The 72,089-nt window shown below is 30.9% G+C and overlaps 7 pseudogenes; 6 read left to right on the top strand and 1 right to left on the bottom strand.

The window, feature by feature from the left end:
- Positions 1–24,126: 24,126 nt before the first annotated feature.
- Positions 24,127–25,009, top strand: LOC110825749 (agamous-like MADS-box protein AGL62 pseudogene; annotated as a pseudogene).
- Positions 25,010–31,760: 6,751 nt separating this feature from the next.
- LOC148270405 (agamous-like MADS-box protein AGL62 pseudogene) lies at positions 31,761–32,045 on the top strand (annotated as a pseudogene).
- Positions 32,046–36,125: 4,080 nt separating this feature from the next.
- On the top strand, positions 36,126–36,452 carry LOC110825713 (agamous-like MADS-box protein AGL62 pseudogene; annotated as a pseudogene).
- An 893-nt stretch (positions 36,453–37,345) lies between these two features.
- LOC148270404 (patellin-3 pseudogene) lies at positions 37,346–38,944 on the bottom strand (annotated as a pseudogene).
- Positions 38,945–52,197: 13,253 nt separating this feature from the next.
- On the top strand, positions 52,198–52,984 carry LOC110824951 (agamous-like MADS-box protein AGL62 pseudogene; annotated as a pseudogene).
- Positions 52,985–66,432: 13,448 nt separating this feature from the next.
- Positions 66,433–66,958, top strand: LOC148270403 (agamous-like MADS-box protein AGL62 pseudogene; annotated as a pseudogene).
- Positions 66,959–70,200: 3,242 nt separating this feature from the next.
- On the top strand, positions 70,201–70,766 carry LOC110817213 (agamous-like MADS-box protein AGL62 pseudogene; annotated as a pseudogene).
- The last annotated feature ends 1,323 nt before the right edge of the window (positions 70,767–72,089 follow it).

The raw sequence follows: 72,089 nt of genomic DNA, 5'->3' as shown, positions 1-72,089 counted from the left end.
TAAGATATTTTCAGACTAATTTTGTACACTGAAACTAAATTGCTTTCAATTTTGAGAGCAAAATTAATCTTGAGAGCAACAAAGGAGGCCGATAAAGAAAAACATGCTAATAGATTTAAGATTAAATAGAAGAAAAAAAAAGAAAGAGAAATAGGAAGGGGCTGCTGAATGATGCATTAACATGGCAATACTATTATGATAGTTTACATTTTGAAGCCTTATGAAACACAAACAGATATGCATGAAGAACATATTGCGTTCAAGGACAAAATCAGAACAAGAAGGCTAGAATATAAAAATCTATAGACATGTTGTTTATATCAATGAGATTATGTCAAATTCAATAATAATGATAGAATTTAACTTCTCTCTTGTGTTATACCCAGTGCATGACATATTTATTATCAGATAAGATCATCTTTCTGACCATGATAAAATCAAGCCTTCTGAGTTACTTGAGAACAACTAAATGATATGTTAATACGGGAAATGCATAGAAGGCAAAAACTCTTGAACTATTTCACTTTAGTTAATTTGTGCATGATGTAAGAGCATTAGGTTATATAAATCTTCATAAACTTTCTATTTTGTGTTCGAAGATCGTGGCTTTTATGATCATTTCGATGCCATTAATAAATTTCTTCTTTGAGATTGAACCAAACTTGATGTAATAATTTATTCATGAATGCATCTAATAATAAAAATAAAACAAAAATACTGAAATAAATAAATAAAAAAACAAATAGATAGATCATATCGACGAGACTATTAAATTTATTCAGGGTAAAAACATTTTTAACTTCCCCCTAGCGTTTCACCAAATGAACGACATGTTAGTTGTTGGATAAGATCACCTTACTCACCATGATAAAACTTAACTTGTTGATTTACATAAAACAATTATATGAATTGTTAGTAAGTGAAATGCATGAAAAAGAATAACTATTGAACATTAGTTTGTTTTAGTCAATATTAGAGAATTAGATTTTATACGCTTACGTATACTTTTCATTTTTGTAATTGTCATGATCATTAATGCGCCAAGGATGAATTTCTTCCTCAGTTTAAATCAAGTAGTAATAATTTGTTCAAAAATGCATCCAGTGATAGAAGCTAGATAAGAAGACTGGAACATAAAAAAAATATAAACATATAAACTATCTGGATAAAATTATATTAAAATTCACTAATAATTAAAGAAATTTAACTTATCTCTAGCATTATACTAAATGAATGATATGCTAATACTTGAATAAGATCATCTTGACGACCGTGATGAGAACAAATTTTTTGATTTAGTAGAAAATAATTAAATGAACTATGAATAAGGAAAATACATTAAAGGGAATTTAGGTTCAACATGCTTGTGTAAACTTTCTATTTTTATATTCCAATATCGTCACGCTCATATGATCATTGACGGACGAAGAATAAGTTTTTTCCTTGAGATGTAAGCAAATCAAAATTCATAAATGAATGTTTAACTATGTACTAGTAATAAAGGTAAAGAATTCTTGATAGTATCATAAATTTAAGTTTTGGATTATGTCAAGATATTCCTTACCTTATATTTCAATGAAAAAAGGATTGTAGCCAGAAACGTAAATGCATAAAAGTTAAGTAAATCCACCTAACTCAACTTGGATAGCCTCAAGTGGTACCTCCAAACCTTATAAATACCTTGCATAGTTTACAATCCTCAATTGCAATAATAGTATACTTACATCCTCTCATCATAATCTCCATTATCTTCTTCTCAATTTGCCGAGGTTATCTTTTGTTATTTTCAGTTTTAGCAATGGCAGATGAGGGGACATCAAGTAAAAGCAAAAGTCGTCAAAAGATCGAGTCAAAAAAGATGGAGAATGAAGCCAGTCTCCAAGTTACCTTCTCAAAACATCGAAGTAGCCTTTTTAAGAAGGCGAGTGAACTTTGCACTCTTTGTAGACCAGATGTTGGCCTTATTGTTTTCTCCCCTGGAAATAGGGCCTTCTGCTATGGCAATCCTAATATCGATATTGTGATTGATCGTTTTCTTAGTATTGATGTTCGTCCAGCTCGAGATCCTGACAACGACAATGATACTCAACAAACAATTAGTAGGATCACTGAGGTGTTAGCAACTTATTTGTTATCTTTTTTTTATAATATCCATTTATGATAATCTAAAAATTATCATGACTCACTAATACTTAAATCTATGACGTTACGTGATATATTTTGAATTTTTTTTTGGACTTTCAAATCTTTAGCCTAACTGCTTAACTAATACTGCAAATACATGAATATGTGTATATGATAACAGGCTCTAGACAAGGAGGAGGCAGTAAGGAAGCGAGGTAAAGAGCTCAAACAAAGAAGAAAAGGCTTGATGAAAGAGCTTTGGTATACGCGTTCAATGGACAAATTCAACCTGGAAGAGCTTGAAGTTTTGGATGCTGGTATGAAGGCCTTGTGGAATGATGTTGCCGAACTTGCAAAGAAGCTAAAGAAGGAACAAGGTAACTCGAGTTCAGCTGAGGGTTCTCCAAGGGATGACGGGATGTTTTACTCAGATCCAGCAATGAAGGGCTTGACTACTTTCCCCATGCCTAGTATGCCCAGCAACCTAACTCATGAATATGCCCCCAGCAGTACTAATTCAACTCCTCCCCTGAGTAGCTTCTGTAACCTAGACTCTAGCAATCCCAACATAATGATGATGGATAACCCGTTGAATGATTCAAGCATGGCGTTAGATCCTGTTGATGACTTGAAGGCCATGCCTAGGGATCTCTTCAATAATTTAGTCATGATTGAGTCAGATGATCCAATTGCATCATTTAATGCAGGAGATAATCCATACATAATATTTTATGCCTTCGGGAACCAAATTGCAACAATGGATATTAATCTGTCAAATGATCCAAATATTGGGCCTAATGAGTTTTTTAATCCGAGTACTATGCCTCATGCACCAAATGATCCAATTAGCACAACATCTAATGCTCTAAATATGATACGTATTGTGCCAGATGATTCAAATCTAGACTCAGTATTTGATGGCTTCACTCTAGAGATGCTGTTTGCGGATCCATTGGATGATGAGAACTTCATTGTGGACAATCCAAATGAGGCTGCTAACGGTGATAATCCGAAAAAAATGCCGCCTCCTCTTGCAGGAGATGTTCTAGGAAGCGGCCAAGGATTTTAATGACTAAGTTTGTTGATTATCTTGAAATGAATCAAGGGCTAGTTTGAAGAGTTTCAGTATCGTGTCTTTTGTTTTTGTTTGTCTTGTCTTTCAAATAATGATTTGGGAATTTGGGATTTCAATTGGCTTGAGTTTTGTATTTGCTTACTTTCAGGTGGTGTTGTGTGTGCGTGTGTGTGTGTTTTTTTTTTCTTTATAAATGTTGTCGTTGTTAGTCTTGGATCGAGTTAATAAGTATATGTGTGTTTTATGAGTGTTGTTTATTTTACATTCTTGTTAAGTACAATTCCGCAAATCTTTAAAAATATTTAATCTTTTATAATCACCCTATAAAGTACATTTTTATGATAGTTCTGTCTCTTTATATATATGTGTGTATGTATGTGTATTTATATATATGTATATACAGTAGTCACTTATCTCGCATTTATTGTAAACTATATCTCTAGAGATTTAAAAGAGTTTAGAATTTGGTATCAATACACTCGAGTATATGAAAATATTAAAGCTCTTCAAGTACGTAATAAATTTATTATTTTTAGAAAGTTAATTATTACATTATATATAAATATATGTACGTGTATATCTATGACTTTGAAGAAAAAAGGTAAAAGATTATTCTGCGTACTCATTTCGCTTCCCTATTCCATTATATAGAAATATATAAATCTGTTGGTATATATTTAATTTGGTAGCATGCTTAAGATTTTGTATAATTTTAACTTGTATTTAATTTAAATTACAATACAAGTACCACATATCTGAATTGGAAAAGAGTTATGATTCTAAATCAAATTCAAATTATAGTTTTTAAAAATCTTTAATATGAGTTTGGATTTTGTGATTGTATTAAAAATTCTGGATTCACTAATACAATGTAAAATAATTCAATTGACGTTTAGGCTCAATATCCGAATGTTAAAATGAGAATGCTTTTGTTATTATTAAAAAATATGTAAATGATTTATTATGAAAAATTATATCTGTCATTCTCATATATATTAGTTTCAATATAGATATTCAAAAGGGCAATATAGTATTCTCATCACAGTTAAATGTAATAAATTATATGATAGATATAATTTGTAATGTATATATTTTTTTAAAAAAAATTATAAGCTATCCAAAATGCAATAGATTGAAAGATCGATCATTCGCTTAAATATATTATTCTCAAATTTTTATATTCAAAATAATAAATAATGTGAAAGAGGTTATAAACTATTTAATTCGTCAGGATCTATTATATTTTCAAAAAGAATTATAATGAATGACATACTAATAGTTGAATAAAATCATCTTGACGACCGTGATAAGAACATTTTTTTTTATTTAGTAGAAAATAATTAAATGAACTATGAATAAGAAAAATACATTAAAGGGAATTTAGGTTCAACATGCTTGTGTAAACTTTCTATTTTTATATTCCAAGATCGCCGCGCTCATATGATCATTGACGGACGAAGAATAAGTTTTTTCCTTGAGATGTAAGCAAATCAAAATTCATAAATGAATGTTTAACTATGTACTAGTAATAAAGGTAAAGAATTCTTGATAGTATCATAAATTTAAGTTTTGGATTATGTCAAGATATTCCTTACCTTATATTTCAATGAAAAAAGGATTGTAGCCAGAAACGTAAATGCATAAAAGTTAAGTAAATCCACCTAACTCAACTTGGATAGCCTCAAGTGGTACCTCCAAACCTTATAAATACCTTGCGTAGTTTACAATCCTCAATTGCAATAATAGTATACTTACATCCTCTCATCATAATCTCCATTATCTTCTTCTCAATTTGCCGAGGTTATCTTTCGTTATTTTCAGTTTTAGCAATGGCAGATGAGGGGACATCAAGTAAAAACAAAGGTCGTCAAGAGATCGAGTCAAAAAAGATGGAGAATGAAGCCAGTCTCCAAGTTACCTTCTCAAAACATCGAAGTAGCCTTTTTAAGAAGGCGAGTGAACTTTGCACTCTTTGTAGACCAGATGTTGGCCTTATTGTTTTCTCCCCTGGAAATAGGGCCTTCTGCTATGGCAATCCTAATATCGATATTGTGATTGATCGTTTTCTTAGTATTGATGTTCGTCCAACTCGAGATCCTAACAACGACAATGATACTCAACAAACAATCAGTAGGATCACTGAGGTGTTAGCAACTTATTTGTTATCTTTTTTTTATAATATCCATTTATGATAATCTAAAAATTATCATGACTCACTAATACTTAAATCTATGACGTTACGTGATATATTTTGAATTTTTTTTTGGACTTTCAAATCTTTAGCCTAACTGCTTAACTAATACTGCAAATACATGAATATGTGTATATGATAACAGGCTCTAGACAAGGAGGAGGCAGCAAGGAAGCGAGGTAAAGAGCTCAAACAAAGAAGAAAAGGCTTGATGAAAGAGCTTTGGTATACGCGTTCAATGGACAAATTCAACCTGGAAGAGCTTGAAGTTTTGGATGCTGGTATGAAGGCCTTGTGGAATGATGTTGCCGAACTTGCAAAGAAGCTAAAGAAGGAACAAGGTAACTCGAGTTCAGCTGAGGGTTCTCCAAGGGATGACGGGTTGTTTTACTTAGATCCAGTAATGAAGGGCTTGACTACTCTCCCCATGCCTAGTATGCCCAGCAACCCAACTCATGAATATACCCCCAGCAGTACTAATTCAACTCCTCCCCTGAGTAGCTTCTGTAACCTAGACTCTGGCAATCCCAACATAATGATGATGGATAACCCGTTGAATGATTCAAGCATGGCATTAGATCCTGTTGATGACTTGAAGGCCATGCCTAGGGATCTCTTCAATAATTTAGTCATGATTGAGTCAGATGATCCAATTGCAACACTTAATGCAGGAGATAATCCAGACATAATGTCTGATGCCTTCGGGAACCAAATTGCAACAATGGATATTAATCTGTCATATGATCCAAATATCGGGCCTAATGAGTTTTGTAATCCGAGTACTATGCCTGATGCACTAAATGATCCAATTAACACAACATCCGATGCTCTAAATATGATACGTATTGTGCCAGATGATTCAAATCTAGACTCAGTATTTGATGGCTTCACTCTAGAGATGCTGTTTGCGGATCCATTGGATGATGAGAACTTCATTGTGGACAATCCAAATGAGGCGGCTAACGGTGATAATCCGAAAACAATGCCGCCTCTTCTTGTAGGGAATGTTCTAGGAAGCGGCCAAGGATTTTAATGACTAAGTTTGTTGATTATCTTGAAATGAATCAAGGGCTAGTTTGAAGAGTTTCAGTATCGAGTCTTTTGTTTTTGTTTGTCTTGTCTTTCAAATAATGATTTGGGAATTTGGGATTTTAATTGGGTTGAGTTTTATATTTGCTTACTTTCAGGTGGTGTTCTTGTGCGTGTGTGTGTGTGTTTTTTTTTTCTTTATAAATGTTGTTCTTGTTAGTCTTGGATCGAGTTAATAAGTATATGTGTGTTTCATGAGTGTTGTTTATTTTACATTCTTGTTAAGTACAATTCCGCAAATCTTTAAAAATATTTAATCTTCTATAATCACCCTATAAAGTACATTTATATAATAGTTCCGTCTCTTTATATATATGTGTGTATGTATATGTAACACCCAAAAACTCCATTAGTTGTTTTCATGATTTTTACTAACTTTTATTTCTGTGTGGGTAAGTGGTGTGATATTCTTACTGCACTAATGTACCTCACTCTTTCATTAACCATTTCAGATCAAGAGTACCAAGATCCAGAGCTCGATCCACATGAATGTTGCGAGTAGGATGTCAAGTTGTTTATTTTTCGTTTATTTTTTTGATTTTTCATTATTTCATTTAAGAGGGTCATTCCCGTAACTCTATTTGAGTAATCTGAATTATTGTGTAAGGAGTGTAAACCCTAACTATTTATTTCGTTTTCGCATTCAATTCATATTTATTTCCATTCAACTTCACGAGTCATTACAAAAATTTTATTTACTTAAAAAATAATAATTATTAATAATAAAATTAGTAGGTTGAGCAGGGCTCCCCCATAATTGTTGGAGTCAAATTAAGAAATTTATAGGCATGAATAACTTATTGAGAGTCTTACTTCGTTCAATGGTTTCTTTTTAATATTTAATTCATGAGTTAAATAAATAATTATTTTTTATAAACTAATTGTTTTTGTAAATTAATAATTTAATAAGCATAATTAACAATAAATAATTTTATATTTAAATTAATTAGTGTATTAATAAAAATATAGTGATTAAATCAGTGAAATTATTATGTTTATTTTCTTTTAATTACAGTATCTGTAATGGGTAAAAAAATTAACCTAATTCTTTTGATAAAAAAATTAATAGAAACCATATAATAAAAGAATAGTGATTATACTTTTAACTTTTAATATTTTCTAAATTAAAGATTCCACCGTTGGTTATTACATTAGTCATACAATAGTTTATATCTATAAAAAAGTTCAACCATCAAAATCCAATGCCTATTTTAATGATACGTACTTATCATCACCAGTAAATGGACGACACGCATTTATCTTTTTTAATGTTTAAATAATTTATTACATATTTTTTTCTATTTAAAAAAAATACATATAATAATATATAATTTTGACAATTTATTCTTTTGTTTAGCACCAATTATATTTTATGTAATTAATGCTTATTATGTGAAAATATTATGTATTAATTTTCTAGACTAAAATTGAGTTGATTATGTGAAAATATTTAAAATAATTTTTATAATTAATGATTGTAATAGCACGTTCCTTAAAATAATGCCAATAACCAACATATTTAATCCATTAATTGAATAATTTATATTAACTTAGATATAATTCAATTATTTTATTTTATCATAAAAATATGATTTATGTTGGTGTTTTGTTAATTTTACATTATAAATGTAATATCCGGAATTAATTTTAATATTTTTAAAATTAATGTATAAATATAATTTTTAAATTTTTATTTAATGTAAAAATGAAGAAAAATAGGTAGAGGATGAATTGAAAATAATTTTGAGAAAAATGGGTTAAATTTTGGGTTCTGTGAGTATTTTTAAAAGAAAAATTAGAAACTAGGGGTCAAAATAGAATTTAGAAAAAATTTGCCACATACGACGCCCAGTCAGCAGCCGCGACGAACTGGAGTGCACTGCGTGGTAAGGCACTCTGACGCGGTGCCACGCGGGAGGTCACGCTTGCAATCTGCGTGCCTGCGATTGGACAGTCCGGATTTGTTCCTGCGCGTGTGGACGGTCTAGATTTGTTCCTTCTTTAAACGCGATCGTATGGTCCAGATGAAATCACGATGAATGGTTTAGATTCACTTCCTATTTAAACGCAATCGGACGGTCCAGATCAAATCGATGGATGATCTAAATTAAAAGAGACATATATAAATACCTCACCCCACACCAAACTCTAACCCAAGCCACCAAACCCCCCACCAGAGAAGAAGAAACAGTCACCGGGAACGGAGCCGACCGCCACCCGCCGCCGTGCCGGAGCTACCTCTAACAGTCAAAAGAGGTAAAGATTTTTTCATTCGCTCGAAATTTGATTTCGAACACTCCCATGGCTAAATCGGAGCAAATAGACTATCAGATGAGCCAGAAACTGCAGGTAAAGTTTGGCGGTGCCGTCGCAGAAAATATCAAAAACTGCCTCTGATGAGGCCATTCTCGATTCCCGTTTTGTGTAATTTTTCCATCATTATATTCACCATCTTGTTTCCCACAAGTTGATCAAAGAAAAACGCCTAACCACTAAGGCGAGCTGGCGGAGCTACCGCACCGAAAAATTTCGCTGTCGGTAAGTTTCTATTTTTTGACTTTTTTCGGCTAACCAAAGTCCCTTAACGTATTTTCTTGCATGAATGAGCACAAAACTAGCCGAAATCAGCCGAAACTGGCCAAAAATGGCCAACCTGAGGCAAAGTGCCGTCATCGAAGCATGGCAGCACTGCCGTGCCAGAATCTCAAAATTGGCCGAAAAGGGTTTCTAATACCGATTTTGAATTTTTAGGGTATTTCTAGGTACTTGGAACGTATTTTAATTTTTGAAAAAAAAATTCAGGGAAGCCGGGGACCGCCAGTAGGCGTATGTAAAAGTTCAATGTTCGGACACCAATTTGAGTAAGAATCCCTCACTCTATTCTTGGTTATGAAATTGAAGTTTAATTATAAATAATGTGGTATTTTATACAATTTAAAAAATATTGATAATTAATCACATGTCACTAATGGAGCTGGAACCAGATTTTTATTCACTGTTTATCCTGTTTGATTGATTTTACAGTGTCAAATGCATAATAATACACTGAAGTTGATTTTACAGTGTCAAATGCATAATAATACACTGAAGTTGGCATGGTGATTTGTTGTGTTTTCTTGATGTATGTATTGCTTGTTCTGCGTGATTTACAGTTAAATTGTGAAACTGAAAATTAAATGTAAACGAGGAATTGTTTGATTAAGTGATTGAGTGAATGGTAATCTTACTGGATATCCTGGGAGATGGTGGATGGATTGGGTACATAGGGAATCCTACCATGAACGTTCCTCATATCGGACGAGGTATGGGGATAACTCGTTTCACCCTCATATCAGATGAAATAATGAGGGATTATATTTTTGGCGCTCATATCGGACGAGGTATGGGGGCGGCCGGTTAATTGAAAATATTGAATAAGGGTTCACGCATAGTGGGGACATCCCTATGAATCCCCATGGATACCAGTAGGCAGATAAAAGGCGAAAGTTGTTATTTTTACTTAATTGTACGTGAGATTATGAGATTGTTTGTGTCATTACCTCTATAGGTCAGTTTTTAAAAATTTTACTATGGTAGGTGTATAATAAATAATTTATTTATGATAAATGAATTTACTTAAATTAAGAGCTTCATTAGTAGTTTTCATGATTTTTACCAACCTTCATTTTTTGAATCGAGTGAGTGGCGTGATATTCTTACTAGGTTGGTGTAGCTCACTCTTTCATTAACAATTTCAGATCAAGAGAACTAAGATCCAGATCCCGATCCACAAGAGGGTTGCGAATATGATGTTCAATTATTTACTTTTCAATTTATTTCTTTAATTTTCCGTTGTTCTTTTAAAAGGGTAATTCCTGTAGTCCTATTGTGTAAGAAATGTAAACTCTAACGCTATTATTTCACTTCCGCATTCAAATTTATAATTTATTTCCTTTCAAGTTCTGGGCCGTTACAATAAATTTTGATAGTGTACAATAATTGGATGATCACTTAATAATCCTTTGATATGATTATTAGGTTATCAATTTTTGTTTAAAACAATTGGTTGATAAATTACTAATAAAAATTTGTTCTTTAATAAAATAAAACAAAAGACATTTGTTTATAATTGCATTTAATTTATTAGAGTAACTATGAAAATTATCCTATAATAAATAGGATACACACAAATTATTGTTGTGAATATTTGTATACATTTAGTGCAACTTTTATTTTATAATTTTATTTAGCATCATTCATAGCAACAAAATCTTACAATAATTAAAATATTCGTATTATATTAAAAAATTACGAGTTTGAATATCATTTAAAATGTAATAAAATGCCGCTTTATAACTATATTATGAATTAGTGGTGACTGATTGTGACGTCTCTTCTCTCCCTTAAAATGATTATAGTCGTCAAACACTAGATATACAATAAAAATTTACTTAACAAAATATTTATAGATTCAAAATATTCATAATTTATCTTTTGACCACATTGCAATATTATTTACAATACACGAGATTCGTGTAACAGAGTTAAGATAAAATAGATATCCGTCTGGTTACAAAATATAATTTCCATCATGGGTGCTCAAACAGTTTCTTCTCGATCCAGTTCAGGGGTGAGATCCTCCTAATCTACAATCAAATCCTCTTGATATGGAAAGATGATAATTTAATGAGATAAACAATTTTAACGCGCTCAGTAAGTATAAGAAACAAGTTACATGATAGGCATGCAACATATAATCAAACAATCAAGTAAAGATGTAAAACTTTTTTTTTTAATCTTTTTATTTGAAAACTATGAAATGCAAATGTAATCAATTTCCTATCTCATCTCTTAAACTCCCCCTAAACTTAGGTATTATCCATCAAAAGCTCTTAGACTCATTTTTCCTCAAAATCCCTCTAGATCCATTTTATCCCATAGTTTTTCTTAAGCCATCTTTTATCCTTCAGAATCACCACCAAAAATGTTCTGCAAGTTTTCGGTCAAATCAAGACATTCGTAACCCCTCAGTGGGTATTCTCTATTCTCAATTTACCCCATCACAATAACTAGATTGAAGTTATTAAAGTTTTAAAATTTTTTTTTATATTGAACGGATGTATCCGTTATCCATTTGGTAACAATACGAGATCAGAATTTCCACTATCACAAGGGGATGCACATACAAATAACACATTTACATTGGTCATAGTAGTCCATCACCAGGTGACCCAAAACAGAATACAGATCCCAACCACCTCTGGAAGAGTTTCTATCCACTCAAGGATAGGGTTCACCACACTACTAAAGTTCAACCATACCAATTTTAAATGGGTTATCTCTAAATTTTCACTTCTTTCAATCTTCATATTATTTTATTTTCTTTCTATTCTAGTTAAAAATGATATTTTATTTTATTTTTTTTCACAATTGAAGTTTCACTTATCACTCTTCCCTTCCATTTCTAACTAATTCCCTCTTAATTTACTTTAAAAAATTTATTTAATTATTTGAGTTTTTTTTTTGTTAATATTCGTTTACTTTATGTGATTTTTTATTATTTGTTAATATTATATATATTTGCTAGTATTTATCATTATTATTATTATTGTTATTTTATTTTATTAGTATTACTTATATTATTATTATTATTTAATTTGTTCTATTTATTTTTTATTTTTTATTTTAGATATTATTATTTTTTAATTCTTATTATGTGTAATTAGTATTTTTTAAAAAAATCTTATCCTTACTCTAATTCCTTTTATTTCTAATCTAATTACTTATTTTCCCATTTTATAACTCGAATCTAATTTTCTTTTACTTCTAATTTATTTTTTTCCCTTTTTCTTCATCTACTTAATTTCTTAATTTTAACAACCTCTTTTTCATATTTTTTTAAATTTTTTTATTTTAAGATAATTTATACATATATACATTATATAAGTATCATACATGAATTCAATTAATTCAATCAAACAAATGAGAATTTAAAAACATGATAAAAAATATCAAAATATCTAAACAGACGGTTTGAAGACCTTCTCTAGCGGTTTAAACTGCCTTGATAAGTTCTTAGATGAGTTTTGAACCCAACACAGTAATCTCTTTTTGCAAACTTATAACTTCTTATCCGGTTAACGAAATTTAATAAATATTTATGTTATGTAGGCTTTGGGTTACCTATTAATTATACTTATAATTTGGAAGTCATTATGAAATGATTTGAGCTCCAAAAATATCATTTGAGAAAAAATCTGTAGGGAAAAATTCTTTTTCGAGTCAGTAATAAACCAGCAATTTGCATGCAGTTTTTCATGCATGCATGGCTTGATTTTGATTTAATTTGAACTTTAAACATGTTCTATTACATGTAAGCTATCTCTAGAGCATTTTGTTTAATTAAACTGATAAATAAAGCTCTAGAAAATTACTAACAAAAGTGCCAGTTTGATCACGTGTTGTGCTCACAGGTCACCAGAAAACTCGATAGATTTTCACAATTTTCAGCACCGGTCAGCCACAAATCACCCTTCTCTTGGTGGTAGGGCCTTCGTCGGAGATCTTTGCCTATCTTTTTCCCTCCTTTCACCTTTTTTTCGCTAAGAATAGGGGACTTCGACCTCTCATTCTCTTCTTCTTCCTTTCTTCTTTTCTTATTTTTTTGTTTATTTATTTCTTTCCAAATTGGGCTAGGTTGAGTGGTTTGGATGAGTTTTTAAATCCAACACTAAATAGATCTAGACTGCACAAACATCGCACGTGTGGTCGCGTACAGTCCATTGGATAGGCCTTGGCAAAATTGTAATTTTGCCATCTTGTTCCCTCAATCGCTAAATCGCGATTCTCTTTTAGATCTGAACCATTTGTGCGTAGGACCGTTAGATTGCCTTAGAACACATGCATGTCATTCGATTGGCATCTTGTATGTGGATTGTTGGATCACAATCATTTTCTCTGCATATTTGCACACTGTTGAATTTGAACACTGCAATTTTCATTGTTGGATTATCTTATAACACTCAGGATCGTCCAATCTGCTTACCATGGGTGCCCACATGGTTGACCACACATGCAAGTCAAATGCCACGCGACTTTCTTTGATTGGTGGCTGCCACATCACTAGTCCAGTGACCCATTTTTTAGAAATTATGGAATGACCCAGATTTCGAGTTTTCTTCAGATTTTAGCGCTTAAATCAATTTATAAATTTATAAAGGACCCCAAATAAATTTAATTTTATTCAATTTAGTCTCTAATTTTATTTTTTGCATATTTAGGGGTAAATTTTAATTTTTTAAAATTTTTCTTGGGTTTTAATTTATGCATAACTATATTTAACACAAAATTTCCATTAATAATTACTTAATTATCCACGTGGTGTTATAAATTCTCCCCCCTTAAATGAATTTGGTCTCCCAATTACATAATTCAAAATAAGTGATGGTACATTTCCCGCATAGAATCTTCATGTTCCTAAATAGCTTTATTCTGGGAATGGTATTGCTAAAGACCTTTCACCATGAAAATGGTCTTGTTCTTGAATACCTAGTCTTACTATTCAAGAATGGCCACTGGTACCTCTTCAAAAGTTAGGTTCTCTTCAATTAAAAGTGTTTCATAGTGTAGTATATGAAATGGGTTTGGATGATGCCTGCATAGCATAAATACGTTAAATACATTATAAACCTTGACTAGCTCTGATGGAAGTGCTATCTAATACGCAAAAGTACCTATATTGGCTAAGATCTCAAACAATCCAATAAATTAGGGACTCAATTTTCCTTTCATTTGAAATCTCATGATGCATTTCAGTGGTGATATCATCAGGAAATATGATCACCAACTTGAAATTCTAGATCTTTCTGCCATTTATCTGCATAGCTTTTTTGTCGATTCCAAGCAGTTTGAATTTTTTTTTAATTAGGGCAACTTTGGAATTTGGTTATTACTCTATTTCTAGTCTATACAATTTTCAATCTCCTACCTCTTCTCAACACACTGGAGATCTGTAAGGTTTGCCATAAAAAGCTTCATATAGAGCCATACTAATATTGGACTGATAGTTGTTTTTGTAAGTAAGCTCAATTAGTGGAATGTGATCATCCCAATTCCCTCATAAATTAAGAACATAAGCTCGAAGTATATCCTCCAAAGTCTAGATGATTTTTTTTAATTGTCCATCCATCTAAGGGTGAAAGACTATACTGAAGGACAGTGTAGTGCCAAAAACTTTTGCAAAATTTAGAAGTAAACTGAATATCTCTATTAGAAATTATTGAAACCCATAGAGTGTGATTACCTCTTTAATATATAACCTGACAAGCTTTTTGAGAGAATCTGTGGTATTCTTAGGCAGAAAATGAGCGGACTTAATCAATCTGTTCACAACTGCATCATGAATTGATCTGGTTCTAGGTAGCCCTGTAATAAAGTTCATACTGATGTATTCCTATTTTTATTCTAGAATTAGGATAAGTTGGAGCAAACTATAAGGTTTTTATTGCTTAGTCTTAACTCTTTGACATGTGAGACATTTACTAACAAAGTTTTGACGTCCTTTTCACACCTATCCAGTAATCTCAAGTTCTTATACATCTTTATCTACCAGGGTGGACTAATATTTTAGAATAATCGGCTTCCACTAAGATTTGCTTCTTCAGATTTTGATCATTAGGAACACATCATCTATTCTTGAATATAAGGATTCCATCATCATGAACCCTGAAGTCAACCTTCAAATTCTATTTTGCTTTCTTTTTCAAGGCTTGAATAGTAGTGTCAGTCATCTAACCATTCTTGATTTTCTGAATTAGTACCAGTTGTATTCTTAAATTGGCCACATAATAACCTGAATGGTAATCTTTCCATTGAAGTTCCTAAACTGTCTCTAGATCCTTTCAATAAAAAAACATAACATTGGCCATCATACAAATACTTTTTCGATGTAATGCATCAACCACTATCCTTACTTGGATGGTAAGAGATGTTACTATCAAAATCCTTCAAAATATCCATCCATCGACGTTGACGCATGTCTAATTCTTTCTGTTTAAAGAGATACTTGAGACTCTCGTGGTCAATAAAGATCTCAAATGTCTTTCCATATAAGTACTGATGCCACATCTTGAGAGCAAATACAATAACAGCCAATTTTATATCATGAGTTAGATAACTTTGCTCATAATTCTTCAATTATCATGACCTATAAGTGATGACCTTACCATACTGGATTAAAACACAACTAAGTCCAAATATGAAGCATTTGTATACATTACATAAACTCCAGAACTACTAGGAAGAGCTAGCACTGGAGTAGTAACAAACCAATTTTTAATTTCTTGAAAACTATTTTCATAATCATCTATCCATTCAAATTTTACATATTTTCTAGTAAAGTAAGGGGACCTACAATCTTGAAATATCTCTTGATAAATATGCGGTAATAACCTGCCAATCCTAGGAAGCTTCAGATTTCTGTAACAATAGTAAGACGCTTCTAGTTCACTATGATCCCATCTTAGAAACCTTATGACCAAGGAAGAAGATTTTATCGAGGCAAAATTCACATTTGCTCAGTTTAACATATAACTTTTCTCTTATGAGAGTTCCCAAAATACACCTTAGATGTTCAACAAGTTCATCAATAGTCTTGGAGTAGATCATGATATCATTTATGAACATAATGATAAACTTGTCCAAATAAGATCGAAATACCTTATTCATCATATTCATAAACACTGCAGGAGCATTTGTTAAGCCAAAGGATAAGACCCAAAATTCATAGTGACCATACTTGGTTTTGAAAGCAGTCTTGGAAATATCTTCTGCCTTGTTCTTTATCTAATGATATCTACACCTCAAATCAATCTTTGAAAGTACTTTTACACCTTGCAATTGATCAAAGAGGTCATCAATCCTTTGTAGAAGATATCTGTTCTTGATTGTGACTTAGTTGAGAGTCTTGTAGTCAATACACAATCGTTCAGTCCCATCATTCTTCTTCACAAATAGGACTGGTGCATCCCATGGAGAAATGCCAGGGCAAATAAAATCTTTCTCGAAGAGTTCCTCAAGTTATTTCTATAACTTTGCTAATTCTACTCTTTTCATTATGTAAGGAGTAATAGAAATAGGCTGAGTGTCAAGCAAAAATTTAATAAAGAACTCTATCTCTCAATCTGGTGGTAGTCCTGGTAACTCTTCAGGAAATATATTAAGAAATTCTTCTACCACTAGTATTTCTTGTAGTGGAATTTCTTTTTGCTTTTTGTCTATCAATTACTTCCAACAATTAGTTGAGAATAATTAAATTTGCAATTTAATTTTTAGAAACTAATTACATTTTATTTATGAAAGATAAATTTAGGACGTACATGACTTTTGATTAAGAAAATGGAAGACAACCTTTTTGTTGTAACAATCTAAAGTTGAATGGTAGGCTGCTAGTCAATTCATTTCTAAAATTATATCAAAGACTGTCTCTAGAAGTATTAAGTCTACTGCTAATTTCTTTTCGGCTATTTCACTTATATAAGATTTATACATAAAATGGGAAAATAAAATATTATTTTTAGCAATAGAAACCATTAAAGTCTTATCCAATTAAACAGGTGTACTACCCAAACGTGGTGCAAAAATAGATGATACGAATAAGTGTGTGGATCCTGGATCAATTAATACATGTGAAAGAGTTTTAGAGATAAGATATGTACCTTGGATAACCTCTGGATTAGCCTCAACATCTAGCACTCTAAGAGCATATGTTCTGCCCTAGGTGGTATGTGCAGGTTGCATATAGTGGTATCGACAATCACGGATCTTGTGATGAGTGCTTTTACAACCATAACATGCATTATTGGCATGGTAGCAAGACTGATTACCATCCTTTGTACAGGATATCTGTTCTTGACTATGACTTGGTTGAGAGTCCTCTTGTCAATACACAATCATTCAGCCTCATCATTCTTCTTCACAAATAGGACTGGTGCACCCCATAGAGAAATGCTAGGGCAGATAAAATCTTTCTCTAAAGTTCCTAAAGCTATTTCTATAACTTTACTAATTCTACTCTTCCCATTTTGTAAGGAGTAATAGAAATAGGTGCCATGTCAAGCAAAAAATCAATAAAGAACTCTATCTCTCGATCTGGTGGTAGTCCTGGTAACTCTTCAATAAATATATTAGGAAATTCTTGTAACACTAGTATTTCTTGTAGTGGAATTTCTTTTTGCTTTTTGTCTATCAATCAGTTCCAACAGTTAGTTGAGAATAATTACATTTTATTTATAGAAGATAAGTTTAGGATGTACATGGCTTTTGATTAGGAAAATGGAATACAACCTTTTTGTTGTAACAATCTAAAATTGCATGGTATGTTGCTAGTCAATTCATTTCTAAAATTACATTAAAGCCCGTCACTAGAAGTATTAAATCTATTAATAATTTCTTTTCGGCTATTTCAATTATATAAGATTTATACATAAAATAGGAAAATAAAATATTATTTCTAGTAGTAGAAATCATTAAAGTCTTATCCAATTAAACACGTGTAATATGACTCAGAATAATGGTGGAAATGGGCAGAAGTTTTTCTGAATTTGAAGTTTGTGAGAATGTGTTTTGAATAGTAAGGTCACAGAGTGCTCATGTAGTTTGACTTTCATATTTAAGCTATATTATCAATGGAATGTAAAGTGATATATTTTATAAGTAAAAGATCTATTTGCTTTCATCTCAACTCTAAATTTTACAGTTCTATATGTTATACATGCATTATAAATCTTATATGTCTGTGCACTGTTTAATAAATATTAGGGCTTAGATTTATGCCCAAAAGAGATAGAGAGAGAGAAGAAACATAGACAAAGAATCAAAATGAATTTGTATTTACATATCTAATATGCTCTATTAGATGTTATATGGGGTGGCAGGTTCTTGAAAAATCATCCGTGAAATATTTATTATTTACCAATCTACAGTTAAAACAGATGTATGGTACGTAATGGCTGTAATAATCCAATGAAAAAACGAATATATACGTTGTGGATAAGATATATAGTGGATATATATAGATCAACTTCAAAAGTAAAACGTAATTAATTTATTCTTATTTAACAAAAAATTTTAAGAAAGACATGGCAGTGAAAGTAAAAATAAATAGTGCATTAAAAATGCATTATGCAAATACGGATACAAGTGCACGTTATCTTAAAATATATATGCGTACTTAATAAATTTATTATGCAACGTGTTATATTTTATATCAAAAATATGATATTTCAGTATATTATAAATAATCGAGTGTTGTTAATATAATATCCCATATTGAAAAAATTAATTGAAAACATTACAACAATGTTCTATATTTACAAAATTTTTATAAAATATATTGTGCTTTTTCATCAGCATAACTACTACTTATGACAGACACTGGTGAGGAACCCTAATCTCTTTCGGGTTTGAGTTTTTTCCAAAAAAAAAACTACACTCGAAGACAGATTCCTTCATGAAAATATGAATTCCAATTGAGAATATTTGATTAAAAACATGAGTATCTAAATCCTTCCATTTTGTTGTAAATTTATTGGGAAGAATGATGAGATTAATGAAAAAGCAAACATAAAAATTTAGTTAGATAATCCTAAAATTTTGACTAAAATATCTCTCATGGAAACACATTTAAGTCCCTATGGATTCAAATAGAGTATAAATCATTTTGAATCAATGTAGAGAAGATTAGAGAAGATGAGCAATCATCGAAAGCGTCAAGAAAGATAATGTACTATGAAAGATAACTCACCGTGGTGAAGAATTGAGCCAAATCGGAATAGTTCTATAGAGAAGCTTCATCAAAACCTTTTATGGCTAAGGTTGAAAAGAGGAAAATGGTTTTTAAAATAATTAGTAGGGTGGTAATTGTATGATATTCTGTACTTTGGGATTTTCTTCTTCAAATTTTAATTTCTTTTTATATATAACTTATTAAACTTCATGGTGGTTTTGCAATATTCGCTATAATTTTATTACCAAGCTTGAAATTTTTTGTTGACTAATTTATTATTCATGTATGGAGAAACATGAAAAATATTTTCATTATCTTCCCAAATTTGATATATATATATATTAGGAAATAGGTTTGTAATTATATAATACTGTGTATTGAGATGTGTAATTCAAATTTTATTCATCCTTGCACATATGCTGACACTATTTTTATTGTCTTGTCAAATTTGATAAGCAAGAAAATGTGGCTGCTAATAACTATTTCTAAGAAGATTCATCTCATTTCGTTCTACAAGCAAGGATGATTTGGAAGTGGTAAATTCGTATAACCTATAAGTAATATTATATCAATCTTCAAGATTTTTTTACTTCATATTTCAATGAGGTGATTGTAAAGCATTCCAAACAAGTAAGTTTTTAAAGCCGATAAATTTACATAGAAAATTCGTCTAAATCGAATTATATATTGAACAATATAAAATAATAATGCCCAACTTGGTGACTCAGAACGAGTAAGTCATCAAAACCGAAAAAAAATTATATAGAAAATTCATCTAAATCAAGTTGTGTTGGATAGTGAAAAATGATAATGTCCAACTTGATGATTTCAAACAAGTAAGTTATTAAAGCCAATAAATTTGTATAGTGAATTCATCTAAATTAAATTGTGTATTTGATAGTGAAAAATGATAATGTCAAACTTAGTGACTTCAAATGAGTAAGTAATTAAAGTTAAGAAATTTATATGAAAAATTCACCTAACTCAAAGCAATATGTTGGATAGTGCAAAATGATAAAGTCAATCTGGTAACACCAAATGAGTAAGTAATTAAATCCAAGAAATTTTTATAGAAAATCTACCTAACTTAAACTATAGGTTGAATAGTGCAAAATGATAATGCACAACCTGATGATTCCAAATGAGTACGTAATTAAAGTTAAAAAATTTATACAAAAAATCCACCTAACTCAAGCTATATGCTGGATGGTGTATAATGATAATGCTCAATCTGGTGACTCCAAATGAGCAAGTAATTAAAGCTAAAAAATTTATGCAAAAAATCCATTTAGATCAAGTTATAGATAGTGCAAATAATAATGTCTAACCTGATGATTCCAAATGAGTAAGTAATTAAAGGCATAAACTTATATAGAAAATTCATCTAAATCAGATTATAAGTTTGAAAGTGAAAAATGATAATGCCCAGTCTGGTAACTCCAAATGAGGATGTAATTAAAGCTAAGAAATTTATATAGAAAATCTCTCTTAATCAAGTTAAATATTGAAGTGCAAAATGATAATGTCCAGCCTAATAATTCTCAATAAATAAATAATTAAATAAATAATTAAAGTTAAGAAATTTATAAATCAGTTTATATATTGGATGGTGCAAAATGATAATATGCAATCTGCTCCAAATGAATAAGTAATTAAAGTTAAAAAATTTATATAGAAAATTAATCTAAATCGAGTTATGTATTCGATAGTGCAAAATGATAATATCTAACCTGTTGACTCCAAATGAGTAAGTAATTAAAGCTAATAAATTTATAAATCAAGTTATATGTTGGATAGTACAAAATGATATTTCCCAATCTGATGAATCCAAATGAGTAAGTAATTAAAGATTAAAAAATTTATATAGAAAATCCATTTAAATAAAGTTTGATGTTGCATAGCGCAAAATAATAATGTCAGTCCGACGACTCTTATAAACACTACACATTTTCTATCAGTTCCTAGTAAATTATAAACCAACTTTTTTATCTTTTCTTCACATCGTCTTTTTCTTTCACTTTTAGCAATGGATTGGAAGGGCAAGGGACGTCAAAAGATTGAGATGGTGAAGATGAGTAACGAAACCAACCTCCAAGTAACTTTCTCAAAACGAAGAGCTGGTCTTTTTAAGAAAGCTAGTGAATTGTCCACTCTTTGTGACGTTGATATTGCAACGATTGTTTTTTCCCCTGTAAGAAGGCTTTTTCTTTTGGTCATCCTTGTGTTGAAAAAGTGATTGAAGATTTCATTTGTGGTAATCCTCCACGAGATACTTCAGGAGCCATGACGCTCATTGAGGCTCACCGCAACTCAAGGATACATGAGCTCAATATGATCCTCACACAGGTTTGAGTAGACCATATTTAGATTTTAAAACTTAATATACTTATTTGATCTTATTTTTGTTGGATTAAAACTTATACTGACTTGTACTTATTATTTGAAAAATATAAAAATAGGTTCTCAATCAATTGGAAATCGAGAAAAATCACAATGCGGAGCTTAAGGAAATACAAAAAAAAATGTGAGAGTAAGTGTTGGTGGATGGGTCCGAAAAAGGAAATTAGTTTCTCACAACTTGAGCATTTAAAGACATCTTTTAAGGAATTGAAGAAGAAAGTTACTGAAGAAGCTGAGACGATTATAATTCAGAACGAATTAAACATGATGCCTCATGTATTGAACGACCCAAACGCGATACCTAACGTGTTCAAGGATAATCCCAATATATATATTCAAGGAAATGGAAAAAAAAGATTCTACTAAGTACATTTCTTGATTAAGTCTTGGAAGGATGAAATTAAAAAGAGCTGTAAACACGATGCTTGTAGTTTGTTTTATTTTATTTATGTTAGATATCTGGGGCCTTAGCATTTGGGTTTTCATCATGTTCCTTTTCATTGCAATGTTGTGGTACTTTCTAAGAGTGTAATAATAACATAATTTTTTTATCTATGCATTTATTTTTATTTTCAAGTTGAAATCAACCAACTATTCTAAGAGTTGTAATAGGATAAAATATTTTAAGTAATTTACTTTTAACTCATTAACTCAAGACAAAAGTAACGTCTAAATATAAAAAAAAAGATATTAAAATCACATAATCGTGCTTCGATAAGAACATGAATCATCTTTGGGAAAAACTTCAATTATGTCATATTTATGCGAGTTAATTTTTTACGTTGACAATTATGAGTCTCTATTTTTGAATAAATACCTGTGTTGGTTAATTAACTAATATATATATACATCAAATTTAAAACAATATAAATAACATTTAATTAAAATCATACAGGGAAGTACAATCTCTTATATAGGAAGAAATATACCAACTATTCAGTTAAATAATGGTTGGTACAAGTCACATCTTGAGTTAGTCTGAAATATAATAAATGAAATGAATTAACTATATGGTAATTATGCATCCACGGACAAACTATTGAATTTCATGATCAAATTTTTATACATTGTAAGAGTTGTGATATATTTATTAAGTGACACTCTTGGTGACCTGTATGTTCATCCAATTTATTGATGCGATAAAAAAATCATGATGATGAGTCAAAAGTGTTTAGTCATAATAAATCAATTATATTGGTTAAAGTCCTATAAATAATTTAATACTAAGCCTATATGGGTCACATGCACAAGCTCCAGCTAAGAAAATTCTACTACTTTAATGTGAGTAATTAATCTTAAAATAAATCAATAATGAAATTAAGTAATATTCATGGGAAAAATTTTATTGAGAGTACTTATCTAAGTATGCAAATATATCTATATATTTGGGAATATATATCCCAAGTATGGATAATATCTTTATTAAATGTTAATTGTTTATTTAACTTATTCAATTATATGAGATATAATTTAAATAAAAATTCCCTAAAAAATGCATGGAAGATTTTATATTAGGACCAAACAGTATTAAAAAAATTTTTTCGATCAAATGGATCAAAGAAATTGGATTTTGTTTAAGCAGGCTCAAGTTGAAGTGTTGTACAAGTAAAATAATTATAAGTCACCTTTTGAAAGAGCTAAACATGAATTATATGAATTTTAAGTTTAACTGAATATCACACGCAATCGAATTAAAACTTTATTGTTATGAAGGTTAATCGAGTGTCACAATTAAATTTAATTATTTAAAATTTTGAATTTTAAATGTGATCCAATTGATAGTTATAATTTAATATACAACTTCGATCCTTCCTTAATGCTTATAAATAAAATTAAAATTATCCATAGTACTAATGATCAATTAATTTTATAAAGAATTCATCATAGTTTTTAAATTTTAATATATCTTATAATACATTTTTAAATTTTTTATTACTTTAACAGAAATTATCTAAGGATTTTTATCATTGCAATTTGATTCAGTGTGTCTCCTAACAATAGACAAATAAATAAAATTAAAAGTAGCTCTCTTACCTTCTCAATCCCAAATTAATATCGAGAATATATATACATATATATAACATAAAAAATGTAAAATTTTCAAGAAGGTTCAATTTTCATGTATATCCATCTAGCTATGTATCTATATATGTTAAAATAATGATGATTTTGCAAATTGTATAAAAGTACAGCTAAAATTTAACTTTAATTGTCCAGATTTTTCCTACCATATATTTCAATAAGGAGGAGATTCTCAAGCAACCCTAAACAAGTAAATTATTAAAACAAGAAAATATATACAGGATGTCTACCTAAAATTTATTAATTCACAACCTTGATTCAAATCTCCTATAAATATCACTCATTTCCCCCTCTTTCAATACAAACTATTTCTCTCCATTAATCTCTCTATTAATTTCTCTCTGCACATATTCAATACTTGTAACCATGGTGAGAAAGAGTAAGGGACGGCAAAAGGTTGAAATGGCGAAGATGAATAATGAAAGCAATCTCCAAGTCACTTTCTCCAAACGTCGAGCCGGACTTTTCAAGAAGGCGAGTGAATTGAGCACTCTATGTGGGGCTGAGATTGCTATTATCATCTTCTCACCCGGTCAGAAGGTCTTCTCTTTTGGCCATCCTTGTGTCCAAACTGTGCTGGAACGTTTTGTTAGTGGTAATCCACCACAAGCTGCATCTGGAACCATGAAACTCATTGAGGCTCATCGGAACACTAGTGTCCGTGAGCTAAACATGCAGCTCACTCAGGTTATTTTAATTAATTTCCTTTCTAATAAAACATTTTCGGTATAAATAATATATATTAATTTTACCACATGTACAGGTTCTTAACCAACTCGAAATCGAGAAGAAGCGAGGCGAAGAGCTTAACCATATGAAAAATGCAAATGAGAATCAATGTTGGTGGATGGCTCGCAAGAACGATATGAGCTTGACACAACTTCAACAACTGAAGGCCTCTCTCGATGAACTGAAGAAGAATGTGGCTAAGCATGCTGAGAAGATTTTGATTCGTACCCAAAATAATCATCATCCTCATCATCATCTTCCTCATCCTAAACATGCTGAGAAGATTTTGATTCGTACCCAAAATAATCATCATCCTCATCATCATCTTCCTCATCCTCATCCTCATCATCATCTTCCTCATCCTCATCCTCATCTTCCTCATCCTCATCCTCATCATCATCATCCTAACCATCCTTTTTTTCTAGGAAGTTCTTCCGATGGAGCAAGTCTTCCTTTTGAGACAAAGCCTGCTGGATTCAGTTCTAGCATTGTTCCATTCAACAATCCGAATATGATGCCTCCAAAGTATCATGGATTTGGCCAAGGATTCTTCTAAGTGAACTTTTTTTATTTATTTAAAATGAATTTTTAATTTTTCCAGCACAGTAAATGCCACAGTATTAGTCTTTATATTATGTTGGGTTTTAGGATTTTAGCTTCTAACGAGTAAGGGTTTGTTCTAGAAAATAAGAGGCGTCTTATTTTATGTTATTTGTTTAAGTACTTTGTAATCGTTCAGTGATACTGCATCTAGTTCTTAATATAATTTTTCTTCCTTAAAAACCTTTGCGCTTGATTATATATATATATATATGTATATATCTCAAACATTCTACTACGCTTTTTTTTTTGTCATGCGTTGTGACACTATCAACTGCTACCTATATAACATATCGTAATATGTATTATTTTAATATATAAAAAATTATTATCAAAATATTTACTCATTTATATTCACCATACAAAATGTAAAACACATATATACAAGAGTTTAGCCTCTATTATATATATATATATATATGTGTGTGTGTATATATGTAAAGTGATCTATTATCTCTTATTTATTGTATACCATACCTCGAGAGATTGAGGAAAGTTTAGAGCTTGAGGTAAGCATACTAGAATTTTTCAATATCAAAAGCTTTCAGCTTAGAGATAGATATTAGATTACACAAGCATGAGTTTTTGTTATTCGGGTAAATTTATGGAATAATTAGCATGCACAAGAATTAAATTACGTAAAAATTATAATCTACTATTTTCTTATGTACAATTTAAACGTATGTATGATACTAAATGACTGTATGAATCCAAATAAAAATAGAACATATAGGTTGTAGAGAAGGTAAGTAGTAGATCTATATATAGATCAACTTTAAAAGTATAATATAGTTAATTTATTCTTATTTAACAAAAAAATTGTAAGAACGACATGATAGGGAAAATAAAAATAAATTGTGCATTAAAAAGATGATGCATGTACAGATATAAGTGCGCGTTTTATTGAAATATATATACGCATTTAATCATAAATCTGGCTATTACACTCCTATATTGAATTTGGAGCTATGTTGGAATCATAAATCTACTCAGCATATTATATTATTTCTCAATTTTTTTTTATTTCTATTCCATTTGAATTTCTATTTTCTATATTTTTACACTGGATCTACAACTCGTGTATGTCTACAATTTATATCTTTTTCCCATGAAGACATCCTTCTATGCTCTAAGTTCGGTGTAGGTATCAAATATTGATCATATTGTAGCTATTATGTGAAGACAGCTACTAAATTTTGTAATAAAAAATTTGCTGGCAATGCTTCTGAAATGCAGGGGACACTGCATATGGATTGGATAGATTGGTTATATTGTTAGCAGGAGCTAGTAAATAAGAGATGTCATAGCTTTCTTGAAGAAAACTATCGTACAGTGTGCTCTCACCCGAGCACCATCTGAAGTCGATCCACAACAGCTAAAAGATCTTTCAATCTAAAACCAATAATCTCTTCTGTTTTTAGTCTGAACATATTTCTAAACCAGAGTTTCAAACATATATTTATACGGGAGAATTTGACTCTGCTTCCCAGTTCATGTGATCCATTCAATTTTGATTAACGAGGGTCTTATTTTTGTATACTTATCTTACTATTTTTTGAAAAACTCGTAACAAAGAATGAAATTTTTTCGCTAAGGAAAACATATTTCTTACCAGATGCTTAATCAATGCATATAAGTGTGATATTCAGTCTTAAAATTTTATTTCAAAAGATTTATTGTTAAACATATTTTCAGACTAATTTTGTACACTAAAACTAAATATCTTTCAATTTTGAGAGCAAAATTAATCTTGAGAGCAATAAAGGAGGCCGATAAGGAAAAACATGCTAATAGATTTAAGATTAAATAGAAAAAAAAAAGAAAGAGAAATAGGAAGGGCTGCTGAATGATGCATTAACATGGCAATACTATTATGATATATTGTTTAAATTTTGAAGCCTTATGAAACACAAACAGATATGCATGAAGAACATATTGCGTTCAAGGACAAAAACAGAACAAGAAGACTGGAATATAAAAAATATATAGACACGTTTATATCAATGAGATTATGTCAAATTCAATAATAACAGTTGAATTTAACTTCTCTCTTGCATTATACCGAGTGCATGACATATTCATTATCAGATAAGATCATCTTTTTGACCATGTTAAAATCGAGCCTTCTGAGTTACTTGAGAACAACTAAATGATATGTTAATACGGGAAATGCATAAAAGGCAAAAACTCTTGAACTATTTCACTTTAGTTAATTTATGCATGATGTATGAGCATTAGGTTATATAAATGTTCATAAACTTTCTATTTTGTGTTCCAAGATTGTGGCTATTATGATCATTTCCATGCCATTAATAAATTTCTTCTTTGAGATTGAACCAAACTTGATGCAATAATTTATTCATGAATGCATCTAATAATAAAAACCAAACAAAAAAACTGAAATAAATAAATAAAAAACAAATAGATAGATCATATCGATGAGACTATTAAATTTATTCAGGGTAAAAACATTTTTAACTTCCCCCTAGCATTACACAATGAACGACATATTAGTTGTTAGATAAGATCACCTTACTGACCATTATAAAACTTAACTTGTTGATTTACATAAAAATAGTTTTATGAATTGTTAGTAAGTGAAATGCATGAAAAAGAATAATATTGAAGATTAGTTTGTTTTAGTCAATATTAGAGAATTAGGTTCTATACACTTACGTATACATTTCATTTTTGTATTTGTCATGATCATTAATGCGCCAAGGATGAATTTCTTCCTTAGTTTAAATCAAGTAGTAATAATTTGTTCACAAATGCATCCAGTGATAGAAACTAGATAAGAAGACTGGAACATAAAAAATATATAAACATATAAACTATCTCGATGAAATTATATTAAAATTCACTAATAATTAAAGAAATTTAACTTATCTCTAGCATTATACTAAATGAATGAAATACTAATAGTTGAATAAGATCATCTTGACGACCATGATAAGAACAAATTTTTTTATTTAGTAGAAAATAATTAAATGAACTATGAATAAGGAAAATACATTAAAGGGAATTTAGGTTCAACATGCTTGTGTAAACTTTCTATTTTTATATTCCAAGATCGCCGTGCTCATACGATCATTGACAAATGAAGAATAAGTTTTTTCCTTGAGATGTAAGCAAATCAAAATTCATAAATGAATGTTTTACTATGTACTAGTAAGAAAGGTAAAGAATTCTTGATAGTATCAGAAATTTAAGTTTTGGATTATGTCAAGATATTCCTTACCTTATATTTTAATGAAAAAAGGATTCTAGCCAGAAATGTAAACGCATAAAAGTTAAGTAAATCCACCTAACTCAACTTAGATAGCCTCAAGTGGTACCTCCAAACTTATAAATACCTTGCGTAGTTTACAATCGTCAATTGCAATAATAGTATACTTACATCTTCTCATCATAATCTCCATTATCTTCTTCTCAATTTGCCGAGGTTATCTTTTGTTATTTTCAGTTTTAGCAATGGCAAATGAGGGGACATCAAGTAAAAGTAAAGGTCATCAAAAGATCGAGTTAAAAAAGATGGAGAATGAAGCCAGTCTCCAAGTTACTTTCTCAAAACATCGAAGTAGCCTTTTCAAGAAGGCGAGTGAACTTTGCACTCTTTGTAGACCAGATGTTGGCCTTATTGTTTTCTCCCCTGGAAATAGGGCCTTCTGCTATGGCAATCCTAATATCGATATTGTGATTGATCATTTTCTTAGTATTGATGTTCGTCCAGTTAAGATCCTGACAACGACAATGATACTCAACAAACAATCAGTAGGATCAATGAGGTGTTAGCAACTTATTTGTTATCTTTTTTTTATAATATCCATTTATGATAATCTAAAAATTTTCATGAGTCAATAATACTTAAATCTATGATGTAACATCATATATTTTGAATTTTTTGTTGGACTTTCAAATCTTTAGCCTAATTGCTTATCTAATACTGCAAATACATGAATATGTATATATGATAACAGGCTCAAGAAAAGGAGGAGGCAGCAAGGAAGCGTGGTAAAGAGCTCAAACAAAGAAGAAAAGGATTGATGATAGAGCTTTGGTATACGCATTCAATGGACAAATTCAGCTTGGAAGAGCTTGAAGTTTTGGATGCTAGTATGAAGGCCTTGTGGAATGATGTTTCCGAACTTGCAAAGAAACTAAAGAAGGAACAAGGTAACTCGAGTTCAGCTGAGGGTTCTCCAAGGGATGACGGGATGTTTTACTCAGATCCAGCAATGAAGGCCTTGATTACTCTCCCCATGCCTAGTATGCCCAGCAACCCAACTTATGAATATGCCCCCAGCAGTACTAATTCAACTCCTCCCCTGAGTAAATTCTGTAACCTAGACTCTGGCAATCCCAACATAATGATGATGGATAACCCGTTGAATGATTCAAGCATGGCGTTAGATCCTGTTGATGACTTGAAGGCCATGCCTAGGGATCTCTTCAATAATTTAGTCATGATTGAGTCAGATGATCCAATTGCATCACTTAATGCAGGAGATAATCCAGACATAATATGTGATGCCTTCGGGAACCAAATTGCAACAATGGATATTAATCTGTCAAATGATCCAAATATTGGGCTTAATGAGTTTTTTAATCCGAGTACTATGCCTCATGCACCAAATGATCCAATTAGCACAACATCTGATGCTCTAAATATGATACGTATTGTGCCAAATGATTCAAATCTAGACTCAGTATTTGATGGCTTCACTCTAGAGATGCTATTTGCGGATCCATTGGATGATGAGAACTTCATTGTGGACAATCCAAATGAGGCGGCTAACGGTGATAATCCAAAAAAAATGCCGCCTCCTCTTGCAGGGAATGTTCTAGGAAGCGGCCAAGGATTTTAATGACTAAGTTTGTTGATTATCTTGAAATGAATCAAGGGCTAGTTTGAAGAGTTTCAGTATCGTGTCTTTTGTTTTTGTTTGTCTTGTCTTTCAAATAATGATTTGGGAATTTGGGATTTCAATTGGCTTGAGTTTTGTATTTGCTTACTTTCAGGTGGTGTTCTTGTGTGTGCGTGTGTGTGTGTGTTTTTTTTTCTTTATAAATGTTGTCGTTGTTAGTCTTGGATCGAGTTAATAAGTATATGTGTGTTTCATGAGTGTTGTTTATTTTACATTCTTGTTAAGTACAATTCTGCAAATCTTTAAAAATATTTAATCTTTTATAATCACCCTATAAAGTACATTTATATGATAGTTCTGTCTCTTTATATATATGTGTGTATGTATGTGTATTTATATATATGTATATACAGTAGTCACTTATCTCGCATTTATTGTAAACTATATCTCGAGAGATTTAAAAGAGTTTAGAATTTGGTATCAATACACTCGAGTATATGAAAATATTAAAGCTCTTTAAGTACGTAATAAATTTATTATTTTTAGAAAGTTAATTATTACATTATATATAAATATATGTACGTGTATATCTATGACTTTGAAGAAAAAAGGTAAAAGATTATTCCGCGTACTCATTTCGCTTCCCTATTCCATTATATAGAAATATATAAATCTGTTGGTATATATTTAATTTGGTAGCATGCTTAAGATTTTGTATAATTTTAACTTGTATTTAATTTAAATTACAATACAAATACCACATATCTGAATTGGAAAAGAGTTATGATTCTAAATCAAATTCAAATTATAGTTTTTAAAAATCTTTAATATGAGTTTGGATTTTGTGATTGTATTAAAAATTCTGAATTCACTGATATAATGTAAAATAATTCAATTGACGTTTAGTCTCAATATCCGAATGTTAAAATGAGAATGCTTTTGTTATTATTAAAAAATATGTAAATAATTTATTATGAAAAATTATATCTGTCATTCTCATATATATTAGTTTCAATATAGATATTCAAAAGGACAATATAGTATTCTCATTACAGTTAAATGTAATAAATTATATGATAGATATAATTTATAATGTATATATTTTTAAAAAAAAAATTATAAGCTATCCAAAATGCAATAGATTGAAAGATCGATCATTCTCTTAAATATATTATTTTTAAATTTTAATATTCAAAATAATAAATAATGTGAAAGAGGTTATGAACTATTTAACTCGTCAGGATCTATTATATTTTCAAAAAGAATTATAATAGGTTATTTACGTATATAATATTCAACATACAAAACTTAGTAAATTAAAGATTTATCATTCTCTTAACTATGGCGAAATACTTTTAAATTCTATTATCTGAAAGGAAAATATAGTATACTCATCGCAATTAGGAATAATAAATTACATATGTAATAATATGTTAAAATTTATAAGCATTTTTCTATTTATATACTAAGCACATAATAAAATTTGAATGACACGAGAGATTTCATTTAAGTCAATGTTCATTAAAAAAGATAATTCAATCAATTATTTTTAGTCAAATAAAAAGAATATCTTAGAAGCTCTATGTCAGATTATTTAAGAAAGATTCTAAAAACTTCGAGAGGATTTATTTAGACTACTCTAAATTAGTTAAATTATATTCTCTCCATTATTACAAAATCCTAAAGGAGTAAGTAATTAAGACAGTTAATTTAAATGCAGGAATACTTAAAAATTGTAACTGTCAAATTGAGTAGTCTATAAATATACTTCATTCTACTTCATCCTTATTCAATCATTCAAATCATAAATTAATCTTTTAATTCGTGCTAAATTTATCCATGGAGCCTCCTAAGAAGTTAAAGGGCCGCCAAATGATTGAGATGGTGAAGATCAAGAAGGCGACGAACCTCCAAGTTACCTTTGCCAAACGCCGGGCTGGCATTTTCAAGAAGGCGAGTGAAATTAGTACGCTTTGTGGCGCTGAAATTGCAGTGATTATTTTTTCACCTGCTAAGAAAGTGTTCTTTTTTGTCAGTCCTTCTTTGGAAAAGTTGATCAATCGATTCAGTGGCCCAATAGAACAACATCATTCAGCTAATAGATGTATGATGGATGCTCAATGAAATGCTTGTCTCCAAGGGCTCAACTCACAGCTAAACACGGTATAATCACTACAATGTCTTCATATATCTATACTATTTGATTTTTATAACTAATTCTTGAATTTTTTTTGGACATGATTATATATAATTAAAGCTTAATGCCCAACTGGATGCTAAAAAGAAGTGAAGTGTGGAGCTTAAGAAGGTGATGAAGGAGAATACAAGTAAAGCCTAGTGGATGGGTTCCATAGATGACATGAACCTTTCACAGCTTCAGCAATTTCAAGCTGCCCTTGAGGAATTATACGAGAATGTTATAAAAGTCACCAAAGAAAATGATGCTGAAGAGAACAATATTAATCCTAATTCTGATGATCAGCTTTTTCTTGGAAGCTTTTCCAATGGAACTGGACTTCCATTTGAATCTATCCCCTTAAATGCTATCGGTTGTCCCATAAACATGGTTAATCCGAACAAGAATAGGGTTAATTCAAACAAGGTTAATCCAAACGTGATTAGTCCCAGCATGATTAATCCTAACATGGTTAATCCTGCAGCTTATATGAAGATGCTTCGTGACATGCTCAACAACAATAATCCAAACATTCCCTTGTCCAATTCCATGATTCCCAATAATCCAAACATGGTCTCTAATGTCATGCCTATCAGTAGTAACCCTACAAACATGATGCTACCGGCGGCAAATCTGATGATCAACAATGATCAAAACTTGGTTCCAGCCGATCATATGATGATGAACAATGACCAGAACATGATGGTGGGGGGATCGGATGCGATCAACGATTAAAACTTGATGTATACCAATGGTCTTAACAATGTGAACATGATGCCAGCTACAAGATATAATATGACTCAGAATAATGGTGGAAACGGGTAGGAGTTTTTCTAAATTTGAAATTTGTGGGAATGTGTTTTGATTAGTAAGGTCACAGAGTGCTCATACAGTTTGACTTTCATATTTAAGTTATATTATCAATGGAATGTAAAGTGATATATTTTATAAATAAAAGATCTATTTGCTTTCATCTTAACTCTAATTTTACAGTACTATATGCTATGCATGCATTATAAATCTTAAAAAGACGTGCACTGTTTAATACACATTAGGGCTTAGATTTCACCCCAAAAGAGAGAGCGAGCGAGAGAGAGAGAGAGAGAAACAATAGATACAAAGAATCAAAATGAATTTGTATTTACATATCCAATATGTTCTATTAGATGTTATATGGGGTGGCAGGTTCTTGAAAAATCATCCATGAAATATTAATTATTTACCGATCTACTGTTAAAATAGATGTATGGTGCGTAATGGCTGTAATAATCCAATGGAAAATAGAATATATAGCTTGTGGAGAAGATATATAGTGGATATATATAGATCAACTTCGAAAGTAAAACACAATTAACTTATTCTTATTTAATAAAAAATTTTAAGAAATACATGGCAATGAAAGTAAAAATAAATAGTAAATTAAAAATGCATTATGCAAATACAGATTCAAGTGCACGTTATATTAAAATATCTATGCGTACTTAATAAATTTACTATGCAACGTGTTATAGTTTATACTAAAAATATGATATTTTAATAAATTATAAATAATCGAGTGTTGTTAAAATAATATCTCATATTGAAAAAATTAATTGAAAAATTACAACCATGTTCTATATTTATAAAAATTTTATAAAACATATTGTGCTTTTTCATTAGCATAACTACTACTTATGATGAAAATTGGGAGGAACCCCAATTTCTTTGGAAAGCTCTCGAAGACAGATTCCTTCAAGAAAATATTAATTCCAATTGAGAATATTCGATTAAAAACATGACTATCTAAATCCTTCCATTTTGTTGCAAATTTATTGGGAAGAATGACGAGATTAATGAAAAAGCAAACGTAAAAATTTAGTTAGATAATCCTAAAATTCTGACTAAAATATCTCTCGTGGAAACACTTTTAAGTCCCTATGGATTCAAATAGAGTATATATCATTTTGAATCAACGTAGAGAAGACTAATAGAGAAGATGAGCAACCATCAAAAGCGTCAAGAAAGATAACATACTATGAAAGACAACTCACCATAGTGAAGAATTGAGCCAAATTGGAATAGTTTTATATGGAAGCTTCATCAAAACCTTTTATAGCTAAGGTTGAAAAGAGGAAAATTGTTATTAAAATAATTAGTAGGTTGGTAATTGTATGATATTCAGTACTTTGGGATTTTCTTATAAGTTTAATTTTTTTTATATATAACATGTTGAACTTCATGGTGGTTTTGCAATATTCGCTATAATTTTATTACCAAGTTTGTAATTTTTTGTTGACTAACTTAATATTCATGTATGGAGAAACATGAAAAATATTTTCATTATCATCCCAAATTTGATATATATATATATATATTAGGAAATAGGTTGGTAATTATATAATATTGTGTATTGGGATGTGTTATTCAAATTTTATTTATTCGTGCATAGATGTTGACACTATTTTCATTATCTTGTCAAATTTGATAAGCAAGAAAATGTGGCTGTTAATAACTATTTCTAAGAATATTCATCTCATTTCGTTCTACAAGCAATGCTGATTTGGAATGGTAAATTCGTATAACTTAAAGGTAATATTATATCAATTTTCAAGATTTTTTTACTATATATTTCAATGAGGTGATTGTAAAGCATTCCAAACAAATAAGTCTTTAAAGCCGATATATTTACAAAGAAAATTCGTCTAAATCAAATTATATATTGAACAATATAAAATAAAAATGTCCAACTTGGTGACCCAGAACGAGTAAGTCATCAAAACCAAAAAAAAATTATATAAAAAATTCATCTAAATCAAGTTGTGTTGGATGGTGAAAAGTGATAATTTCCAACTTGATGATTCCAAACAAGTAAGTTATTAAAGCTAATAAATTTGAATAGAAAATTCATCTAAATTAAATTATGTATTGGATAGTGCAAAATGATAATGTCAAACTTAGTGACTCCAAATGAGTAAGTAATTAAAGTTAAAAAAATTTATAAAAAAAATTCACCTAACTCAAGCAATATGTTGGATAGTGCAAAATGATAAACTCAATCTGGTAACACCAAATAAGTAAGTAATTAAATCCACGAAATTTTTATAGAAAATCTACCTAACTTAAACTATATGTTGAATAGTGCAAAATGATAATGCACAGCCTAATGATTCCAAATGAGTACGTAATTAAAGTTAAAAATTTTATACATAAAATCTACCTAACTCAAGCTATATGCTGGATGGTGTATAATGATAATGCTCAATCTGGTGACTCCAAATTGGCAAGTAATTAAAGTTAAGAAATTTATGCAAAAAATCAATTTAGATCAAGTTATAGATAGTGCAAAATAATAATGTCTAACCTGATGACTCCAAATGAGTAAGTAATTAAAGGCAGAAATTTATATAGAAAATTCATCTAAATCAGATTATATGTTTGATAGTGAAAAATGATAATGCCTAGCTTGGTAACTCCAAATGAGGATGTAATTAAAGGTAAGAAATTTATATAAAAAATCTCTCTTAATCAAGTTAAATATTGAATAGTGCAAAATGATAATGTCCAACCTGATAATTCCCAATAAATAAGTAATTAAAGTTAAGAAATTTATAAATCAGTTTATATATTGGATGGTGCGAAATGATAATATGCAATCTGCTCCAAATGAATAAATAATTAAAGTTAAAAAATTTATATAGAAAATTAATCTAAATCGAGTTATGTATTCGATAGTGCAAAATGATAATGTCTAACATGTTGACTCCAAATGAGTAAGTAATTAAAGCTAATAAATTTATAAATCAAGTTATATGTTGGATAGTATAAAATGATATTTCCCAATCAGATGAATCCAAATGAGTAAGTAATTAAAGATTAAAAAATTTATATAGAAAATCCATTTAAATAAAGTTTGATGTTGCATAGTGCAAAATAATAATGTCAGTCCGACGACTCTTATAAACACTGCACATTTTCTATCAGTTCCTAGTAAATTATAAACCAACTTTTTTATTTTTTCTTCACATTGTCTTTTTCTTTCACTTTTAGCAATGGATAGGAAGGGCAAGGGCTGTCAAAAGATTGAGATGGTGAAGATGCGTAACGAAACCAACCTCCAAGTAACTTTCTCAAAACGAAGAGCTGGTCTTTTTAAGAAAGCTAGTGAATTGTCCACTCTTTGTGACGTTGATATTGCGATGATTGTTTTTTCCCCTAGTAAGAAGGCTTTTTCTTTTGGTCATCCTTGTGTTAAAAAAGTGATTGAAGATTTCATTTGTGATAATCCTCCACGAGATACTTCAGGAGCCATGACGCTCATTGAGGCTCACCGCAACTCAAGGATACATGAGCTCAATATGATCCTCACACTGGTTTGAGTAGACCATATTTAGATTTTAAAACTTAATATACTTATTTGATCTTATTTTTGTTGGATTAAAACTTATACTGACTTGTACTTATTATTTGAAAAATATAAAAATAGGTTATCAATCAATTGAAAATCGAGAAAAATCGCAATGCATAGCTTAAGGAAATTCAAAAAAAAATGTGAGAGTAAGTGTTGGTGGATGGGTCCGAAAAAGGAAATGAGTTTCTCACAACTTGAGCATTTAAAGACATCTCTTAAGGAATTGAAGAAGAAAGTTACTGAAGAAGTTGAGACGATTATAATTCAGAACAAATTAAACATGATGCCTCATGTATTGAACGACCCAAACGCGATACCTAACGTGTTCAAGGATAATCCCAATATATATATTCAAGGAAATGGGAAAAAAAAGATTCTACTAAGTACATTTCTTGATTAAGTCTTGGAAGGATGAAATTAAAAAGAGTTGTAAACACGATGCTTGCCGTTTGTTTTATTTTATTTATGTTAGATATCTGGTGCCTTAGCATTTGGGTTTTCATCATGTTCCTTTTCATTGCAGTGTTGCGGTACTTTCAAAGAGTGTAATAATAATATAATTTTTTTATCTATGCATTTATTTTTATTTTCAAGTTGAAATCAACCAACTATTCTAAGAGTTGTAATAGGAGAAAATATTTTAAGTAATTTACTTTTAACTCATTAACACAAGACAAAGGTAACGTCTAAATATAAAAAAAAATATATTAAAGTCACATAATCGTGCTTCGATAAGAACATGAATCATCTTTGGGAAAACCTTCAATTATGTCATATTTATGCGAGTTAAGTTTTTACGTTGACAATTATGAGTTTCTATTTTTGAATAAATACCTGTGTTGGTTAATTAACTAATATATATATACATCAAATTTAAAACAATATAAATGACATTTAATTAAAAACATACAGGGAAGTACAATCTCTCATATAGGAAGAAATATACCAACTATTCAGTTAAATAATAGTTGGTACAAGTCACATTTTGAATTAATCTAAAATATAATAAATGAAATGAATTAACTATATGTTAATTATGCATCCACGGACAAACTATTAAATTTCATGATCAAATTTTTATACATTGTAAGAGTTGTGATCCATTTATTAGATGACACTCTTGGTGACCTGTATGTTCATCCAATTTATTGATGCGATAAATAAATGTTATGAGTTTTCTTGATTTCAAAAGATTAAATCCTAGTTAATTCAAATTTAATCAGCAATTAATTTGATTATCATTCTAATTATTACCTGTTTGGCCACAAACTCAGGGTAATTGTCCTGAAGAATGTGCAGAGCCTGTTTAGTTGCCAATCTAAGCTCTCTTTTTCCAGGTCCAGGGGAATTCTTCAGATCATTAACCTGAAAAATAGTACAAACACCACCAGGACTAAAATCAAGTTTCCTTATACTCCTTTCCAAGAATTGAATCCGCCATCTCAAAAACTTCATCCTCTTCTCTTCATTTGAAAATGTCTTCTGATACAACTCCTTGTTCTGAAACTCTCCATAAACGTTGTAACAAACTGGATGCCCGTCCTTGTCATGTCCGTGCATAAACACAACTTTGTCCAGGTCATCGCCGAGATCTTCGTCGACAAGCTCCTCGATGCCGAAGTCTTTTCTCCATTGAATTGTGTTCTTGATCATGATAAAAGCGTCCTTGGGTTTGAAATCCCTGGCTCTGAGGAATTTCAGCAGAATGACATCGCTCCGGTCGTCTTTCAGAAGAGGAATTCCCCAAGTGGAGAATTCCTCCGGCGAGTGAGTCTCCAGCTTCACTTCTTCTTAAGATTTCTCTTGTGGGTTTTCAGGAACTGCTGGTTCTTGAGGTGGGTTTATGGTGGTGCTAGCATCGGACTCAGCGGAGGATACTGCTTCGGTTTTTGGTTCAGTCGCCATGGTAGATTCTTTTGGAGGTGGCGGAGAGCTGAATTAACGAGTGTTTAGAGCTTCCTGAACAAGCTGCTTGAATTCTAATAAAGCTTTCTTCTCGAACTCAGAGAGATCAGCCACGTTATTGCTCTCCTCCTTGAAGGAAACCAAGCTCTGAGGAGCCTTACTTTTATCTTTCACGTCGCCGGAAACCTCCTTGTCGGCGTTAACCGCCATTGTTTTCTCACTTACTTCCTGCTGCGGCGGCGGAAGCTCCTCTTTCTCCATCATCGCCGCAAGCGATCTAGACTCCGCGGTCACCTGCTCCGGTTCTTTCTCCAACGTCAAGGTCTTCTCAGGTTCCGTTTCCGGCGGCTGTTGCTCTTCCTTTTCTGGAATTTTCGGAGGTTCATCAGAAGGAAGAGGATCAAGAGGAGGAGGCGGAGTCTGTTCAGTTAATGTTGGCTGTGCTGGTGGGTCTTCCTTGTCCGGTGCAGGGGAAGCATTTTCGGCAACGGAAGAGGGCGGCGACGGCGCTGCCGGAGCCTCCGCAGGTGGCGGCTGGTGTTGTGGTTCGGCCATGAGTTGTTTTGGGTTTGTGTAGTTTTGGGGGGAAAGAGGTGGAGTTGGAGAAAGTGAAAAGTGGTTGGGTTTTGTCTATATGCGGTCAAGTTTAGAAGTTATCAAGAAGCCATGGAAAGACTGAAGTTGGCGAGCAGAAGGTTGAAGATGAAGGGGGGAGTTTCTTTCTGACAAATATCTGGAATCCTATGCTTCGTTCACATCATTTTCTTTTCCTGTCCTGCCCTTTTTCATTTAAAATTTTCGAAAATATAAATATTTAATTCTTTTTGCCTTTTTGTAAAGAGAGTGATTTTTTTTTTAGTTTTACCGTTGCAAGTGCGTAATAATAGTTTGCAAGCATTAGCTTTTCCAAACCATTATTGATAGAAAATTTTATATTTGTGATTAATAATATTTTAAATTTTATTTTTTAATTATTAATTAATATTTAGATTAAATAATCGCTTTTTATTTATTTTTATTATTTAAATATTTAATAGTATTTATTTTTATTATCAAATTTATATTTTGTTCAATCTGTTTTTTTTTATTATTAAATTTGGTCTTAACATTAAGTCTGTATTAAATAAAAAAAATTAAAATAAAATTGTAATACCCTTAATTTATTTTAATATAATTAAAATTAATTGTATAAATATAAATTTTTAATTTTTTTAATTTTTAAAATTTTTATTAATGTAAAAATGAAGAAAAATAAGAGTAGGATGAAATTGAAAATAATTTTGAAAAACATAGATGAAATTTTGAATTATGTGGGTGTTTTTGAAAAAAAAAATCAGAAACTGATGGTCAAAATATAATTTGAGAAAATTGTGATACATAGGACACCCAGTCAATAGCTCCGACAAATCAGAGCCCGCCATGTGGCAAGGCACGTTGACGCGGTGCTACGCGGGAAGCCACGTTGACGATTCGCGTGTTCACGATCAGACGGTCCGAATTTGTTCCCGCGCGCATGGACAGTCCGGATTTGTTCACTTTTTAAAACACGATCAGACAGTCCAGATCAAATCACGATGAATGGTCCTGATTCACTTTCTATTTAAACAGATCGGACGGTCCAGATTAAATCGTGATGAATGATCCATATTCACTTCCTATTTAAACGCAATCGGACGGTCAAGATCAAACGTGATGAACGGTACAGATTAAAAGAATATGAATATAAATAACTCTCTTCACACCAACCCCTAACCCTAGCCGTCAGACCCCACCGCCAGAGAAGAAGAGCCAGTCGCCGGGAAGGTAGTCGACCGTCGTTTGCCATCGCGCCGGAGCCACTTTCGACCGCCAAAAAAGGTAAATTTTTTCTCATTCACTTGAAATTCAATTTTTAACACCCTCATAGCCAAATCGGAGCAAAAGGACCAGCGGATGAGCCGAAAACTGCGGGCCAAAGCCCGGCAGCACCACCGCGAAAAAAAGCAAAAATTACCTCTGATGAGGCCCTTCCTGATTTCCATTTCGTGTAATTTTTCTACCACTGTAATCACCATTCTTTTCTCTACAGGTTGACTAAAGTAAAATACCCAACCGTGAAGGTGAGCCAGCAGAGCCGCCGCATTGGAAAACTCTACTGCCGGTAAGCTTTGATTTTTGACTTTTTTTAGCCATTCGAGATCTTTTAACGTATTTTCTCGTAGGGATGGGTACAAAACTGGCCGAAATCGACTGAAAATGGCCGAAAACGGCGAACTCGAGGTAAACCACCGTTGTAGGCGGCAATGTCGTCGCCAAAGCACGGTGGAGCTGCCGTGTCAAAATTCCAAAATTGGCCAAAAAGAGTTTCTAAGATTGATTTTGAGTTTTTTAGAATATTTCTAGGTACTTGAAATATGTTTTAATCCCTAAATAAAAATTCAAGGAATCTCGGGGACCCATCAGTAGGTACGACTGAAAGTTTAGCATCTCGGACATTAATTTGTGTAAGAATCCCTCACCTTATTCCTTATTATGGAATTGAAGTTTAATTAATAATAATACAGTATTTTGAATAGTTTAAAAAATATCTACAATTAATTACAAGTCACTAATGGAGCCGGAACTGATTATTTATTACTGTTTTCCATGTTTAGCTGATTGGTTGATTTTATAGTTTTTGAATGCATGATAATACACTGAAATTTATATGATGATGCGATTGTGTTTCCTTGATGCATGTATTGCTTGTCTCATGTAATTACGGTTAAAGTGAAAAATTAGAAATTAAAGGTAAACGAAAAATTATTTGATTAAGTAAATGGATGAACAGTAGCCTTACTGGATATCCTAGGAGATGGTGGACGGACCGGGTATATAGGGAACCCTACCGTGAACGTTGCCTCATACCAGACGGGGTATCAAAGATTAGTATTTTGGCACTCATACCAGACGGGGTATGGAGACGGCCTGTTTCACCCTCATGCCGGACAGGGCATTAAGTGCAACGACCTCATAAATTCTAAAAGAAATAAATTATGAATTTAGTGCGGAGGCAAAATAAATAATTAAAGTTTACATTCTTTACACAAAAACTTAAAGTCTCAAATAGTACTACGAAAATTACCATTTGAAGGAAATACGAAGAAAATAAGGAAATAAATGTAAAATAAATAAAACTGGTATCCTACTCGCAACCCTCTTATGGATCGGACTCTGGATCCTAGTTCTCTTGATCTGAAATGGTTAAATAAAGAATGAGCTACACTAGCCCAGTAAGAATATCACGCTACTCACTGACACAGAAATGAAGGTTGGTAGAAAAATTAAAACAATTAATAGAGCTCTTAATTAAACAAATTCAGTTATCATAAACAAAATCTTTTACCATCTACTTACTGTAGTGAGATTTATAAACAACTTATAGAGACAATGACATAACTTAAATCATGATTTTATATGTAAACGATTTAAACAATAATTCTCTCCTTTATCAACCTACTAGTATCCATGGGGGTTCATAGGGATGGACATACAACACATGAACCATTTCCTTTAATATTTCAAATTAACGGGTCGTCCCCATACTCCGTCCAGTATGAGCACCAAACTACTAAACCTCAATACTTCGTCCGGTATGAGTGTAAAACGAGTCATCTCCATACTCCGTCCGGTATAAGTGCCAAATTATCAAATCTCGATACCCCATCCGGTATGAGACAACGTTCACGGTAGGGTTTCTTATGTACCTGGTCCATCCACCATCTCCCAATATATCCAGTAAGGCTGTCGTTTTATCCTTTCACTTAATCACACAATTTTCCGTTTTTTTTTTAATCTCTATTTTTCCCAATTCAGCTGTAAACCCATAAAACAAAAAATGAATACATTCAAAACTATAAAATCGATCAATCAGATACTCTCATGCATTCATACTTTAAAAACAATCAACAGAAGCAACAGTAAATAATTTTCGGTTCTAGCTCCATTAGTAACTCATATTTAATTATGGATATTTCCTAAATTGTACAAAACACTGTATTATTATTAATTTAACTTCAGTTCCATAACAGAGAATATGGTGAGGGATTCTTATTCAATTCGATGCCTGAAAAGTGAAACTTACTGACTGCGCCTACCGCCGATCCCCAAATTCTCTGAATTTTTCTTCAGGGATTAAAACACACTAAAAGTAGCTACAGATATCCCAAAAAACCCAAAAACAGTGTGAGGACCCCTTTTTGGCTAATTTTAGAATTCTGTGCTCCGACGGCGGTCGGGCTCAGGTTGGCTATTTTCAACTGGTATTGCATCAATTCCTATGAGAAAATACGTTAAGGGAGCTCGGTTGGCAAAAAAAAAATTGAAACTCACCAGCGGCGGGGCTCTCCAATGCGGCGGCTCTGCCAGCTCACTTTTGCGGTTGGGTATTTGCTTCAGTTAACATGTAAAGAAGAAAAAGGTGATTACAATGGTGGAAAAATTTCGCAGAACGGGAATTGGGAAGGGCCTCATCGGAGGCAGTTTTTGAAATTTCTCGCGGCGGCAGCGCTGGGCTTTACCCGTAGTTTTCGGCTAATCTGTCGGTTTTTTGGCTTCAATTTGACCATGGGGGTGTTTAAAATTGAATTCCAAGCATAGGAGAAAATTTTTACCTCTTTTGGTAGTCGGAAGTGGTTCTGGCGCGACGACGGGTGGTGGCGGCTCTCCTTCCCAACGACTGGGTCTTTTTCTCCGGTGAGGTATCCAGTGGCTAGGGTTAGGGTTTGGTGTGAAGAGGGTTATTTACACTAGTTCCCTTTTAATCTAGGTTGTTCATCGTATTTGATCCGGGCCATCCGATCGCGATTAAATAAGAAGTAGATCTGGACCGTTGATCGCATTTAATTATGACCATTTGATCGCGTTTGGGTAGTGCACCAATATGAGCCGTCCGTGCGCACGGGAGCGGATCTGAACCATCTGATTGTAGGCACGTAGATCGCCCGTGTGGCACCGCATTAGCGTCCTTTGCCACGCGGCGCATTTTGGTTTGTCGGGGCTGCTGATTGGGTATCCTACGTAGCACAACTTTTCTATATTACGTTTTGACTTCAAGTTTTTGTTTTTTTTTTTCAAAAATACCCAGAGAATCCAATTTTTTACCCATTTTTCCCAAAATTATTTTCAATTTCATCCCCCTCCTATTTTCCTTTATTTTTTCATTAAATTAAAATTCAAAAAATTCAAAAATTATATTTATAAATTAATTTAAATTATAATTAAATTAATTTGAGTATTACAACTCTCCCCCCATTCTTAAAAAAAATTTGGTCCCTCAAATTTGTCTCTCTTTCACTAAATTAAATAGTTGGAGGGTGTTGGGCTCTGAAGTCTGATTCTAGTTCTCATGTGGCTTTTTTCGGTGTGTGATTCTACAATAGGACATTGACAAAGAGAATTTCCTGGTTGCAGAGTAATCTGCACTTTCAGTCCATAATATCGACCGGTACTTCCTCGTAGGAAAGATCCTCTTAGAGTGAAAGAGACTCGTGGGCCAAGAAGTGAGAGGGGTCCGGGTTATACTTGCGTAGCATGGACACATGAAACACATTATGGACCCTAGAAAGTTGTGGAGGTAGTGCCAGCCAGTAAGCGGCGGTACCAATTCTGTCTAAGATTGCAAATGGCCCAATAAACTAGAGATTCAACTTCCCCCTCTTGCCAAACCTACGAATTTCTTTGAAAGATGTGACTTTAAGGAACACCCGATCGCCTTTCTCAAATTCTAAATCTCTCCTTCGGGTGTCCGCATAACTCTTCTGTCTGCTCTGAGCCGTTTGAATGTTCTTCTTGATCTTAACTATTTTCTCTGTAGTCTCCTCTACGAGATCTGGGCCGAACAGTTTCCTATCACCTAATTCTTCCCAACATATTGGCGACCTGCATGGGCAGCCGTACAACGCCTCATACAGAGGCATGTCAATACTTGTTTGGTAGCTGTTGTTATAGACGAAATCTATCAGGGATAGATAGTCATTCCAATGGCCCCCGAAGTTAAGGACACAAGTTCGAAGCATATTCTCAAGTGTGCGGATTGTTCTTTCTAACTGTCTATTGGTTTGAGGGTAAAATGCAGTACTAATGGGTAGTTTCATTTCCTTGACTTGCTGAAAGCTAGAAGAGAATCGAGAAGTGAACCTGGGGTCTCTGTCGGATACTACTATCACTAGTATTCCATATAATCTGACTATCTCCTGGATATACATTCTTGCTAACTTGTCTAATGGATCAGTCATCCTGATAGCCAAGAAGTGGGAAGACTTGGTAAGCTGGTCAACAATTACCTATATGACATCATGTCTTGAGCGTGCCTTAGGCAATCCTGTTATGAAATCCATGGTGATATGTTCCTACTTCTACTCCGGAATTGGTAATGGTTGAAGTAGCCCACTTGAGTGTTGATGCTCTGTCTTGACCTGCTGACATACCAAACACTTAGAAACAAAGTTAGCTACATCTTCTTTTCATCCTGTTCCACAAAAATCGGGGTCGTATACTTTGATACATCTTAGTGCTTTTGAGATGCATGACAAACTTTGAGCTATAGGTCTCTGTCATGATATCCATTTTCAACTCATTGTCACCTGGAACACACATCCTATCCTGAAATTTGAGCAACCCATCGGCAGAAACTCGAAATTCTGAATTAACTCCCTATTCTGCATCTTTCTTGAGGGCTGCTAGGGTGGAATCGACGGACTGAGCTTCATTTATTCTCTGGATTAACTCAGGTTGAATAGTCAGATGGCCCAAACATGTGACTCTCTTCATGTCCTGAAGTTGTACCTGTTGTGCGGTCCTTATCTGCCTGCATTTTAAAACCATCAAATGAGTTAATGTACCTGCATTTTTCCTACTAAGTGTGTCGGCTACCACGCTGCCCTTACCCGGGTGATATAAGATATCGCAATCATAGTCCTTGAGGATTCTATCCACCTTCTCTGACACATGTTGAGGTCATTTTGAGTGAATATGTGTTTCAAGCTCTTATGATCGGTATAGATATGAAAGGTCTCCCCATACAAGTAATAGCTCCAAGTCTTCATGGCGTGGATAATTGCGGCCAGTTCTAAGTCATGGGTGGATTAGTTTTTCTCATAACTCTTCAACTGCATAGACTCATAGGCTATGATCTTCCCATGCTGCATCAAAACACAACCCAACCGTAGGTAGAAGGCATCATTATAAATTGTATATCCATCATATTCGCTCGGCAAGGCTAACACAGGTGCGGTAGTCAACTGTCTCTTTAGTTCTAAAAAACTTCTTTCACATTCCTTATTCCACTCAAAGTTGACGTTCTTCTTTATGAGCCGAGTTAGAGGAGCAACTAGGCTAGAAAATCCTTCCACAAATCTGCGATAATAACCTGCCATCCCTAGAAAGTTACGAATCTTCTTAACCGAGGTCAATTTTTCCCAGCCGACCATTGCTTCAACTTTTTTGGGGTTCACCGACACTCCATCTTTTGATATGATGTGCCCTAGGAAGGTAGTCTGCTCAAGTCAGAACTTACACTTACTCAACTTTACATACAACTTCTTCTCTCTAAGAACTTGCAAAACCTGAGTCAGATAGTGAGCGTGTTCCTCTCTGCTTTTTGAATAAATCAAGATATCATCGATGAACACAATGACGAAATGATCTAGGAATTGTCTAAAAACCCTGTTCATCAAGTCCATGAAGATGGCTGGAGCATTAATTAGTTCAAATGGCATGACCAGGAACTCATAGTGTTTGTATATAGTTTGAAAGGTCGTTTTGGGGGTGTCTTCTGCCCTGATCTTTACTTAATGGTATTTTAAATGCAGATCTATCTTGAAGAAGACTTGGCCACTCTGCAATTGATCAAAAAGATCATCAATCCTAGGGAGGGGGTACTTGTTCTTGATCGTGACCTTGTTCAGGCCTCTGTAGTCAATACATAACCTCAACGTCCTATCTCCCTTTCTTACAAATGTGACTCTGACACCCCAATGGGACACACTATATCGGATGAATCCATTGTTCTGTAATTCAGTGATCTATTTTCTCAGTTGCTCCATCTCAACATGACTCATGTGGTAAGGAGCAATCGAAATAGGCTGGGTACCTAGCTGAAGGTCTATGGTGAATTTGACTTTCCTGTCTACTAGTAGTGCAGGTAGTTCATCCGGAAATACATCTGAAAAGTCTCGGACTACTGAAATTTTTTAAGAAAGACATGGTAGTGAAAGTAAAAATAAATAGCGCATTAAAAATGCATTATGCAAATACGAATACAAGTGCACGTTATCTTAAAATATATATGCGTACTTAATAAATTTACTATGCAACGTGTTATATTTTATATCAAAAATATGATATTTCAGTATATTATAAATAATCGAGTGTTGTTAATATAATATCCCATATTGAAAAAATTAATTGAAAACATTACAACAATGTTCTATATTTACAAAATTTTTATAAAATATATTGTGCTTTTTCATCAGCATAATTACTACTTATGACAGACACTGGTGAGGAACCCCAATCTCTTTTGGGTTTGAGTTTTTTCCAAAAAATACTGCCCTCGAAAACAGATTCCTTCAAGAAAATATGAATTCCAATTGAGAATATTTGATTAAAAACATAAGTATCTAAATCCTTTCATTTTGTTGTACATTTATTGGGAAGAATGACGAGATTAATGAAAAAGCAAACATAAAAATTTAGTTAGATAATCCTAAAATTTTGACTGAAATATCTCTCATGGAAACACATTTAAATCCCTATGGATTCAAATAGAGTATAAATAATTTTGAATCAATGTAGAGAAGATTAGAGAAGATGAGCAATCATCGAAAGCGTCAAGAAAGATAATGTACTATGAAAGATAACTCGCCGTGGTGAAGAATTGAGCCAAATCGGAATAGTTCTATAGAGAAGCTTCATCAAAACCTTTTATGGCTAAGGTTGAAAAGAGGAAAATGGTTTTTAAAATAATTAGTAGGGTGGTAATTGTATGATATTCTGTACTTTGAGATTTTCTTCTTCAGATTTTAATTTCGTTTTATATATAACTTATTAAACTTCATGGTGGTTTTGCAATATTCGCTATAATTTTATTACCAAGCTTGAAATTTTTTGTTGACTAATTTATTATTCATGTATGGAGAAACATGAAAAATATTTACATTATCTTCCCAAATTTGATATATATATATATATATTAGGAAATAGGTTTGTAATTATATAATACTGTGTATTGAGATGTGTAATTCAAATTTTATTCATCCTTGCACATATGCTGACACTATTTTTATTATCTTGTCAAATTTGATAAGCAAGAAAATGTGGCTGCTAATAACTATTTCTAAGAAGATTCATCTCATTTCGTTCTACAAGCAAGGATGATTTGGAAGTGGTAAATTCATATAACTTATAGGTAATATTATATCAATCTTCAAGATTTTTTTACTACATATTTCAATGAGGTGATTGTAAAGCATTCCAAACAAGTAAGTTTTTAAAGCTGATAAATTTACATAGAAAATTCGTCTAAATCAAATTATATATTGAACATACATATTTCAATGAGGTGATTGTAAAGCATTCCAAACAAGTAAGTTTTTAAAGCTGATAAATTTACATAGAAAATTCGTCTAAATCAAATTATATATTGAACAATATAAAATAATAATGCCCAACTTGGTGACTCGGAACGAGTAAGTCATCAAAATCGAAAAAAAATTATATAGAAAATTCATCTAAATCAAGTTGTGTTGGATAGTGAAAAATGATAATGTCCAACTTGATGATTTCAAACAAGTAAGTTATTAAAGCCAATAAATTTGTATAGTGAATTCATCTAAATTAAATTGTGTATTGGATAGTGAAAAATGATAATGTCAAACTTAGTGACTTCAAATGAGTAAGTAATTAAAGTTAAGAAATTTATATGAAAAATTCACCTAACTCAAGCAATATGTTGGATAGTGCAAAATGATAAAGTCAATCTGGTAACACCAAATGAGTAAGTAATTAAATCCAAGAAATTTTTATAGAAAATCTACCTAACTTAAACTATAGGTTGAATAGTGCAAAATGATAATGCACAACCTGATGATTCCAAATGAGTACGTAGTAAAGTTAAAAAATTTATACAAAAAATCCACCTAACTCTAGCTATATGCTGGATGGTGTATAATGATAATGCTCAATCTGGTGACTCCAAATGAGCAAGTAATTAAAGCTAAAATATTTATGCAAAAAATCAATTTAGATCAAGTTATAGATAGTGCAAATAATAATGTCTAACCTGATGATTCCAAATGAGTAAGTAATTAAAGGCAGAAACTTATATAGAAAATTCATCTAAATCAGATTATAAGTTTGATAGTGAAAAATGATAATGCCCAGTCTGGTAACTCCAAATAAGGATGTAATTAAAGCTAAGAAATTTATATAGAAAATCTCTCTTAATCAAGTTAAATATTGAAGTGCAAAATGATAATGTCCAGCCTAATAATTCTCAATAAATAAGTAATTAAAGTTAAGAAATTTATAAATCAGTTTATATATTGGATGGTGCAAAATGATAATATGCAATCTGCTCCAAATGAATAAGTAATTAAAGTTAAAAAATTTATATAGAAAATTAATCTAAATCGAGTTATGTATTCGATAGTGCAAAATGATAATATCTAACCTGTTGACTCCAAATAAGTAAGTAATTAAAGCTAATAAATTTATAAATCAAGTTATATGTTGGATAGTACAAAATGATATTTTCCAATCTGATGAATCCAAATGAGTAAGTAATTAAAGATTAAAAATTTTATATAGAAAATTCATTTAAATAAAGTTTGATGTTGCATAGCGCAAAATAATAATGTCAGTCCGACGACTCTTATAAACACTATACATTTTCTATCAGTTCCTAGTAAATTATAAACCAACTTTTTTATCTTTTCTTCACATTGTCTTTTTCTTTCACTTTTAGCAATGGATAGGAAGGGCAAGGGACGTTAAAAGATTGAGATGGTGAAGATGAGTAACGAAACCAACCTCCAAGTAACTTTCTCAAAACAAAGAGTTGGTCTTTTTAAGAAAGCTAGTGAACTGTCCACTCTTTTTGACGTTGATATTGCAACGATTGTTTTTTCCCCTGTAAGAAGGCTTTTTCTTTTGGTCATCCTTGTGTTGAAAAAGTGATTGAAGATTTCATTTGTGGTAATCCTCCACGAGATACTTCAGGAGCCATGACGCTCATTGAGGCTCACCGCAACTCAAGGATACATGAGCTCAATATGATCCTCACACAGGTTTGAGTAGACCATATTTAGATTTTAAAACTTAATATACTTATTTGATCTTATTTTTGTTGGATTAAAACTTATACTGACTTGTACTTATTATTTGAAAAATATAAAAATAGGTTCTCAATCAATTGGAAATCGAGAAAAATCGCAATGCGGAGCTTAAGGAAATACAAAAAAAATGTGAGAGTAAGTGTTGGTGGATGGGTCCGAAAAAGGAAATGAGTTTCTCACAACTTGAGCATTTAAAGACATCTCTTAAGGAATTGAAAAAGAAAGTTATTGAATAAGCTGAGACGATTATAATTCAGAACGAATTAAACATGATGCCTCATGTATTGAACGACCCAAACGCGATACCTAACTTGTTCAAGGATAATCCCAATATATATATTCAAGGAAATGGGAAAAAAAGATTCTACTAAGTACATTTCTTGATTAAGTCTTGGAAGGATGAAATTAAAAAGAGTTGTAAACACGATGCTTGTAGTTTGTTTTATTTTATTTATGTTAGATATCTGGTGCCTTAGCATTTGGGTTTTCATCATGTTCCTTTTCATTGCAGTGTTGTGGTACTTTCTAAGAGTGTAATAATAACATAATTTTTTTATCTATGCATTTATTTTTATTTTCAAGTTGAAATCAACCAACTATTCTAAGAGTTGTAATAGGAGAAAATATTTTAAGTAATTTACTTTTAACTCATTAACTCAAGACAAAAGTAACGTCTAAATATAAAAAAAAAAGATATTAAAGTCACATAATCGTGCTTCGATAAGAACATGAATCATCTTTGGGAAAACCTTCAATTATGTCATATTTATGCGAGTTAATTTTTTACGTTGACAATTATGAGTCTCTATTTTTGAATAAATACCTGTGTTGGTTAATTAACTAATATATATATACATCAAATTTAAAACAATATAAATAACATTTAATTAAAATCATACAGGGAAGTACAATCTCTTATATAGTAAGAAATATACCAACTATTCAGTTAAATAATGGTTGGTACAAGTCACATCTTGAGTTAGTCAGAAATATAATAAATGAAATGAATTAACTATATGGTAATTATGCATCCACGGACAAACTATTGAATTTCATGATCAAATTTTTATACATTGTAAGAGTTGTGATATATTTATTAGGTGACACTCTTGGTGACCTGTATGTTCATCCAATTTATTGATGCGATAAATAAATCATGATGATGAGTCAAAAGTCCTATAAATAATTTAATACTAAGCCTATATGGGTCACATGCACAAGCTCCAGCTAAGAAAATTCTACTACTTTAATGTGAGTAATTAATCTTAAAATAAATCAATAATGAAATTAAGTAATATTCATGGGACATATTTTATTGAGAGTACTTATCTAAGTATGCAAATATATCTATATATTTGGGAATATATATCCCAAGTATGGATAATATCTTTATTAAATGTTAATTGTTTATTTAACTTATTCAATTATATGAGATATAATTTAAATAAAAATTCCCTAAAAAATGCATGGAAGATTTTATATTAGGACCAAACAGTATTAAAAAATTTTTTTCAATCAAATGGATCAAAGAAATTGGATTTTGTTTAAGCAGGCTCATGTTGAAGTGTTGTACAAGTAAAATAATTATAAGTCACCTTTTGAAAGAGCTAAACATGAATTATATGAATTTTAAGTTTAACTGAATATCACACACAATCGAATTAAAACTTTATTGTTATGAAGGTTAATCGAGTGTCACAATTAAATTTAATTATTTAAAATTTTGAATTTTAAATGTGATCCAATTGATAGTTATAATTTAATTTACAACTTCGATCCTTCCTTAATGCTTATAAATAAAATTAAAATTATCCATAGTACTAATGATCAATTAATTTTATAAAGAATTCATCATAGTTTTTAAATTTTAATATATCTTATAATACATTTTTAAATTTTTTATTACTTTAACAGAAATTATCTAAGGATTTTTATCATTGCAATTTGATTCAGTGTGTCTCCTAACAATAGACAAATAAATAAAATTAAAAGTAGCTCTCTTACCTTCTCAATCCCAAATTAATATCGAGAATATATATACATATATATAACATAAAAAATGTAAAATTTTCAAGAAGGTTCAATTTTCATGTATATCCATCTAGCTATGTATCTATATATGTTAAAATAATGATGATTTTGCAAATTGTATAAAAGTACAGCTAAAATTTAACTTTAATTGTCCAGATTTTTCCTACCATATATTTCAATAAGGAGGAGATTCTCAAGCAACCCTAAACAAGTAAATTATTAAAACAAGAAAATATATACAGGATGTCTACCTAAAATTTATTAATTCACAACCTTGATTCAAATCTCCTATAAATATCACTCATTTCCCCCTCTTTCAATACAAACTATTTCTCTCCATTAATCTCTCTATTAATTTCTCTCTGCACATATTCAATACTTGTAACCATGGTGAGAAAGAGTAAGGGACGGCAAAAGGTTGAAATGGCGAAGATGAATAATGAAAGCAATCTCCAAGTCACTTTCTCCAAACGTCGAGCCGGACTTTTCAAGAAGGCGAGTGAATTGAGCACTCTATGTGGGGCTGAGATTGCTATTATCATCTTCTCACCCGGTCAGAAGGTCTTCTCTTTTGGCCATCCTTGTGTCCAAACTGTGCTGGAACGTTTTGTTAGTGGTAATCCACCACAAGCTGCATCTGGAACCATGAAACTCATTGAGGCTCATCGGAACACTAGTGTCCGTGAGCTAAACATGCAGCTCACTCAGGTTATTTTAATTAATTTCCTTTCTAATAAAACATTTTCGGTATAAATAATATATATTAATTTTACCACATGTACAGGTTCTTAACCAACTCGAAATCGAGAAGAAGCGAGGCGAAGAGCTTAACCATATGAAAAATGCAAATGAGAATCAATGTTGGTGGATGGCTCGCAAGAACGATATGAGCTTGACACAACTTCAACAACTGAAGGCCTCTCTCGATGAACTGAAGAAGAATGTGGCTAAGCATGCTGAGAAGATTTTGATTCGTACCCAAAATAATCATCATCCTCATCATCATCTTCCTCATCCTCATCCTCATCTTCCTCATCCTCATCCTCATCATCATCATCCTAACCATCCTTTTTTTCTAGGAAGTTCTTCCGATGGAGCAAGTCTTCCTTTTGAGACAAAGCCTGCTGGATTCAGTTCTAGCATTGTTCCATTCAACAATCCGAATATGATGCCTCCAAAGTATCATGGATTTGGCCAAGGATTCTTCTAAGTGAACTTTTTTTATTTATTTAAAATGAATTTTTAATTTTTCCAGCACAGTAAATGCCACAGTATTAGTCTTTATATTATGTTGGGTTTTAGGATTTTAGCTTCTAACGAGTAAGGGTTTGTTCTAGAAAATAAGAGGCGTCTTATTTTATGTTATTTGTTTAAGTACTTTGTAATCGTTCAGTGATACTGCATCTAGTTCTTAATATAAGTTTTCTTCCTTAAAAACCTTTGCGCTTGATTATATATATATATATATATGTATATATCTCAAACATTCTACTACGCTTTTTTTTTTGTCATGCGTTGTGACACTATCAACTGCTACCTATATAACATATCGTAATATGTATTATTTTAATATATAAAAAATTATTATCAAAATATTTACTCATTTATATTCACCATACAAAATGTAAAACACATATATACAAGAGTTTAGCCTCTATTATATATATATATATGTGTGTGTGTGTGTATATATGTAAAGTGATCTATTATCTCTTATTTATTGTATACCATACCTCGAGAGATTGAGGAAAGTTTAGAGCTTGAGGTAAGCATACTAGAATTTTTCAATATCAAAAGCTTTCAGCTTAGAGATAGATATTAGATTACACAAGCATGAGTTTTTGTTATTCGGGTAAATTTATGGAATAATTAGCATGCACAAGAATTAAATTACGTAAAAATTATAATCTACTATTTTCTTATGTACAATTTAAACGTATGTATGATACTAAATGACTGTATGAATCCAAATAAAAATAGAACATATAGGTTGTAGAGAAGGTAAGTAGTAGATCTATATATAGATCAACTTTAAAAGTATAATATAGTTAATTTATTCTTATTTAACAAAAAAATTGTAAGAACGACATGATAGGGAAAATAAAAATAAATTGTGCATTAAAAAGATGATGCATGTACAGATATAAGTGCGCGTTTTATTGAAATATATATACGCATTTAATCATAAATCTGGCTATTACACTCCTATATTGAATTTGGAGCTATGTTGGAATCATAAATCTACTCAGCATATTATATTATTTCTCAATTTTTTTTTATTTCTATTCCATTTGAATTTCTATTTTCTATATTTTTACACTGGATCTACAACTCGTGTATGTCTACAATTTATATCTTTTTCCCATGAAGACATCCTTCTATGCTCTAAGTTCGGTGTAGGTATCAAATATTGATCATATTGTAGCTATTATGTGAAGACAGCTACTAAATTTTGTAATAAAAAATTTGCTGGCAATGCTTCTGAAATGCAGGGGACACTGCATATGGATTGGATAGATTGGTTATATTGTTAGCAGGAGCTAGTAAATAAGAGATGTCATAGCTTTCTTGAAGAAAACTATCGTACAGTGTGCTCTCACCCGAGCACCATCTGAAGTCGATCCACAACAGCTAAAAGATCTTTCAATCTAAAACCAATAATCTCTTCTGTTTTTAGTCTGAACATATTTCTAAACCAGAGTTTCAAACATATATTTATACGGGAGAATTTGACTCTGCTTCCCAGTTCATGTGATCCATTCAATTTTGATTAACGAGGGTCTTATTTTTGTATACTTATCTTACTATTTTTTGAAAAACTCGTAACAAAGAATGAAATTTTTTCGCTAAGGAAAACATATTTCTTACCAGATGCTTAATCAATGCATATAAGTGTGATATTCAGTCTTAAAATTTTATTTCAAAAGATTTATTGTTAAACATATTTTCAGACTAATTTTGTACACTAAAACTAAATATCTTTCAATTTTGAGAGCAAAATTAATCTTGAGAGCAATAAAGGAGGCCGATAAGGAAAAACATGCTAATAGATTTAAGATTAAATAGAAAAAAAAAAGGAAAGAGAAATAGGAAGGGCTACTGAATGATGCATTAACATGGCAATACTATTATGATATATTGTTTAAATTTTGAAGCCTTATGAAACACAAACAGATATGCATGAAGAACATATTGCGTTCAAGGACAAAAACAGAACAAGAAGACTGGAATATAAAAAATATATAGACACGTTTATATCAATGAGATTATGTCAAATTCAATAATAACGGTAGAATTTAACTTCTCTCTTGCGTTATACCGAGTGCATGACATATTCATTATCAGATAAGATCATCTTTTTGACCATGTTAAACTCGAGCCTTCTGAGTTACTTGAGAACAACTAAATGATATGTTAATACGGGAAATGCATAAAAGGCAAAAACTCTTGAACTATTTCACTTTAGTTAATTTATGCATGATGTAAGAGCATTAGGTTATATAAATCTTCATAAACTTTCTATTTTGTGTTCCAAGATAGTGGCTATTATGATCATTTCCATGCCATTAATAAATTTCTTCTTTGAGATTGAACCAAACTTGATGCAATAATTTATTCATGAATGCATCTAATAATAAAAACCAAACAAAAAAACTGAAATAAATAAATAAAAAACAAATAGATAGATCATATCGATGAGACTATTAAATTTATTCAGGGTAAAAACATTTTTAACTTCCCCCTAGCATTACACAATGAACGACATATTAGTTGTTAGATAAGATCACCTTACTGACCATTATAAAACTTAACTTGTTGATTTACATAAAAACAGTTATATGAATTGTTAGTAAGTGAAATGCATGAAAAAGAATAATATTGAACATTAGTTTCTTTTATTCAATATTAGAGAATTAGGTTCTATACACTTACGTATACATTTCATTTTTGTATTTGTCATGATCATTAATGCGCCAAGGATGAATTTCTTCCTTAGTTTAAATCAAGTAGTAATAATTTGTTCACAAATGCATCCAGTGATAGAAGCTAGATAAGAAGACTGGAACATAAAAAATATACAAACATATAAACTATCTAGATGAAATTATATTAAAATTCACTAATAATTAAAGAAATTTAACTTATCTCTAGCATTATACTAAATGAATGAAATACTAATAGTTGAATAAGATCATCTTGACGACCATGATAAGAACAAATTTTTTTATTTAGTAGAAAATAATTAAATGAACTATGAACAAGGAAAATACATTAAAGGGAATTTAGGTTCAACATGCTTGTGTAAACTTTCTATTTTTATATTCCAAGATCACCGTGCTCATACAATCATTGACAAATGAAGAATAAGTTTTTTCCTTGAGATGTAAGCAAATCAAAATTCATAAATGAATGTTTTACTATGTACTAGTATGAAAGGTAAAGAATTCTTGATAGTATCATAAATTTAAGTTTTGGATTATGTCAAGATATTCCTTACCTTATATTTCAATGAAAAAAGGATTGTAGCCAGAAACGTAAATGCATAAAAGTTAAGTAAATCCACCTAACTCAACTTGGATAGCCTCAAGTGGTACCTCCAAACCTTATAAATACCTTGCGTAGTTTACAATCCTCAATTGCAATAATAGCATACTTACATCCTCTCATCATAATCTCCATTATATTCTTCTCAATTTGCCGAGGTTATCTTTTGTTATTTTTAGTTTTAGCAATGGCAGATGAGGGGACATCAAGTAAAAGCAAAAGTCGTCAAAAGATCGAGTCAAAAAAGATGGAGAATGAAGCAAGTCTCCAAGTTACCTTCTCAAAACATCGAAGTAGCCTTTTTAAGAAGGCGAGTGAACTTTGCACTCTTTGTAGACCAGATGTTGGCCTTATTATTTTCTCCCCTGGAAATAGGGCCTTCTGCTATAGCAATCCTAATATCGATATTGTGATTGATCGTTTTCTTAGTATTGATGTTCGTCCAGCTCGAGATCCTCACAACGACAATGATACTCAACAAACAATCAGTAGGATCATTGAGGTGTTAGCAACTTATTTGTTATCTTTTTTTTATAATATCTATTTATGATAATCTAAAAATTATCATGACTCACTAATACTTAAATCTATGAAGTTACGTGATATATTTTGAATTCTTTGTTGGACTTTCAAATCTTTAGCCTAACTGCTTAACTAATACTGCAAATACATGAATATGTATATATGATAACAGGCTCAAGACAAGGAGGAGGCAGCAAGGAAGCGAGGTAAAGAGCTCAAACAAAGAAGAAAAGGCTTGATGAAAGAGCTTTGGTATACGCGTTCAATGGACAAATTCAACCTGGAAGAGCTTGAAGTTTTGGATGCTGGTATGAAGGCCTTGTGGAATGATGTTGTCGAACTTACAAAGAAGCTAAAGAAGGAACAAGGTAACTCGAGTTCAGCTGAGGGTTCTCCAAGGGATGATGAGATGTTTTACTCAGATCCAGCAATGAAGGGCTTGACTACTTTCCCCATGCCTAGTATGCCCAGCAACCCAACTCATGAATATGCCCCCAGCAGTACTAATTCAACTCCTCCCCTGAGTAGCTTCTGTAACCTAGACTCTGGCAATCCCAACATAATGATGATGGATAACCCGTTGAATGATTCAAGCATGGCGTTAGATCCTGTTGATGACTTGAAGGCCATGCCTAGGGATCTCTTCAATAATTTAGTCATGATTGAGTCAGATGATCCAATTGCATCACTTAATGCAGGAGATAATCCAGACATAATATGTGATGCCTTCGGGAACCAAATTGCAACAATGGATATTAATCTGTCAAATGATCCAAATATTGGGCTTAATGAGTTTTTTAATCCGAGTACTATGCCTCATGCACCAAATGATCCAATTAGCACAACATCTGATGCTCTAAATATGATACGTATTGTGCCAAATTATTCAAATCTAGACTCAGTATTTGATGGCTTCACTCTAGAGATGCTATTTGCGGATCCATTGGATGATGAGAACTTCATTGTGGACAATCCAAATGAGGCGGCTAACGGTGATAATCCAAAAAAAATGCCGCCTCCTCTTGCAGGGAATGTTCTAGGAAGCGGCCAAGGATTTTAATGACTAAGTTTGTTGATTATCTTGAAATGAATCAAGGGCTAGTTTGAAGAGTTTCAGTATCGTGTCTTTTGTTTTTGTTTGTCTTGTCTTTCAAATAATGATTTGGGAATTTGGGATTTCAATTGGCTTGAGTTTTGTATTTGCTTACTTTCAGGTGGTGTTCTTGTGTGTGCGTGTGTGTGTGTGTTTTTTTTTCTTTATAAATGTTGTCGTTGTTAGTCTTGGATCGAGTTAATAAGTATATGTGTGTTTCATGAGTGTTGTTTATTTTACATTCTTGTTAAGTACAATTCTGCAAATCTTTAAAAATATTTAATCTTTTATAATCACCCTATAAAGTACATTTATATGATAGTTCTGTCTCTTTATATATATGTGTGTATGTATGTGTATTTATATATATGTATATACAGTAGTCACTTATCTCGCATTTATTGTAAACTATATCTCGAGAGATTTAAAAGAGTTTAGAATTTGGTATCAATACACTCGAGTATATGAAAATATTAAAGCTCTTTAAGTACGTAATAAATTTATTATTTTTAGAAAGTTAATTATTACATTATATATAAATATATGTACGTGTATATCTATGACTTTGAAGAAAAAAGGTAAAAGATTATTCCGCGTACTCATTTCGCTTCCCTATTCCATTATATAGAAATATATAAATCTGTTGGTATATATTTAATTTGGTAGCATGCTTAAGATTTTGTATAATTTTAACTTGTATTTAATTTAAATTACAATACAAATACCACATATCTGAATTGGAAAAGAGTTATGATTCTAAATCAAATTCAAATTATAGTTTTTAAAAATCTTTAATATGAGTTTGGATTTTGTGATTGTATTAAAAATTCTGAATTCACTGATATAATGTAAAATAATTCAATTGACGTTTAGTCTCAATATCCGAATGTTAAAATGAGAATGCTTTTGTTATTATTAAAAAATATGTAAATAATTTATTATGAAAAATTATATCTGTCATTCTCATAAATATTAGTTTCAATATAGATATTCAAAAGGACAATATAGTATTCTCATTACAGTTAAATGTAATAAATTATATGATAGATATAATTTATAATGTATATATTTTTAAAAAAAAAATTATAAGCTATCCAAAATGCAATAGATTGAAAGATCGATCATTCTCTTAAATATATTATTTTTAAATTTTAATATTCAAAATAATAAATAATGTGAAAGAGGTTATGAACTATTTAACTCGTCAGGATCTATTATATTTTCAAAAAGAATTATAATAGGTTATTTACGTATATAATATTCAACATACAAAACTTAGTAAATTAAAGATTTATCATTCTCTTAACTATGGCGAAATACTTTTAAATTCTATTATCTGAAAGGAAAATATAGTATACTCATCGCAATTAGGAATAATAAATTACATATGTAATAATATGTTAAAATTTATAAGCATTTTTCTATTTATATACTAAGCACATAATAAAATTTGAATGACACGAGAGATTTCATTTAAGTCAATGTTCATTAAAAAAGATAATTCAATCAATTATTTTTAGTCAAATAAAAAGAATATCTTAGAAGCTCTATGTCAGATTATTTAAGAAAGATTCTAAAAACTTCGAGAGGATTTATTTAGACTACTCTAAATTAGTTAAATTATATTCTCTCCATTATTACAAAATCCTAAAGGAGTAAGTAATTAAGACAGTTAATTTAAATGCAGGAATACTTAAAAATTGTAACTGTCAAATTGAGTAGTCTATAAATATACTTCATTCTACTTCATCCTTATTCAATCATTCAAATCATAAATTAATCTTTTAATTCGTGCTAAATTTATCCATGGAGCCTCCTAGGAAGTTAAAGGGCCGCCAAATGGTTGAGATGGTGAAGATCAAGAAGGCGACGAATCTCCAAGTTACCTTTGCCAAACGCCGGGCTAGCATTTTCAAGAAGGCGAGTGAAATTAGCACGCTTTGTGGTGCTGAAATTGCAGTGATTATTTTTTCACCTGCTAAGAAAGTGTTTTTTTTTGTCAGTCCTTCTGTGGAAAAGTTGATCAATCGATTCAGTGGCCTAATAGAACAACCTCTTTCAGCTAACAGATGCATGATGGATGCTCATCGAAATGCTTGTCTCCAAGGGCTCAACTCACAGCTAAACAAGGTATAATCACTACCATGTCTTCATATATCTATACTATTTGATTTTTATAACTAATTCTTGAATTTTTTTTGGACATGATTATATATAATTAAAGCTTAATGCCCAACTGGATGCTAAAAAGAAGTGAAGTGTGGAGCTTAAGAAGGTGATGAAGGAGAATGCAAGTAAAGCCTGGTGGATGGGTTCCATAGATGACATGAACCTTTCACAATTTCAGCAATTTCAACCTGCTCTTGAGGAATTATACGAGAATGTTATAAAAGTCGCCAAAGAAAAAGATGCTGAAGAGGACAATATTAATCCTAATTCTGATGATCAGCTTTTTCTTGGAAGCTCTTCCAATGGAACTGGACTTCCATTTGAATCTATCCCCTTAAATGCTATCGTTGGTCCCAGAAACATGGTTAATCCGAACATGAATAGGGTTAATTCCAACATGGTTAATCCAAACGTGATTAGGCCCAGCATGATTAATCCTAACATGGTTAATCCTGCAGCTTATATGAAGATGCTTCGTGACATGCTCAACAACAATAATCCAAACATTCCCTTGTCCAATTCCATGACTCCCAATAATCCAATCATGGTCTCTAATGTCATGCTTATCAACAGTAACCCTACAAACATGATGCTACCGGCGGCAAATCTGATGATCAACAATGATCAAAACATGGTTCCAGCCAATCATATGTTGATGAACAATGACTAGAACATGATGGTGGGGGAATCGGATGCGATCAACGATTAAAACTTGATGTATACCAATGGTCTTAACAATGTGAACATGATGCCAGCTACAGGATATAATATGACTCAGAATAATGGTGGAAACAGGTAGGAGTTTTTCTAAATTTGAAGTTTGTGGGAATGTGTTTTGATTAGTAAGGTCACAGAGTGCTCATACAGTTTGACTTTCATATTTAAGTTTTATTATCAATGGAATGTAAAGTGATATATTTTATAAATAAAAGATCTATTTGCTTTCATCTTAACTCTAATTTTACAGTACTATATGCTATGCATGCATTATAAATCTTATATAGACGTGCACTGTTTAATACATATTAGGGCTTAGATTTCACCCCAAAAGAGAGAGAGCGAGAGAGAGAGAGAGAGAGAAATAATAGATACCAAGAATCAAAATGAATTTGTATTTACATATCCAATATGTTCTATTAGATGTTATATGGGGTGGCAGGTTCTTGAAAAATCATCCATGAAATATTAATTATTTACCGATCTGCTGTTAAAACAGATGTATGGTGCGTAATGGCTGTAATAATCCAATGGAAAATAGAATATATAGCTTGTGGAGAAGATATATAGTGGATATATATAGATCAACTTCGAAAGTAAAACACAATTAACTTATTCTTATTTAACAAAAAATTTTAAGAAAGATATGGCAATGAAAGTAAAAATAAATAGTAAATTAAAAATGCATTATGCAAATACGGATTCAAGTGCAAATTATATTAAAATATCTATGCGTACTTAATAAATTTACTATACAACGTGTTATAGTTTATATTAAAAATATGATATTTCAATATATTATAAATAATCGAGTGTTGTTAAAATAATATCTCATATTGAAAAAATTAATTGAAAAATTACAACCATGTTCTATATTTACAAAATTTTTATAAAACATACTGTCCATTTTCATTAGCATAACTACTACTTATGATGGAAATTGGGAGGAACCCCAATCTCTTTGGGGTCTGAGTTTTTTTCCAAAAAAAAAAGCTCTCGAAGACAGATTTCTTCAAGAAAATATTAATTCCAATTGAGAATATTCGATTAAAAACATGACTATCTAAATCCTTCCATTTTGTAGCAAATTTATTGGGAAGAATGACGAGATTAATGAAAAAGCAAACATAAAAATTTAGTTAGATAATCCTAAAATTCTGACTAAAATATCTCTCGTGGAAACACTTTTAAGTCCCTATGGATTCAAATAGAGTATAAATCATTTTGAATCAACGTAGAGAAGATTAATAGAGAAGATGAGCAATCATCAAAAGCGTCAAGAAAGATAACATACTATGAAAGACAACTCACCATAGTGAAGAATTGAGCCAAATCGGAATAGTTTTATATGGAAGCTTCATCAAAACCTTTTATGGCTAAGGTTGAAAAGATGAAAATGGTTATTAAAATAATTAGTAGGTTGGTAATTGTATGATATTCAGTACTTTGGGATTTTCTTATAATTTTAATTTTTTTTTTATATATAACATGTTAAACTTCATGGTGGTTTCGCAATATTCGCTATAATTTTATTACCAAGTTTGTAATTTTTTGTTGACTAACTTATTATTCATGTATGGAGAAACATGAAAAATATTTTCATTATCTTCCCAAATTTGATATATATATATATATATATTAGGAAATAGGCTGGTAATTATATAATACTGTGTATTGGGATGTGTAATTCAAATTTTATTCATCCTTGCATAGATGTTGACACTATTTTCATTATCTTGTCAAATTTGATAAGCAAAAAAATGTGGCTGCTAATAACTATTTCTAAGAATATTCATCTCATTTCGTTCTACAAGCAATGATGATTTGGAATGGTAAATTCGTATAACTTAAAGGTAATATTATATCAATTTTCAAGATTTTTTTACTATATATTTCAATGAGGTGATTGTAAAGCATTCCAAACAAATAAGTCTTTAAAGCCGATATATTTAGAAAGAAAATTCGTCTAAATCAAATTATATATTGAACAATATAAAATAAAAATGCCCAACTTGGTGACTTAGAACGAGTAAGTCATCAAAACCAAAAAAAAATTATATAAAAAATTCATCTAAATCAAGTTGTGTTGGATGGTGAAAAGTGATAATTTCCAACTTGATGATTCCAAACAAGTAAGTTATTAAAGCTAATAAATTTGAATAGAAAATTCATCTAAATTAAATTATGTATTGGATAGTGAAAAATGATAATGTTAAACTTAGTGACTCCAAATGAGTAAGTAATTAAAGTTAAAAAATTTATAAAAAAAATTTACCTGACTCAAGCAATATGTTGGATAGTGCAAAATAATAAAGTCAATCTGGTAACACCAAATAAGTAAGTAATTAATCTAAGAAATTTTTATAGAAAATTTGTCTAACTCAAACTATAGGTTGAATAGTGTAAAATGATAATGCACAGCCTGATGATTCCAAATGAGTACGTAATTAAAGTTAAAAATTTTCTACAAAAAATCCACCTAACTCAAGCTATATGTTGGATGGTGTATAATGATAATGCTCAATCTTGTGACTCCAAATGAGCAAGTAATTAAAGCTAAAAAATTTATACAAAAAATCCATTTAAATCAAGTTATATATTAGATAGTGCAAAATTATAATGTCTAACCTAATGACTCTAAATGAGTAAGTAATTAAAGTAAAAAATTTGTATAGAAAATCCATCTAAATCAGATTATATGTTTGATGGTGAAAAATGAAGATCCCCAACCTGGTAACTCCCAATGAGGAAGTAATTAAAGCTAAAAAAATTTATATAGAAAATCTCTCTCAATCAAGTTATATATAGAATAGTGCAAAATAATAATGTCCAGCCTAATAATTCCCAATAAATAAGTAATTAAATTTTATAAATCAACTTATATATTAGATGGTGCAAAATGATAATACGCAATGTGCTCCAAATGAATAAGTAATTAAAGCTCAGAAATTTATATAGAAAATTAATCTAAATCAAGTTATATATTCGATAGTGCAAAATGATAATGTCTAATCTGTTGACTCTAAATGAATAAGTTATTAAAGCTAATAAATTTATAAATAAAGTTATTTGTTGGATAGTACAAAATGAAATTTTCCAATTTGATGAATCCCAATTTGATGAATCCCAATGAGCTCAATATGATCCTCACACAGGTTTGAGTAGACCATATTTAGATTTTAAAACTTATTATACTTATTTGATCTTCCTTTTGTTCGATTACAACTTATACTGAATTGTACTTATTATTTAAAACATATGAAAATAGGTCATGAATCAACTGGAAATCGAGAAAAATCGCAATGCAGAGCTTAAGGAAATACAAAAAATATGTGAGAGTAAGTGTTGGTGGATGGGTCAAAAACAGGAAATGCGTTTCTCAGAACTTGAGCATTTAAAGACATCTTTTGAGGAATTGAAGAAGAAAGTTACTAACGAAGCTGAGATGATTATAATTCAGAACAAATTAAACATGATGCCTCATGTATTAAACGACCCAAACACAATACCTAATGTGCTCAACGATATTCCCAATATATATATTCAAGGAAATGGAAAAATAAGATTCTAGTAAGTGCATTTCTTGACTAAGTCTCGGAAGGATGAAATTAAAAAGAGTTGCAAACACAATGCTTGCAGTTTGTTTTATTTTATTTATGTTAGATATCTGATGCCTTAGCATTTGGGTTTTCATCATGTTCCTTTTCATTGTAGCGTTGTGGTACTTTCAAAGAGTGCAATAATAACATAATTTTTTTATCTATGCATTTATTTTTATTTTCAAGTTGAAATCAACCCGCTATTCTAAGAGTTGTAATAGGAGAAAATATTTTAAGTAATTTATTTTTAACTCATTAACTCAAGACAAAGGTAACGTCTAAATATAAGAAAATAAAATATTAAAGTCACATTATCATGCTTCGATAAGAACATGATCATCTGTGGGAATACCTTCAATTATATCATATTTATGCGAGTTAGTTTTTACATTGACAATTATGAGTCTATTTTTGAATAAATACTTGTGTCGGTTAATTAACTAATATACAGACATTAATTTTAAAATAATATAAATAACATTTAATTAAAAACCTACAAGGAAGTACAATCTCTTGTACAAGAAGAAATATACCAACTATTCAGTTAAATAATGGTTGGTATAAGTCATATCTTGAGTTAATCTAAAATACAATAAATGAAATGAATTAACTATATGGTAATTATGCATCCATGGACAAACTACTAAATTTCATGATCAAATTTTTATACATTGTAAGAGTTGTGATATATTTATTAGATGACACTCTTGGTGACATGTATGTTCATCCAATTTATTGATGCGATAAATAAATCATGATGATGAATGAAAAGTGTTTAGTCATAATAAATCAATTATATTGGTTAAAGTCCTATAAATTATTTAATACTAAGCCTATATGGGCCACATGCATAAGCTCCAGCTAAGAAAATTTTATTAACACATAAATGCTAGCTATGAAAATTCTACTAGTTTGATGTGGGTAATTAATCTTAAAATAAATCAATAATGAAATTAGGTAATATTCAAGGGAAATATTCTATTGAGAGTGCTTATCTAAGTATGTAAACATATCTATATATTTGGGAATATATCCCAAGTAGGGATAATATCTTCATTAAATGTTAAGTATGCAAACAAGGAAGATTTTATATTAGGACCAAACAATATTAAATAGAAATTTTCAATCAAATGGATCAAAGAAATTGGATTTTGTTTAACCAGGCTCAAGTTGAAGTGTTATACAAATAAAATAATTGTAAGTCACCTTTTGAAAGTACTCAACATGAATTATATGAATTTCAAGTTTAATTGAATATCACGTGCAATCGAATTAAAACTTTATTGTTATGAAGGTTAATCGATTGTCATAATTAAATTTAATTATTTAAAACTTTGAATTTTAAATGTGATCCAATTGATAGTTATAATTTGCAACTTAGATCCTTCCTTAATGCTTATAAATAAATTAAAATTATCCATTGTACTAATGATCAATTAATTTTATAAAGAATTCATCATAGTTTTTAAATTTTAATATATCATATAATACATTTTTATATTTTTTATTACTTTAACATAAATAATCTAAGGATTTTTATCACTGCAATTTGATTCATTGTGTCTCGTAACAAGAAACAAATAAATAAAATTAAAAGTAGCTCTCTTACCTTCTCAATCCCAAATTAATATCGAGAATATATATACATATATATAACATAAAAAATGTAAAATTTTCAAGAAGGTTCAATTTTCATATATATCCATCTAGCTATGTATCTATAAATGTTAAAACAATGATGATTTATCAAATTGTATAAAAGTACAGCTAAAATTTAACTTTAATTGTCTAGATTTTTCCTACCGTATATTTCAATAAAGAGAAGATTCTCAAGCAACCCTAAATTATTAATATAGAAAAATATGTACAGGATGTCTACCTAAAATTTATTAATCACAACCTTGATTTAAATCTCCTATAAATATCACTCATTTCCCCCCCTTTCAATACAATTATTTCTCTCCATTAATCTCTTTTTTAATTTCTCTCTGCATATACTCAATACTTGTAAGTATGGCGAGAAAGAGTAAGGGACGACAAAAGGTTGAGATGGTGAAGATGAATAATGAAAGTAATCTCCAAGTCACTTTCTCCAAACGCCGAGCCGGACTTTTTAAGAAGGCAAGTGAATTGAGCACTCTATGTGGGGCTGAGATTGCTATTATCGTCTTCTCACTTGGTCGAAAGGTCTTTTCTTTTGGTCATCCTTGTGTCGGGACTGTGTTGGAACGTTTTGTTAGTGGTAGTCCACCACAAGCTACTTCTGGAACCATGAAACTCATTGAGGCTCATCGGAACGCTAGCGTCCATAAGCTCAACATGCAGCTCACTCAGGTTATTTTAATTTCTTTCCTTTCTAATAAAACATTTTCAATATAAATAATATATATTAATTCTACTACATGTACAGGTTCTGAACCAACTCGAAATCGAGAAGAAGCGAGGCGAGGAGCTTAACCATATGAAAAAGACAAATGAGAATCAATGTTGGTGGATGGCTCCCAAGGAAGATATGAGCTTAACACACTTCAACAATTGAAGGCCTCTCTCGATGAGATGAAGAAGAATGTGGCTAAGCATGCTGAGAAGATTGTGATTCGTACCCCAAATAATCATCATCCTCATCCTCATCTTCCTCATCTTCATCCTCATCATCATCATCCTAACCATCCATTTTTCTAGGAAGTTCTTCCTGTGGAACATGTCTTCCTTTTGATACAAAGCCTGCTGGATTCAGTTCTAACATTGTTCCATTAAACAATCCAAACATGATGCCTCCAAAATATCATTGATTTGGCCAAGGATTCTTCTAAGTGAACTTTTTTTATTTATGTAAAACAAATTTTTAATTTTTCCAACACAGTAAATGCCTCAGGATTAGTCTTTAGATTATATTTGGTTTTAGGATTTTAGCTTCTAATATGAGTAAGGTTTTGTTCTAGAAAATAAGAGGCATCTTATTTTATATTATTTGTTCAAGTATTTTATAATCGTTCAATGATATTGCATCTAGTTCTTAATATAAAATTTCTTCGTTCAAACCCTTTGCGCTTGATTATATATATATATATATCTCTCTCTCAAAGATTCTACTACGCTATTTCTTTTTATCTTCTGTTGTGACACTATTAACTGCTACCTATATAATGCATTATGAAAATACGGATACAAGTGCTCGTTATCTTAAAATATATATGCGTACTTAATAAATTTACTATGCAACGTGTTATATTTTATATCAAAAATATGATATTTCAATATATTATAAATAATCGAGTGTTGTTAATATAATATCTCATATTGAAAAAATTAATTGAAAACATTACAACAATGTTCTATATTTACAAAATTTTTATAAAATATATTGTGCTTTTTCATCAGCATAACTGCTACTTATGACAGACACTGGTGAGGAACCCCAATCTCTTTTGGGTTTGAGTTTTTTCCAAAAAAAAAAACTACCCTCGAAGACAGATTCCTTCAAAAAAATATGAATTCCAATTGAGAATAATCAATTAAAAACATGAGTACCTAAATCCTTTTATTTTGTTGTAAATTTATTGGGAAGAATGACGAGATTAATGAAAAAGCAAATATAAAAATTTAGTTAGATAGTCCTAAAATTTTGACTAAAATATCTCTCATGGAAACATATTTAAGTCCCTATGGATTCAAATAGAGTATAAATAATTTTGAATCAATGTAGAGAAGATTAGAGAAGATGAGCAATCATCGAAAGCGTCAAGAAAGATGATGTACTATGAAAGACAACTCACCATGTTGAAGAATTGAGCCAAATCGGAATAGTTCTATAGAGAAGCTTCATCAAAACCTATTAAATCTAAGGTTGTAAATATGAAAATTCGTTTTTAAAATAATTAGTAGGGTGGTAATTGTATGATATTCTGTACTTTGGGATTTTCTTCTTTAAATTTTAATTTCTTTTATATATAACTTATTAAACTTCATGGTGATTTTGCAATATTCGCTATAATTTTATTACCAAGCTTGTAATTTTTTGTTGACTAATTTATTATTCATGTATGGAGAAACATGAAAAGTATTTTCATTATCTTCCTAAATTTTATATTTATATATATATATATTAGAAAATAGGTTTGTAATTATATAATACTGTGTATTGGGATGTGTAATTCAAATTTTATTCATCCTTGCACAGATGCTGACACTATTTTTATTATCTTGTCAAATTTGATAAGCAAGAAAATGTGGCTGCTAATAACTATTTCTAAGAAGATTAATCTCATTTCATTCTACAACCAAGGATGATTTGGAAGTGGTAAATTCGCATAACTTATAGGTAAATATTATATCAATCTTCAAGATTTTTTTACTACATATTTCAATGAGGTGATTGTAAAGCATTCCAAACAAGTAAGTTTTTAAAGCCGATAAATTTACATAGAAAATTCGTCTAAATGAAATTATATATTGAACAATATAAAATAATAATGCCCAACTTGGTGACTCGGAACGAGTAAGTCATCAAAATCGAAAAAAAATTATATAGAAAATTAATCTAAATCAAGTTGTGTTGGATAGTGAAAAATGATAATGTCCAACTTGATGATTCCAAACAAGTAAGTTATTAAAGCCAATAAATTTGTATAGTGAATTAATATAAATTAAATTGTGTATTGGATAGTTGAAAATGATAATGTTAAACTTAGTGACTCCAAATGAGTAAGTAATTAAAGTTAAGAAATTTATATTAAAAATTCACCTAACTCAAGCAATATGTTGGATAGTGCAAAATGATAAAGTCAATCTGGTAACACCAAATGAGTAAGTAATTAAATCCACGAAATTTTTATAGAAAATCTACCTAACTTACAATATAGGTTGAATAGTGCAAAATGATAATGCACAGCTTGATGATTCCAAATGAGTACGTAATTAAAGTTAAAAATTTTATACAGAAAATCCACCTAACTCAAGCTATATTGTGGATGGTGTATAATGATAATGCTCAATCTAGTGACTCCAAATGAGCAAGTAATTAAAGCTAAGAAATTTATACAAAAAATCCAAATAGGTCAAGTTATAGATAGTGCAAAATAATAATGTCTAACCTGATGACTCCAAATGAGTAAGTAATTAAAGGCATAAATTTATATAGAAAATTCATCTAAATCAGATTATATGTTTGATAGTGAAAAATGATAATGCTTAGCCTGGTAACTCCAAATGAGGATGTAATTAAAGGTAAGAAATTTATATAAAAAATCTCTCTTAATCAAGTTAAATATTGAATAGTGCAAAATAATAATGTCCAGCCTGATAATTACCAATAAATAAGTAATTAAAGTTAAGAAATTTATAAATCAGTTTATATATTGGATGGTGCAAAATGATAATATGCAATATGCTCCAAATGAATAAATAATTAAAGTTAAAAAATTTATATAGAAAATTAATCTAAATCGAGTTATGTATTCGATAGTGCAAAATGATAATCTCTAACCTGTTGACTCCAAATGAGTAAGTAATTAAAGCTAATACATTTATAAATCAAGTTATATGTTGGATAGTACAAAATGATATTTTCCAATCTGATGAATCCAAATGAGTAAGTAATTAAAGATTAAAAAATTTATATAGAAAATCCATTTAAATGAAGTTTGATGTTGCATAGCACAAAATAATAATGTCAGTCCGACGACTCTTATAAACACTACACATTTTCTATCAGTTCCTAGTAAATTATAAACCAACTTTTTTATCTTTTCTTCACATCGTCTTTTTCTTTCACTTTTAGCAATGGATAGGAAGGGCAAGGGTCGTCAAAAGATTGAGATGGTGAAGATGAGTAACGAAACCAACCTCCAAGTAACTTTCTCAAAACGAAGAGCTGGTCTTTTTAAGAAAGCTAGTGAATTGTCCACTCTTTGTGACGTTGATATTGCGATGATTGTTTTTTCCCCAGGTAAGAAGGCTTTTTCATTTGGTCATCCTTGTTTTGAAAAAGTGATTGAATATTTCATTTGTGGTAATCCTCCACGAGATACTTCAGGAGCCATGACGCTCATTGAGGCTCACCGCAACTCAAGGATACATGAGCTCAATATGATCCTCACACAGGTTTGAGTAGACTATATTTAGATTTTAAAACTTAATATACTTATTTGATCTTATTTTTCTTGGATTAAAACTTATACTGACTTGTACTTATTATTTGAAAAATATAAAAATAGGTTATCAATCAATTGGAAATCGAGAAAAATCGCAATGCGGAGCTTAAGGAAATACAAAAAAAAAATGTGAGAGTAAGTGTTGGTGGATGGGTCCGAAAAAGGAAAGGAGTTTCTCACAACTTGAGCATTTAAAGACATCTCTTAAGGAATTGAAGAAGAAAGTTACTGAAGAAGCTGAGACGATTATATGTAGGCTTTGGGTTACCTATTAATTATACTTATAATTTGGAAGTCATTATGAAATGATTTGAGCTCCAAAAATATCATTTGAGAAAAAATTCTTTTTCGAGTCAGTAATAAACCAGCAATTTGCATGCAGTTTTTCATGCATGCATGGCTTGATTTTGATTTAATTTGAACTTTAAACATGTTCTATTACATGTAAGCTATCTCTAGAGCATTTTGTTTAATTAAACTGATAAATAAAGCTCTAGAAAATTACTAACAAAAGTGCCAGTTTGATAACGTGTTGTGCTCACAGGTCACCAGAAAACTCGATAGATTTTCACAATTTTCGGCACCGGTCAGCCACAAATCACCCTTCTCTTGGTGGTAGGCCCTTCGTCGGAGATCTTTGCCTCTCGTTTTCCCTCTTTTCACCTTTTTTTCGCTAAGAATAGCGGACTTCGACCTCTCATTCTCTTCTTCTTCCTTTCTTCTTTTCTTATTTTTTTGTTTCTTTCTTTCTTTCCAAATTGGGCTGGGTTGAGTGGTTTGGATGAGTTTTTAAATCCAACACTAAATAGATCTAGATTGCACAAACATCGCACGTGTGGTCGCGTACAGCCCATTGGATAGGCCTTGGCAAAATTATAATTTTGCCATCTTGTTCCCTCAATCGCTAAATCGCAATTCTCTTTTAGATCTGAACCATTTGTGCGTAGGACCGTTAGATTGCCTTAGAACACATGCATGTCATTTGATTGGCATCTTGTATGTGGATTGTTGGATCACAATCATTTTCTCTGCATATTTGCACACTGTTGAATTTGAACACTGCAATTTTCATTGTTGGATTATCTTATAACACTCAGGATCGTCCAATCTGCTTACCATGGGTGCCCACATGGCTGACCACATATGCAAGTCAAATGCCACGCGACTTTCTTTGATTGGTGGCTGCCACATCACTAGTCCAGTGACCCATTTTTTAGAAATTATGGAATGACCCAGATTTCGATTTTTCTTTAGATTTTAGCGCCTAAATCAATTTATAAATTTATAAAGGACCCCAAATAAATTTAATTTTATTCAATTTAGTCTCTAATTTTATTTTTTGCATATTTAGGGGTAAATTTATTTATTTATTTATTTATTATTATTATTATTTTTTTTTTCTTTTCTTTCTAGTCCTTACATACACTCCCCCCCTACAAAGAAAATTTGGTCCCTCAAATTTTGTTACCTTACATCCAAACAATTCCGGATAATTCCGTCTCATTTCGTCTTCCCGTT

This window comes from Carica papaya, chromosome 1 (assembly GCF_054855325.1).
Source record: "Carica papaya isolate Zhongbai chromosome 1, ASM5485532v1, whole genome shotgun sequence".
Taxonomy (NCBI): domain Eukaryota; kingdom Viridiplantae; phylum Streptophyta; class Magnoliopsida; order Brassicales; family Caricaceae; genus Carica; species Carica papaya.
Note: the sequence above shows the minus strand (reverse complement) of the source record. Positions and strands in the feature narration are given on the sequence as shown.